The sequence below is a fragment of the Chiloscyllium plagiosum genome, unplaced genomic scaffold (genome assembly GCF_037043375.1).
Source record: "Chiloscyllium plagiosum isolate Xiang-an unplaced genomic scaffold, Cpla_swu_hap1 HiC_scaffold_10, whole genome shotgun sequence".
Classification (NCBI taxonomy): domain Eukaryota; kingdom Metazoa; phylum Chordata; class Chondrichthyes; order Orectolobiformes; family Hemiscylliidae; genus Chiloscyllium; species Chiloscyllium plagiosum.
Genome location: NW_028270148.1, coordinates 46,196,646 through 46,268,734, shown reverse-complemented (window position 1 = coordinate 46,268,734; position 72,089 = coordinate 46,196,646). Strand labels below are relative to the sequence as shown.

Below are 72,089 nucleotides of genomic sequence, written 5' to 3'. Positions count from 1 at the left end.
CAGGCAGAGTGCCTGAAAGGTGGAGAGATAAATGAGAGGAGGGTGGGGGTGGGGAGAAAGTAGCATAGAGTACAATAGGTGAATGGGGGTGGGGATGAAGGTGATAGGTCAGAGAGGAGGGTGGAGTGGATAGGTGGAAAAGAAGATAGGCAGGTAGGACTGGTCATGGGGACAGTGCTGAGCTGGAAGTTTGCAACTGGGGTGAGGTGGAGGAAGGGGAAATGAGGAAACTGGTGAAGTCCACATTGATGCCCTGGGGTGGAAGTGTACCGAGGCGGAGGATGAGGCGTTCTTCCTCCAGGCGTCAGGTGGTGAGAGAGCGGCGGTGAAGGAGGCCCAGGACCTGCATGTCCTCGGCAGAGTGGGAGGGGGAGTTGAAATGTTGGGCCACAGGGTGGTGTGGTTGATTGGTGTGGGTGTCCTAGAGATGTTCCCTAAAGCGCTCTGCTAGGAGGCGTCCAGTCTCCCCAATGTAGAGGAGACCGCATCGGGAGCAAAGGGTACAATAAATGATATTGGTGGATGTGCAGGTAAAACTTTGATGGATGTTGTGAGGGTGAGAGGTTGGAGTGGGGGAGGGGGGTGACAGGGCGAGGCGGTTAATGTCCCGGCGGCAGTTGGAAATAAAGAGATTGAGGCCAGCATGGGGTGTCCAGGTGGATGGAGTGTGTTGGAGGCGGGAGAAGGGGTCCTTGGAAGGTGGGCGGGAGTCCTGATTGTAAAAGTAAGCTCGGAGGCGGAGGCGGCGGAAGAAGTGTTCGACGTCATGTCGTGTATTAAATTCATTGATGCGTGGACGGAGGGGGGTGAAGGTGAGTCCTTTGCTGAGGACTGATCATTCGTCCTCAGTGAGGACTTCTTTAACATTAACCGCCTCAACCTGTCTAACCCCCTCCCCCACTCCAACCTCTCACCCTTACAACGCACAGCCCACCACTCCCTCTGCTCCAATCCCAACCTCACCATCAAGCCAGCGGATAAAGGGGGTGCAGTGGTAGTTTGGTGCACTGACCTCTATACCGCTGAAGCCAGACGCCAACTCGAGGACACCTCCTCCTACCGCCCCCTCGACCATGACTCCACCCCCCCCCCCATCACTAAACCATCATCTCCCAGACCATACAGAACCTCATCACCTCAGGAGATCTCCCACCCACAGCTTCCAACCTCATAGTCCGGGAACCCCGCACTACCCGGTTCTACATTCTTCCCAAGATCCCCAACCCTGACCACCCCGGCTAACCCATTGTCTCAGCATGCTCCTGCCCAACTGAACCCATCTCTACCGACCTCGACACTGTCCTATCCTCCCTATTCCAGGAACTCCCCACATACATTTGAGACACCACCCATGCCCTCCACCTCCTCCAAGACTTACGTTTCCCCGGCCCCCAATGCCTCATCTTCACCCTGGATATCCAATCCCTCTACACCTCCATCCGCCATGACCAGGGCCTCCAAGCCCTCCGTTTCTTCCTCTCCCGACGTCCCCAACAGTATCCTTCCACCGACACTCTCATTCGTTTGGACGAACTGGTCCTCACCCTTAACAATTTTTCCTTCGAATCCTCCCACTTCCTCCAGACCAAAGGGGGTAGCCATGGGCACCCGTATGGGCCCCAGCTATGCCTGTCTATTTGTTGACTACGTAGAACAGTCCATCTTCCGTAGTTACACCGGCACCACTCCCCACCTCTTCCTCCGCTACATTGATGACTGCATTGGCGCCACCTCGTGCTCCCACGAGGAGGTTGAGCAATTCATCAACTTCACCAACACATTCCACCCTGACCTTAAATTTAGCTGGTTCTGGATTAGTGGTGCTGGAAGAGCACAGCAGTTCAGGCAGCATCCGAGGAACATTAAAATCAACGTTTCGGGCAAAAGCCCTTCATCAGGAATAAAGCTTTTCCTGATGAAGGGCTTTTGCCCGAAACGTTGATTTTACTGCTCCTCAGATGCTGCCTGAACTGTTGTGCTCATCCAACACCACTAATCCAGAATCTGGTTACCAGCATCTGCAGTCATTGTTTTTACCTTAAATTTACCTGGACCATCTCTGACACCTCCCTCCCCTTCCTGGACCTCTCCATCTCCATTAATGATGACCGACTTGACACTGACATTTTTTACAAACCCACCGACTCCCACAGCTACCTGGATTACACCTCTTCCCACCCTACCTCCTGCAAAAATGCCATCCCATATTCTCAATTCCTCCGCCTCCGCTGTATCTGCTACCAGGAGGACCAGTTCCACCACAGAACACACCAGATGGCCTCCTTCTTTAGAGGCTGCAATTTCCCTTCCCACGTGGTTAAAGATGCCCTCCAACGCATCTCATCCACATCCCACACCTCCGCCCTCAGACCCCACCCCTCCAACCTTAACAAGGACAGAACCCCCCTGGTGCTCACCTTCCACCCTACCAACCTTCGAATAAACCAAATCATCCGCCGACCTTTCTGCCACCTCCAAACGGACCCCTCCACCAGGGATATGTTTCCCTCCCCACCCCTTTCCGCATTCCGCAAAGACCATTCCCTCCATGACTACCTGGTCAGATCCCTCAACAACCCACCCTCCCGTCCTGGCACCTTCCCCTGACATCGCAGGAATTGCAAAACTTGCGCCCGTACCTCCTCCCTCACCTCCATCCAAGGACCTCATGGAGCCTTCCACATCCATCAAAGTTTTACCTTCACCAGTTTCCTCATTTCCCCTCCCCCCACCTTACCCCAGTTCCAAACTTCCAGCTCAGCACTGTCCCCATGACTTGTCCTACCGATCTATCTTCTTTTCCACCTATCCACTCCACCCTCCTCTCTGACCTATCACCTTCATCCCCAGCTCTGAAGAAAAATCACACGGGGACTGAAAACATTATTTCTGTTTTTTTTCTCTCCACAGATGCTGCCAGACCTGCTGAGTTTCTCCAGCTTGTTTCAGATTTCCATCATCTGCAATATTTTGCTTTATTGTAGCTTAGCATGCAGCCCTTTCTTCAAGTGGTGGGATTACAGGAGCAATGTGATTCTGTCATCAAGCTTATCTTACAAACTAAATCAAAATGTCAATGAAGTAAACCAGAATCAATATTCGGTCCTATATTCAAGATTAGGTGCAGCCTGAGTAAACTAACTTTGTTTGGCTCACACAGTTTTTTTTGGCCCCTTTTATCCCTACAGCAAGTGTCCATGTAATCAGTTAGGTTGGGTTAGGGAAGAGATGATTCCAGGCATTGGGTTCTTTTGTGTCAGCGTTCCATTGTTGGTAACACTGTCAGCTTTGAATTTAGAATAATGGGGTTCAAGATCCCTTTCAGGCTTTGAGCATCCCGAGAACAGGACCGAGCAATGTTTCTTCTAAGTTGCACAGCCAGGCCCTGTACAAGTCAATTCCTTTCAATTACCACACATGTGCAGACTTGAAAAGAATTTACAGGAGTTATGTGCTTAACAAAATCGCTTGTTCAGGAACGTTGTTCAGGAGCACTGCACTGTTGGAAGCTGCTGCCTTTGCCTATGAAATTCCAAATGTATATTCACAAGGAAGTCGGCAGACAACCTGAGGATACAAAAAGATGCTCTTTAAATCTCTTACTTTATATGGAGAAACTCAGTGTTTACCTCAACTCTTGTTTTCAGTACAGAAAAACAGATTGCAAGTGGGCATGATCCAACTCTAAAAATGGTATGTTTAGTTGCAAACGAAAGTTATTTCACTTAGACTATGATCACAGAACCAGAGGGAAGCACTGTATTACCCTAAATTTGCCCTAAAATTGACTGTAATTCATTGGAGAATTCCTAACCATAGCTTCTTTGAGACTAGAAATTTAAAATTTGTGTTATATTTTTCAGCCAAATTTCATGGAGGAATATTTTCCTTCTCTTCTACTCTTAGCTCATCAAGCTCTAATCATCCTCTTTTCTTATTGTTTCGGTAGAACAAAACTAATTCTTCAATATTTTAACCTAACTCTGTTTCTCTTATCATCAATCAATCATCCTCAATCTCCTCATAACCAGCACAAATTGTAAGAAGATACGCGTTTCAAAAGGAAATGGCTCGGAAAAGGTACATATTGAAGATTTTGTTCTATTTCAATCTGTTGATGTCACACAGTCTTCAGTAGAGAATGGGACAGTCTAGTGAAACTCCCAATGGAAACAGACATGTCTTCTCTGACTCCTGATAGTCTTTGTAACCAACTGAGTCATTGTAATGTGTACCTATTGTTATCTAATACACTACAGGCAAGATCTTATAGAGGTCTGAGCAACATGGGCTCTGGTAGAATTGTGCAAGAAGTTGGGGAAGCTGCATCTTGATGTTACAATCATCTGACTCCCCCCCTCCCACTTCAACCTTCACGGTTTTCACAAGTGGCATGGTGAATTTCTCAATGGACAGCAGAGAGTTGCCAGCTGACACTGATTACATTTGTTAAGTCCTTATTGACAGCCCAATTTGTCTTATTAAAACTCTAGTTGCAATCATCAAACAAAACAGATGTCGGGAAAAGCTGCCACGGAAACCAAAGTGGGTACTTGGTGAGTTGAGCCCAATGCTTACTCCAAATGACTTCCATGTTGGACACTGTGCACTCAGTCTGGGGGCACTGTCCATGGGCCCTGACTGCGCATATCCAATGTACCAGCCTCGAGGAACACTAATGGCACATCTGTGATCCACTTATAATATGCTTTGATACTTCAATGCTGCAGTTTGAGTTGCACTGGCAACATTCGTTGTAATATTGCAGCAAGAACAGTGTGTGCTCAGGGACATATAGTCAGATCATGGACTGGACAGGATTATCACACACTGTATTAGCACTCACTTTCATCCACTGAGCTTACTTGGATGCTCACAACATCCCTGCCATCCCTTTTCTTTGTGCACTTCCTCTGTTCAGCAAGAAATACCAGTCTTACATCACTACTGTCTTGCCATGCTACTCAGCGCAGACACAAAGCTAGGAAGCTTTTCACAGTTGTCAGCATGCCTCAGTCATGTTGTTAAATTTGCAGATGACATAAAGAGAAGTGGAGGGACAGGTAGTGTTGAGGAAGCAGAAAGGCTGAGGAAGGACTTGGACAGACTAGGAGCATGGGCCAAGCAGTGGCAAATGGAATACAATGCAGCGAAATGCAAGATTATGAACTTTGGTAGAAAGGATTGAGGCGTAGACTATTTTCTAGATGGGAAAAGTCTTTGGAAATCTGAAGCACAAAGGGACTTAGGAGTCCTAGTTCCAGCTTCAGCAAGGTTAACATGCTGGTTTAGTTCACAGAAGGAAGACAAATGTAATATTACCATTCATTTCAAGTTGGCAAGAATATAAAAGCAGGGATGTACAGTGGAGGCTGCAATAGGCTCTGGTTAGATTGTATTTTAAATATTATGAGTGGTTTTGAGCTGTGAATCTAAGGAAGGATGTGCTGACCTTAGCGGGGATCCAGAGGAGGTTCACAAGAAATATCTCATAAATGAAGGGCTTGATTAGATTAGATTCCCGACAGTGTGGAGACAGGCCCTTCAGCTCAACCAGTCCACACTGACCCTCTGAAGAGTAACCCACCCAGACTCATTGCCCTCTGACTAATGCACGTAACCTTTGGGCAATTTTATCATGGTCAATTCACCTGACCTGCATATCTTGGACTATGGGAGGAAACCGGAGCACCCGGAGGAAGCCCACGCAGAACGGAGAGAAATTGCAAACTCCACACAGACAGTTGCTCAAGGCTGGAATCGAACCTGGGACCCTGGTGCTGTGAGGCTGCAGTGTTAACCACTTAGCCACCATGCCGCCCCCACGGCTTGTCATATAAGCAGCGATTGAGGACACTGGGTCTATACTCAATGGAATTTAGAAGGATGAGGAGGGTTCTGTTTGAAACTTACAGAATACTGACTGGAATAGATAAAATGGATGCAGAGAAGATATTTCCCCTAGTATGAGAGACTAGGACCCAGGAATACAGCCTGGGACAACCTCTTAGAACTGAGATGAGGAGGAATTTCTTTAGCCCAAGGATGGTGAATCTATGGAACTCATTGACACAGAAGGTTGCAGAGGCCAAGTCATTGAGTCTATTTAAGAAAGAGATAGGTAGGTTCTTGATGAGTAAGGGGATCAAGAATTATTGAGAGAAGGCAGGAGAATGGGGTTGAAACACACATCAGGCATGGTCAAATGGTGGAGTGGACTCAATGGGCCAAATGGCCTAATTATGCTCCTAATTCATATGGTCTTACGTAATGACAGCAGCGCAACATCCAATTGGACTCTTTCTGACCTATTAGGAGCTGTTTTCTTCCTGAAAATGAGAGGTAGGAATTACAGAGAGTGAAAGTGGGTGGCACATCTACTTCTGTTGATGGCAATGAGGATATATGAGTAAACATGCAGAGGGCATGCAGGATTAGATTAGATTAGATTACTTACAGTGTGGAAACAGGCCCTTCGGCCCAACAAGTTCACACCGACCCGCTGAAGCGCAACCCACCCATATCCCTACATTTACCCCTTACCTAACACTACGGACAATTTAGTGTGGCCAATTCACCTAACCTGCACATCTTTGGACTGTGGGAGGAAACCGGAGCACCCGGAGGAAACCCACGCAGACACGGGGAGAATGTGCAAACTCCACACAGTCAGTCGCCTGAGGCGGGAATTGAACCCGGGTCTCTGGCGCTGTGAGGCAGCAGTGCTAACCACTGTGCCACCGTGCAGTAGTGTCAAGTGTTGGGTGGGTGAGGGAAATGAGGGAAGATGTTGCAAGCAATAGTGAGAGTGGAAGAACATGATTCTTAGTGGAATGTGGATACAGTAGCGGAGATAGAATGAGTGTGAACTATTGGAGTGAAAGTAGTGGCTCTTGGGCTGATAGAGTGGGGAGTATCATTGACCTTCTTCATATTATGTTGGACATTCCTGCAGACAGCTGCAATGGTTTTCACCTGGGTGGCGACCTTGGACTAGATTAGTGTAGTCTGATATTGTGGTCTCCATAGCTGGTCTTGAGGGAAGGAGACGTCTAGATCCTGCCCACAACGTGAGGCATCAATTTACCCAGGCCTGCGTCATCCAGAGCAAATGTCAAGAACCTTGTAAGACAGCTCTGGACTAACAGCACCTGTCCTGGTTTACAATGTCCTTTTAAAGATGGAGCCTTAGCCAGCGATGCCAATTGATCCAAGAAGTCTGATGAGCGGCACGTTGCTCAGGGAACAGCCTATGCTAAGATAGGGTGGCAATTGGTCTGACACAAGCCACAAGAGTATGAGTGGCAATTACTGTGGTGATTTTGGTAAGAATCAGCAAAAGAAACTCTTACAGTCACACAGTGAGAATCACTTCAGCAAACTGGATGTGATTTGCGCTGAGCCTAAAAAAACCCATAAGATTTAGCCCTCCATCTTGTGTAAGACAAGTGCTACTTATTGTCGAATCTGATTAGCGGTTTCTCCTCTACCACTGTTAATTAGTTTCTTAGCCTGAGTATAGAAAGAAGGATTGTTGGCAGCAATCTATCCCAACCACAAGCTGCCAGTGGTTTTAACCGCAGTGTATGACAATGTGTTTCCCATGACTGCCACTGAAACCTCACAGCCCGGTTTCTGGTGAGTTCTATTTAAATCAGTTGAATTGAACCCACTGGAAATCTCATCCCATACATGTCAGGTTAGGAAATTCACAATAGTTGGCAAATTTCATCAAGCTTATGTAACCCAAAAAGCTAACAATTCAAAAACACGATTGAAAGTAAAAGATTGTCGCTGAAAAAATGCTTATGGCCAAGGCAACTGCTTTAAGGTACTGAAATAATCATAAAATGGTTATAGTAAAGGAGGAAGCCAGTTAGTCTCTAAAGTATGTGCAGGCTTTCAGAAGTGACAATTCACCCTAATGCCAATTCCTCACCCTCTCCTACAAGCTTTTATTTCATAAATAATAATTCTATTCCTTCTTCAATACTCAATTGTCCCTGGCTACATTACACGTTCAGGAAGTGTATTCCAGATCCCCACATTCACTGCAAATAAAAATCCTCATGTTCCCATTGCATCTTTTACCAATTAGCTGAAATTTATCTCCACTGGTTTATGATCCTTCCACGAAGGATGTCATGGAACAAGTAAACCTTAGCTGAAAATGTGTTGCTGGAAAAGCGCAGCAGGTCAGGCAGCATCCAAGGAACAGGAGAATCGACGTTTCGGGCATAAGCCCTTCTTCAGGAAGGCTTCGAGGAGAAAGTGAGGGCTGCAGATGCTGGAGATCAGAGCTGAAAATGTGTTGCTGGAAAAGTGCAGCAGGTCAGGCAGCATCCTGAAGAAGGGCTTATGCCCGAAATGTCGATTCTCCTGCTCCTTGGATGCTGCCTGACCTGCTGCGCTTTTCCAGCAACACATTTTTAGCTCTGATCTCCAGCATCTGCAGCCCTCACTTTCTCCTACAAGTAAACCTTAGACAATCGATCTGATCATTGATGAGGGAAGGAGAAGTCTAGATCCTGATCTAGTCTATCCATACCCCTCATGATTTTGAATATCTTTATCAAGTCTCCTCTTAATCTTCCCAACTCCAGGGAAAACAGTCCAAACTTCTCCAGTATTTATCAGAAACTGAAGTTCCTCATCCCCAGAACCATTCTCATGAATGCTTTCTGCCCCCTCTCTAATACATTCACATCCTTCCTAAAGTATGGTGCCCATAACTGGACATACTGTTCCATTTGGAGGCAATATAGTGTTTTAAACAAGTTTGACAAAATTTCCTTTCTGTTGTACTCTATGCCCTTAGTGATAAAGCCCTAGATACTGACACTTTTTTACCAGCTCTCTTAAACCATCTTGCCACCTTCAATAAATTATGCACATATATACTTGATCCATCTGGTTCTTTGCCCCTTTTCAAATTATACCCTTATTTTTTGTTGTCTCTCTGTATTCTTTCCAAAAAAATGAATTATCTCATGCTTCTCTATGTTAAATTTTATCTGCCACCTGTCTAATCATTCCACTGACCCTGCCTATTTTCTATTGAAGTCCTGCTCGCATATCACAGTATTTTGCATCATACATAAATTTTGAAATTTTGTGCTGAGGGCCCAAATTTTAAACCTTTTTGTTTGTAAGTCTGATTTTCAGTTCTGAATGAGTATGGATTCTTTTTAATTGTTATCTGAAAAGTTCTGCTCTTGTGTCACAGTATTTTTAAGTTTTGCATCATAACTATATATTGTGAAGACCAGATTTTCTAATGCAATCCATGGAGAACTCTATTATAAATCTTACTCTAAATCCAACAGACAACTGTTTACCAGTATGCTTTGTATTTTGTCACTCCAACTTTGTCACATTTTATATCTATATTGCTCCTGTCCTTGTAATTCCATATATTCCAATGCTCACAAAGCTGTTGTGTGGAACAATTGTCAAATGCCTTTTGGAAGTCCATGTACCACATCAACAACACTACTCTGATCAACCCTCTCTGCTGACATCACAAAGAATTAAAAGATCTTTAAATTGCTATTAGCAACACAATTGTCTCTCAAACATAAAGCACACTACATTAAATTGTGCTAACAAATGAGAAATGCTTCTTGATGAATTGACTCACAAATTAGTTTTTTCAGATAACAACCAAAAGAAATCCATACTCAATCAGAATTGAAAATCAGACTTACCAAAAAAAAGATTTAAAATTTGTGTCTACAGATACACTGATTTTTAATGCACCTATGGGGGAGAGTGTGATTGCATTATACACTGCATTCATGACCTACAACACTGAGGTATTTATAATTTAGTGTGTTCTTTAGCATTAACTAAATCCAAATTTTACTTTGTTGTGTTAATATCATTCATATGATCTAGAATATGGAATCCTATGTGACTTCCTCCTCTGGTGTTCCATGCAGGAACTAGGATCATGTCAGTATTGATACTGATACAGATGTAAACCTGGAAAAGAGAACAAATAAATATCCCATGTTTCAAGATAGACTGTTTTGTTTGAATTTCCTCTGTCAGTTCATCTGTTGTTTCGATTGTCTAAGGTTTACTTGTGCCATGACATCCTTATGAGGTGAGGCAAGGATATGTGTCCAAGAATTACCTCAGCCATTGTTGGCATTGAACCTAAGTTGCTGGTATATTCTGTATCACAATTCAGTTATCTAATAGGCTGAGTCTAACTCCAATAGACTTTTAATTGTACTGGAACATATTTACCTGTTTTCTGGGCTTGAAAGCTCAAATTATAATGATTATTTCTTCTGTACTATAACAGGACAAACCTGAACTGTTGAACAGTAAGAAGTTAAATTGGAGTATCCCCCATTATCAAGGTTCAACAAGACCCAAGCTCCCGTTCTAGTCATATAGTTACATTAATTTTGTCTACGTGCAAATACCACCAACTTTTTTATTTGCAAAATTGCAAATTTGTGAACAAGTTGGCAACAGCTCCAAATGAATGAAACTTAATGAATTTCTTTACCTTCAAAATAATACCTGGCACAACTAGGGCTCATAAACTTTTCGGGCCTAGTACTGACACATTGACATGCCTTCAGAAACATCGTCAGTTGATGCCATGAGGAACCTACAATGCCTTCAACTAACTCAGATGCTAATGGATTGGGCAAGATGTCAGATGTTTACCCTCTCTACTTCAGTTCATTTGCATGAAATTTTACCGAAAAGCAATGAAGCAGAGTTCCACAGTATTTTTATATTTGTTGTGCTTGAATATTAACATGATGGCAATGATTTGAAAAAGGTGAAATCCATGGAAATGCACATAAAGTATTCTGACAGCCACACTGAAATACAGCCCTAACCTTAACTCTCTTCACAGTTGTTTGTAGGAAGATTGTTTCAATCATTCAAATATTCTAATAGCACAATAAAATATGAGTGGTGACAGTCTGTTAAGCTTAAGGGCCAAAAGAATAACATTCTTTACTGGTGATTGATTCAGTTTAGATTTTTAAAAAATGATTATTCAGCTGTCCTTAAGTGCAGTATAAATAAATATTCAAATTATGAATAGACAGACAGAGTGCTGTCTTAGGAAAATACCTGCTTCAAAGAGGGGAGGTTTTTCCTAATTGATTTTGGGTTGAAACATGAGCTGCTCAGAAGCTAATGATATATTTCTGCAGGCTTTGTAGTGACCCTCCACAAGGCTAATCCAAAAAAAAATCTACAAAGAGGAACAGTAGTTTTTTTTGAGTTCTTATGCTTCAAAGGGTGAAACACATGGAGCATTATTGTTTAAAAACCAAAGGAACTGCAGATGCTGTAAATCAGAAACAAAAGCAGAAGTTGCTGGAAAAGCTCAGCAGGTCTGGCAGCTTCTATGAAGATAAATCAGAGTTAACATTTCAGGTCTGGTGACCCTTCCTCAGAATGGGTTAGCATTATTATTTGTTCTTTATCGTACCATGCACAAGAAAAGTAGCCTTCACAAGAAAAGTAGCCGTAATTCTTGTCAGAAGACACACAATATCAGATTATAATCCAATAGGTTTACCTGAAATCGCAAGTTTTCAGAGCGCTACTCCTTTGTCAGGTGAAGGCTGATTTCCGACTTTGTCCACCCTAGTCCAACACCGGCAGCTCCACATCACAGTAATTCTACACAGTGTACAAAAAATGCACAGACCAAACACAGCAGATCCTCAGGATGCTACATTTTATAATATAAAGCCTAAACTATCAACTCACTGGTCAAATCTATGCTTAAAAGTGCTACAGCACTACTCACCTTCATAAAATAACTTTGGATATTTTTTATTTGAAGAAAACTAAAGTGAAGAGCCAAGGATTAAATGAGCAGGAGTGAAGATATGGTAAATCAGGGAGGAATGATTAAGTGATTGGTAGCCCAGAAATTTTTTAAAAAAATACATGACAGTACTAAGAGGGAAAGACTGAGGGAGTTAATAAATTCCACAGTACTGAGGTTCTGGGAGAGAGCAAATCACAGCCAATATAAATTGTTTTATAAATCAGTGTATGAATCTTTAAAATTGAAAATCATGTTTTTATTGATTCCTTTATACAAGTCAGATGGGATGGAGGGGGTGAGCTGTTTATAATTCTTTTCCCATGGAAAACAATTGGAATCTTAATGCATGTTCTATTTTACAATGCCCTAGGCATTGTGTAATTTCTCAGCACTCTGGATTATCTTATCATTATAGAATGCATTTTGGATGTACAACTGAGTGAAAACCACTAAAGTCCTGTGCACTGGGGTCACAGGCAAAGATAATTATGTTTGTGTAGAAGACAGGTTTTTGGCTGAGTATTCTATGAAACGTACAATTTCCACTACAATGTTAAAATATTAAATTTTAAGGAAAATAAAATAAATAAGCAGAAAACTAAGCATTATAATGGCTTCTTTAAAAATAACCTGGTTTATTGTGTGGATGTCATTATGATTTAAGGACCACTAACTCACTCCAGAGAAATGCCATCTTGTAATCAGAATTTTAGTTTGGGATGTAGTAAAGTTTTTTAAAATCTTCATTTATTTAGCATCATGATCTGCAGACGTCACAAAGTGTTTTCACAGCACATGAAGTATTTTGAAGCATTGTAATCACTACAATATGATGTTGTGGCAGTACTGAAAGATATAGCAGAATTCTGGGCACAGCATAATCCCACATGTTCTGAAATCAGGTGCTATACATTCTATACATGCAAGACTCCCCACTGAACAGTTTCCCTCTAGAAATGCCTAAATCAATCAAAGCATGAGATACTTAAACTTGAAGACATGACTGCTGTTATAGATTTATTACACTTCATCTTGCTAAAACAAACAGTGGCCTTGCCTCTCCCTATCTTTGCAATGTAGGAACAAAGGTAGGTATTCTCAGCTGGCTCCATCACACACTTAGCTGATCTGTACCTCAGTTTAATTGATCCAGTTTAACTCCACATCCCTTGATATCCTTACCTAACTAAATTTATTGAGCTCAGTATTGAAAACTTCAATTGTCTTAGAATCCGTAGTTTTGGGGGAAAGGAAAAGGATTACATTTTGTCAGTTTCTCCAAATTTACAACTCGATTTCCCACCTCAAATCCTCTGCCTTTGTGCACCTCTCTCCTCTTTCTGCATTATTGATAGCTGTTCCTTCATCCACATATATCCCACTCCCTGGAATTCTGTTCTAAATCCCTCCTTACAATCTGTTTGGCCAAACTTTTAACCACTGTCCCTGATCTTTTGTCCTTTTGTTTGGGCAAATCTTTTCACTTATGTGAAGTGTCCTGCAAAATTCTGCTTTAAGGGTGCTACACAGATGCAGTTGTTCACAGCAAATCAATATTCATTGGCTAATCTCCATTTGGTAAATGTGATGTTAGTTTTAAAATTAATATTGAAAGCTCATGAAATAAGGCATTTATTTTATTTCAGACATTAATCTGTTTCTAGCATATCTTTTGAAGCATAGAAAATCATTGATAAATGTTCAGTATTTCAACACTATTACAAAGAAAAAAACTGACATTTAATATAGTGACTTCAGTATCATGAGAAATTATTTCTGTTCAACACCAGCAATTGCAGAAAGCAAACCAGTAATTTTTCCATTTGACTCTGATTTAATCACAGTAGGTGGTTATTTTGTAACTTTTTTTAATGTCAAATGAGAGTGATGTCAGTGATGAAGTCAGTGCTTAAAGTGCTTTATTCATTTTTCATCCTCTGTTAACAGTAGGTCCACACAGTGTCTCGGGAAACTCAATTCTCTAACTATTGAAATCGAAGATAATGTTATTTTTGCAAAGAATTATAGTTTTTCTATAGGACAGAGAACTATATGAAAATACAACTTTGAAAACAGTTAGCGATAATTTTGTTTTTCCTGGCTGCATGAATTACAACGTAATGATAAATAACTGAGGCACTTTCTTAATAGACTTGCAAGGCATCTAGCCCAAGTATCTTATCCAAATCATTGACCTTTCAATCTATATAACTGTACACAATACGTGCAAATTTCATTGTCACACTAATATTTAACCCATCCACCCCTGAGCAATGGGGGATACTTTCTGTAGCTATGGCTCCTGTTCATTTTATGAAATGCAAGACATAAAACAGACACAATAAAAATATGTAGACTTCAGGGTTGGAGTGGGGCACATTACTGACTTGTTAAAAAAATTGCTTCAAGTATCTACATAGTCTAAGAGGCAGCCTGCAGTTCAGCTAATAGATCAAGGAATGTGGTAAGCTTCTGCCTACTACAACTTTGTCTTGCAAAAAAATGTTATCATCATGAAGGCCGTGAACAAATAAACATTTAGCTGCACCAAGGACATCAACAAAAGCTGAAGAGCCCAAAGCAGCTGCCAGGGCTATTCAATGCCAAAATACAACTCAGAGACACAACTGTCCTAGTTGGTCAGTTGCTGTAGGCTCAGAGAATTAGTTAACTTTCACTCTGACTCTATGTTATCTCCAACAACTATCAGGGTGGCCAAATCTTGCACACTTGGTACATGACCTGGTTACAGAAGAATTTGTGGGTGGGCAGTCTTGAGACATTAGGAGATAGTGAGGACTATAGATGCTGGAGAAGTCAGAGTTGATAAAGTGTGGCACTGGAAAAAGCACAGCAGATGAGGCATCATCCAAGGAGCAAGAGAATCAACATTTCAGGTTTGATTCTTCATCAGGACTGGGAGAGGGGAAGGGGGCTGAGAAATAAATGGGAGGGATGGGGCTAGGGGAAAGGTTGGCGGGATAGTGATAGGTAGGCAAAGGTAGGAGGTGATTATGATAGGTCAGTGGGAAGGAAGATGGACAGGTAAGTTAGGTCAAGAGGACGGAGCCAATTTGGAGGATTGGATCTGGAATGGAGTGGGGATTGGGAGATTTGGAAACTAGTGAATTCAGTGTTGAGGCCATGTGGTTGTAGGCTCCTGAGATGGAAGCTGAGGTGTTCGTCCTCCAGCTTGTGGTTTATCCAGAGCTAGCGAACTCCAATAACACTATACAGACTCTGTCAGGGGTTGATTTCTTGTCCTGGTAACTTGAAAAGATTATGTATCATAGGGTTTAAAGTTGTTAGTACCTTAAGCAAGACAATGGAAGTTAAGTAATAAGTCACAGGAACCCAACTAAGGTGTGTTTTATTGCAGAAAATTCCAGATGGATGCAGACTCCTGAAGCAACAGTTACTCCGCTTTATCAGTTGCCATTAGTGGTCCATGGAGAAGGAGATCAAATTGCTTGCTCGAGTAAACTCATCTATGATTTTGCTGTTACTGAGCACTTTTGGATTTCTACTGTATTTTCTGCTTCCCTCCCTAACTGCTGTCAGAAAAACACAGAATGCATTCACCAGCCTGTGGAAAGAACAGCAGCAAGCATTGAAGACATTCTGAAGAAGTAGGAGCTGCAGCAAGGGCTGGACAAGAAGACAGCAAGGGGAAGTGGGGGGTGATAGCAGGTTTGCTCACATAGCCCTTAGTCATGCCCCCAGACATGATACATACTCTATCCTCCTTAAACTTTCATCCTTAGAAGGCTGAGAATGTTTTGAAAGATCACTACTGACCTCTTTGGCCTTCTGACTCCAGATAACCACGCCGTATCTGTAGCAGAGAAAAGGAACAATGACCTTTAGGACCTATTTTACTTACTGACAGAAAGTAAGGCCCAATCTCACTACTTCATTCATTTCAATACCCTCAATATTTATGACTCTTGATTATTTCAAACTGTCAGGACTTGGTTTTGGTTAGTAGGGACTTGGAAGGTCCTCTCAGGAGTATCTCAGTTCACAATCCACAAATGCACAGCCACAAAGTACAATTTATCAGAACAATCAATGCATCTCTTTCAAAATAGGTAAAACCAGTCAGAAAAAGCTTTGGACTTCAATGCTGTGATTGACTTTCCTCAAGTGCAGATTATGATTGATGTGTAGCCTGAATATGACTGACCTTATACATACCGGTATCAGGGAATTTCACAACTAGTCAGGAGAATTTCTCATTCAATAAATGTGTAGCTGTTAGTTGAACATGAGGAATTCTTACATGTCTGTGCCTCAGAGTCAGGAAGGTGCCATATTCCTTTCAGTTTAAGGAATTCCGATTTCCTTCCACTGCTCCAACCTAGGGTATCTTGAAAAATGCCTCTTTGTTAATAAGGGTTCCTTCTTTCTACCATGGGTGATGACACCCTTTCAAAATCCCGCAGCTATTGCACAGCAAATCTAATGTTAAAAAAAAGGTGCATCATTGGCCATTGGGACCTTCAAGGTAATATTTTAGTGCCTTGACAATTTTGGACACTCACCACAGTATCCTCCAGCTTGTGTAAAATATTGTGCTTGTTACAAGGTAGCATATCAGAAGGAACAAAAGCTGTGCAGAAAGAAGGCTAAGAGGTGTATAGATGCCTGACACCTCTGGGTAAAGTGAATAGGTCGAAAGACGTCAGACATTGTCAGTGGTTTGAGTGTGAATCGAGGTGGGGAGAACCTGCAGGCCAGCTACTTTCTCTTGTCAATCACCCTGAGACATTTGTAGCTTTTCTGCAACAACGTCCACTCGTATTTCTGTTGAGTTAACAGAAGTGCTCAGCCTTGGAACACTGGCATGGCATCCTCTGGAAATTGTGTCATGTCAGTGCGTGATCTGCATCCAATACAATAGGGCTAATGCAATAGAGCAACCACCCCACTGATATTATAGAAATCGGCCCAGTGGCACATTCGGCCAGGCTCCAATATGACTGTTGCTTTCCTTTCCCCCCTTCAGGGTCCATGCTCTACTTCCAAACACACCAGTCTCCTACCTCAGTTAAAAATCAGGGCAATAGTTTCTGCTCTTTTCCTTATGTGTTGATAATAAATTACTGTGCATTCCTGCTGCAGATCTATGGTTAGTTTAAGTTTTGCCAATATAACTTTGGCTTTAAATTACATTTAATTAGGCAATCTCACTGAAGACCTCCAACAAGCTTCTATTACAGTCTTCTAAAATATTCTGCTTGAAAATTGCAGTTTTATGTGGAAAACCAAGAGCATGATCAGGTTTTTGGCTTCTTTTCACCGGTTGCAATAATTTAGTGCGTTTAAGTTATTATTCCCTTGCTGCCACAAATAACAGTTACCATATTACTCAATTTATAATAACGCTCAATTTACAAGGGGAAAATGTTGATGCCTACCAGTTTTTGGACAATAGCTCCATTGGATATTTGTATAACATTACACTTGGCAGGTAGACAGCAACACACTCAGCCGATGCATTACAGAATTTCCAGTCCCATTAGGGAGTGGATCGCTTTTACTAAATAAGCACATTTTAAATGTTAATTTTAATTATTCTAGACTGGGAAAATACACCCATTTAAAGAAAAGACCAATATTTAACACACAAACACCACCAGTGTGTTGAATGTTAGAGATAGAACTGCAAAAGTCTGCGATGGTTCTGTAATTAGCTGGTAAAACAAAGTTCTTCTTGAGTTTCCATTTGTTTTGCATTTCCTTCTACATGTGCTTTTCTTCCCATAATAGAGTGTATTGAAAAAATGTTTTGAAAAATCCAGCTGACGGTAGGCAAGGTCACTATCGTCCAGTTGAAAATGTTGTTTCCACTCACTGAACCTCGGTTACTCCTTTTCAGATGTGCAGGCAAACTGAGCGTGAAAATAGCACTCTCTTCTCATGAGTGCAGCACAGCAAGAGACTGTATCAGGGAATTGCTACAGCTGTAAAACATAAATTCTCTCATCTCCTTTTACACACTCACTTTCTGTGCCTCCTCAAGCATACCATAAAGAGGTGCTGTCATACTCCCCTCTCAACTCCACATGGAGCATCAATCTCACAAGAAACGTTCAGGAAAGACAGTAACAGCTCCTGAACTGAACATTAAACTGCATGAGGATAGAAGTGAGAGAAAGCCATTGATTGTCAGTGTCAAGGGTGACAGAGATGTGCTCTCTTCTAATCTTTCTGGTGAATAAGGCTCAACTATTTCACACTTGTGACTCCCAATCGATCTATAAATAAAAGGATTAAATAAGATATGCCATTAAAGTTGTTAACAGCATTTTAAAGCTATAAACGGAATTAAATTTTAAATAAGTAACACAAGATGTAAACTCAGTTTTGAAAAAAAGAAATTAAAATGTATTCCTCAGGACCACAGCTGCCAGTACCAAATACTGTCATAGAATCCAGAATAGTCATAAATGTAAAGCTGATTATGATTTCACAAATGAAAAGTAAAACATACTAATGGAAATTATTATTCAGAAGTAACTTATAAGTGGAGGGCAAACTGGAAAAGATCAAGAAAGCGATATGCGATGTGGCTTATATCAGTGTAGGAACTGACAAATGTTTAGCCTAAGATATTCAATAAACTTAAAGCCAAACTACAACTGAATACTAATTTTCAATCTTCGTATAAAGTTTCTTTTATGTTAAATTTAATTGAAACAATTAATTTACTCTGATGGACAATAACCTTTTTTTTTGCAAGAAACTAAAAACTTGAAATTGTAAAGTTCAAGCTATTTCCTGGCACAGTTCTCAAACGTTACTCAATATTTGGGATCTGGTGGGAAAATTCAGCTCCATTGACTGCTATGCTTCCACAAAGTGTCTGCAGCATCTGGTGCATCATTGTGGTTCCGACATTATTGCAGATGCAGAGAGCTGGTGCCAGATGTATGCAGAGCAAGCAGATCATGATGTCACTTAGCAAGTAATGCTGATTTCACGGGAGCACTGCCATTTTGAGGCTAATGCCCTCTTTTAATCTCACACAGCTGAACATGCACTCAGCAGAAAGAAAGATTTCCCCATTCCGCACCAGCACTATTAAAAATAATCACTGATAACTTTCAGGATGGCTGTTGATTAATTTCCACTAGCTACTGCTGACTTTTTAGAAGTCCCAATTTTATTAAAAGAAATGGTGTAGCAGATACTAAAGGACTTCATCATGACTTTGAGGATTCTGTGCAAAACAATTTCTGAAGACATGCAATACTTTGCAATCCATATACACTACAGTAAAGCAGGGATAATAAACAGAGTCGACATACAGCAGGACAAGCAGCTGTAAGTATAGGAGGTGCAGGGGATGAAAAGCTTTCAGTGGGAAGTTATAATTGTCCAGGGTGTTCAGAGACCAACTCTCCTCCCTCAAGATTGGCAAGGAACAGTGTGTTTGACATCTCTGCTCCACTAAGTAGGTCCTTACTGAAATCTCAGCCACAGGAGGGGAAGCATGGCTTGCTAGTGGCGAGTAAGATAACTATGGTCATTAACAGTTAAACATCCTCTATGCATCTGAATACGTTTCATTTTCTATTGCCAGAGAAAAGTTAACTAAAAAAGTTAGCAAATGCCTTCACTAGGATTGAGGCTTCCCCAGAGTGCAAGGTGCGATTATTGCATTGTGAAAACCACAGGAACACTGGGATGTAGTTGAAAGAGATGAAACCTTCTTAATGTCCAGCGAGTGTGCAAACGGGTGTAGCATTTCATGCTGGCCTGTATGGGGGCCACAGTCATGATGCCTTCATCCTGCAGCAATGCAATGTACCATCTACATTTGAGCTAACATGTGGCTTTGAGTGTGGCCGAGGACTATTCATGGACAACATGGCTCATGCTTCAGGGCTACACTCAACACACATGTGTATGTCATGCATATAATGAAAGTCATGTGCTATTTAAAATGTTATCCAACGTTTGAATTGTAACCTTTCTCCAGCTGGTTGCTTTGGGGGTACTCTGCCGTATTGAGCCAGGGACTTGTCAAGATGCAGGAAGATATGCTGCAAGCTGCCCAGCTTCCCACAAGCTCTACAACAACTAATGAAGGAGCAGGAGGATGAGACACCCTGTGCAGTCTTACTCCAGCTGCACTGTCCATGGCTGACTCATCTGAGAGTGGCACTCAGTGAATACAATTCCAAATTCTCCATTCGCTAGCCATTCCACACCTCAACATTTCTCTTTGACTGACCATCACAATCACTACTCAGTCATAAGGCCAGCAAAAACAGTCATCACAAAACAAGCATTCCATATCATTTTTTTTAAAATTGATCTATCCAATATTGAGTTCAAAAGTGAACTAATGACTATCTTGTATTTGCTTAGTGCCTGTCTTCCATGTGCCAATCCTCCTCAAAAGCATTGTGTGCTATCCCAGTAACTCCAACATAGCTGATGAAAACCTGATGATTTTTCACGAGGGCAGACAGTAGATTACCTTTCAGGATGACCGTATACAGCAACTCTGGACTGAGTTCCAGACTGCCCAATCTCCTCAATGGTGGCAAAATCTGGATTCCTTAATTGATAGACAACAGCAAGGGTACTGACAATGTAACAGTGGTGGGATGACAAGTGCTGTTTCCCTGAGAGAGGTCAGCATGCATCTGCTCCATGGAGCCACTACCGTTCTCCCAAGACAACAGCTCAGAGATCTCAGTAATCAGTTAGAATGACAGTAGGTGGGCTACTGTGCATATTTTAAGCTCCTTTGCACATTGTCATCGCCTCCCATACTTGCAGTAATCTGAGTTTGCAGAGCAGCAAGCTGCCCTGGCACAATATCAAGCCGCTGTTTCTGCTGCAGTGGAAGCAGAGACATCAGTCATCGGGCTGTACACCGTAACTGGGTCCATAAGTGTATGAAAGGAATGGCTGGGCTCCAGCTTCTAAGCAAAGTTCTGTGCCAAGTTCATACTAACTTCCTCCTATTGCTTCTAAACAGTGATTGCATAAAGGTAATTAATTGCTCAGTAGAGAATCAGCATCAATTACATCTTGTGCTTTGTACTTTATTAATACTAAAGGCTAATTCTGACTGATACAAGAACCCCAGTAGGGATGGTGCCCATTTCTCTCTAATTCTAACTGATATTGGAAAATCAGGGAGTCCGAAGCATTACCTTTTCTCATCAGCAGTATCAGTAAAACCAAATTCATCAAACTGTTTGAGAAAGAAATGTGCTAATTGCTGGATGATTTGAACTTCTTTCAGTGGTGAACAATCGAAGTGTCTAAGAGTTACGAGAATGACTCCAGCCCATCAGTTCCATCAATAATTGGAGAAGCTAGGATTGTTCATCTTGGAGGAGACAGGAGAGAGGAGGTTTGATTCTAATATTCATACAAGGTCTTAGAGTCATGATCACAGAGATGTACAGCATGGAAACAGACACTTTGGTCCAACTCGTCCATGCTGACCAGATATTTGACAATAACCTAATCCCATTTGCCAGCATTTGCCCAACACTCCTCCAAACCCTTCCTATTCATATACCCATCCAGGTGTCTTTTAAACCACCTCCTCTAGCAGCTCATTCCATACACACCACCACCTTCTGCATGAAAAAGTTGACCCTTAGATCCCTTTTAAATCTTTCCCCTCCACCTTAAACTTATGTCCGCTAGTTTTGGACTTCCCTACTCTGAGGAAAAGACCCTGACTATTCACCCTATCCATACCCTTCATGATTTTATAAACTTCTACAAGGTCACCGCTTATCCTCCAATGCTCCAGGGAAAACAGCTCCAACCTATTCAACTTCTTCTGAACATCCTTGTAAACCTTTTCTGAACCCTTTCAAGTGTCACAACATCTTTCCTATAGCAGAGAGACCAGAATTGAATGCAATACTCCAAATATGGCCACGGTGGCACAGTGGTTAGCACTGCTGCCTCACAGCGCCAGAGACCCGGGTTCAATTCCCGCCTCAGGCGACTGACTGTGTGGAGTTTGCACGTTCTCCCCGTGTCTGCGTGGGTTTCCTCCGGGTGCTCCGGTTTCCTCCCACAGTCCAAAGATGTGCAGGGTCAGGTGAATTGGCCATACTAAATTGCCCATAGTGTTAGGTAAGGGGTAAATGTAGGGGTATGGGTGGGTTTCGCTTCGGCGGGTCGGTGTGGACTTGTTGGGCCGAAGGGCCTGTTTCCACACTGTAATCTAATCTAATCTAATGTCTGGTACAGCCGCAACATGACCTCCCAATCCTATATTCAATGCACTGACCAATAAATGCAAGGTTACCAAACGCCTTTTTCACTACCCTATCTATCTGCAATTCCACTTTCAAGGAACTATGAACCTGCACTCCAAGATGTCTTTGTTTAGCAACACTTCCCAGGACTTTATCATTAAGTGTATAAGCCCTGCCCTATCAAAATGTAGTATTTCACATTTATCTAACTCGAACTCCATCAGTCACTCTGACAAAATATATATGAAGAAATGGTTCACATTGGTGAAAGGACTGAGAATGGGAGAATTCTCCAGAACTGCCTGTTTTTGTTTTTGACCTCCAGCATCCACAGTTCTTTGTTTTATTTTGTTGTCATTGATTTTGAGGTAGTTGGCAAAAGAAGCAAAGGATGACTCATGTCAAAACCTTTTTTTCACAGTGAGTTCTGAGGATCTGGAATGCAACATCCTGATAGTGTGGTGGAGGCTATCAATCCTGGCTATTGGAAGGAATTGGATAACTATCTAAAGAGGAAAGATTGACAGGATTGCAGGGAAAAGGCATCAGGTGAAATGCTGTTTCGAAGAGCCATCACTAACATGACAAGCCAAATAGCCTTCTTCTGTTGTATGAGCATGATGTGATTCTATCCTTTCTGATAAAATTGCGCCTTTATTTGCAGTCCAAAGTAAATTCAGAAAATTACTGATAAAGAGAAATTATCATTTTAAAAAAGCAGTTTATTATCTTGAATTGTTGCTACCAAGCCATTTTACTCATCACTATATGGCTTGCTGTATTAAGGCTTAGAGGAGAAAGTGAGGTCTGCAGATGCTGGAGATCAAAGTTGAAACTTTATTGCTGGAACAGCACAGCAGGTCTGGCAGCATCCAGGGAACAGGAGATTCGACGTTTCGGGCACAGGCCCTTCTTCATTCCTGAAGAAGGGCCTGTGCCCGAAACGTCGAATCTCCTGTTCCCTGGATGCTGCCTGACCTGCTGTGCTGTTCCAGCAATAAAGTATTAAGGCTTAAACAATTATGTCAAAACATTACTGTTAACTCGTCCTTCTCCCTAACAAAGCAATTTCCTTTTAAGAGCTTGTCTTATTGGTTTGAAAGTTTCTCTCCAGGATTAGTCTATTTAGCAGAGATCGGCATCACCCATCCCCCACCCCTCAAAACCATCATTGATATTCCTCCGCTTTATGTAAGAAACTTTATAGTTTGTTCCTGAGTGATTAATTAATATCCACTAAAACCAATAAAATGAAAGGGCACTTTAATATATTTATTTTCTAATGTAATGCCAGATTTCAGCTCATATTTCAGATCATCAAATAAACAATGTTCATACTCTTAAGCAAGATAAGAACATTTTACTGCACAGTGTCATAAACAGCTACTGACGAACATATGTCTGAGAAAGAATTGTAAACAATCACAAAGGGTCTTGTTAATACATTTCTGCCTATATCCCATATCCCTTAAACAGTCTGAAGCAACCGTTGTACTCTGCACAGCCATCGTGTGCAGGTAATGTGCCTGTTTCTAATTTATGATTCAAACATAAAGTTCCTTAGTCACTCAATAAACACTGGTTTTCAATGTGAATGTGGGAATCCCTGCAAGTGAACCTTAGCAGATATAGGGACACAGATAGCTTGTGAAGAACTTACCTTATGTGGCACAGTAGACCACATGCTTTCAGCTTTCGTAATTGTGGAATAAAAGGTTCACTGCTATTTACTCGTAGTATTTACTGAGCACATGCGTAAGGAGATTAGTCATGATGCTGTCAGAATAAGATGGAACCTGGAACTCATATTAATGTAACATCTACACCCTGGTGAGTAAACAGCAATAGGATTTATTGAACACAACTATATACAGAGGATGATAAGAGAGGACAGATTACATTGAGATCTGTAGATCCATACTCCAGTTCCATATGATCTGACTTCACTATGACATAGGTCAGTACCAGTACTTAGAGAAAAGGTACAATTCTTTCTACTCTACAATTCTGCCAAGTCATTTGATGGTACCCCTTTTTATAATTAATCCACAAGTCATTTTTGCTTGAGGGACAAATTTCCAACACACTCGGTTTTCTTAGAGAGTATGTTTAAAGTATGTTGTTATGGATCAGGCCCAACCCCCCCAAATTATTTCAAGAAAGTGGCCCAGAACCTAACTTTTCGAGCTGCTTTAAGCAGCTGTAAGGCAGATATTCCACGAGTGATGCAGCTGGTCAAATCACTTAGTTTTAAACAAAACAGAATTTATTTGTGAAGTTATTACCTAATGAAACACAAATAAAAGAGAACAGAATATAGACTAGCTTAACTATTTAAAGATCCAGTCAACTCTATTGCAACTTAATGATGCTGTTCCAAATACTTGCAACATCCCCATAAACACTCTTTGGCAAAAAGGTAAAGTCAAACACAAGGTCTTACAGGAGAGATGTCAGAGAGAGGGAGGATCAGCATGGACCTGCTTTCTTGGCCCCAGAGAGAGAGAGGATCAGCATGGACCTGCTTCATTGGCCCCAGAGAGAGAGAGGATCAGCATGGACCTGCTCCTTTGGGGCCAGAGAGAGGGAGGATCATCATGGACCTGCTTCTTTGGGCCCAGAGAGAGGGAGGGTCAGTGTGGACCTGTTTCTTTGGGTCCAGAGAGAGGCGGGGGGGGGTCAGCATGGACCTGCTTCTTTGGGTCCAGAGAGAAGGAGGGTCAGTGTGGACATGCTGCTTTGGGTCCAGAGAGATGGAGAGTTAGTGTGGACCTGCGTCTTTGGGCACAGAGAGAGGGAGGATCAGCATGGCCCTGCTCCTTTGAGCCCAGAGAGAGGGAGGATCAGCATGGACCTGCTTCTCTGGGCCAAAGAGAAGGAGGGTCAGTGTGGACATGCTGCTTTGGGTCCAGAGAGATGGAGAGTTAGTGTGGACCTGCGTCTTTGGGCACAGAGAGAGGGAGGATCAGCATGGCCCTGCTCCTTTGGGCCCAGAGAGAGGGAGGGTCAGCATGGACCTGCTTCTTTCGGCCCAGAGAGAGGAAGGGTCAGCATGGCCCTGCTCCTTTGGGCCCAGAGAGAGGGAGGGTCAGCATGGACCTGCTCCTTTGGACCTAGAGAGAGGGAGGGTCAGCATGGACCTGCTTCGTTGGGTCCACAGAGAGAGGGAGGATCAGCATGGACCTGCTCCGTTGGGTCCAGAGAGAAGGAGGGGTCAGCATGGACCTGCTTCTTTGGGCCTAGAGAGAGAGAGGATCAGCATGGACCTGCTTCTTTGGGCCCAGAGAGAGGGAGGGTCAGCATGGACCTGCTTCTTTTGGCACAGAGAGAGGAAGGGTCAGCATGGCCCTGCTCCTTTGGGCCAAGAGAGAGGGAGGGTCAGCATGGACCTGCTCCTTTGGACCTAGAGAGAGGGAGGGTCAGCATGGACCTGCTTCATTGGGTCCACAGAGAGAGGGTGGATCAGCATGGACCTGCTCCGTTGGGTCCAGAGAGAAGGAGGGGTCAGCATGGACCTGCTTCTTTGGGCCTAGAGAGAGAGAGGATCAGCATGGACCTGCTTCTTTGGGCCCAGAGAGAGGGAGGGTCAGCATGGACCTGCTCCTTTGGGTCCAGAGAGAAGGAGGGTCAGTGTGGACCAGCTTCTTTGGGCTCAGAGAGAGAAAGGAGCAGCATGGACCTGTTTCTTTGGGCCCAGAGAAAGAGAGGATCAGCATGGACCTGCTCCTTTGGGCCCAGAGAGAGGGAGGATCAGTGTGGACCTGCTCCTTTGAGCCCAGAGAGAGGGAGGATCAGCATGGACCTGCTTCTCTGGGCCAAAGAGAAGGAGGGTCAGTGTGGACATGCTGCTTTGGGTCCAGAGAGATGGAGAGTTAGTGTGGACCTGCGTCTTTGGGCACAGAGAGAGGGAGGATCAGCATGGCCCTGCTCCTTTGGGCCCAGAGAGAGGGAGGGTCAGCATGGACCTGCTTCTTTCGGCCCAGAGAGAGGAAGGGTCAGCATGGCCCTGCTCCTTTGGGCCCAGAGAGAGGGAGGGTCAGCATGGACCTGCTCCTTTGGACCTAGAGAGAGGGAGGGTCAGCATGGACCTGCTTCGTTGGGTCCACAGAGAGAGGGAGGATCAGCATGGACCTGCTCCGTTGGGTCCAGAGAGAAGGAGGGGTCAGCATGGACCTGCTTCTTTGGGCCTAGAGAGAGAGAGGATCAGCATGGACCTGCTTCTTTGGGCCCAGAGAGAGGGAGGGTCAGCATGGACCTGCTTCTTTTGGCACAGAGAGAGGAAGGGTCAGCATGGCCCTGCTCCTTTGGGCCAAGAGAGAGGGAGGGTCAGCATGGACCTGCTTCATTGGGTCCACAGAGAGAGGGTGGATCAGCATGGACCTGCTCCGTTGGGTCCAGAGAGAAGGAGGGGTCAGCATGGACCTGCTTCTTTGGGCCTAGAGAGAGAGAGGATCAGCATGGACCTGCTTCTTTGGGCCCAGAGAGAGGGAGGGTCAGCATGGACCTGCTCCTTTGGGTCCAGAGAGAAGGAGGGTCAGTGTGGACCAGCTTCTTTGGGCTCAGAGAGAGAAAGGAGCAGCATGGACCTGTTTCTTTGGGCCCAGAGAAAGAGAGGATCAGCATGGACCTGCTCCTTTGGGCCCAGAGAGAGGGAGGATCAGTGTGGACCTGCTCCTTTGGGCACAGAGAGAGGGAGGGTCAGCATGGACCTGCTTCTTTGGGCCCAGAGAGAGGAAGGGTCAGCATGGCCCTGCTCCTTTGGGCCCAGAGAGAGGGAGGGTCAGCATGGACCTGCTTCTTTGGGCCCAGAGAGAGGGAGGGTCAGCATGGACCTGCTCCTTTGGGTCCAGAGAGAAGGAGGGTCAGTGTGGACCAGCTTCTTTGGGCCCAGAGAGAGGGAGGAGCAGCATGGACCTGTTTCTTTGGGCCCAGAGAGAGAGAGGATCAGCATGGACCTGCTCCTTTGGGCCCAGAGAGAGGGAGGATCAGCATGGACCTGCTTCTTTGGGCCTAGAGAGAGAGAGGATCAGCATGGACCTGCTTCTTTGGGCCCAGAGAGAGGGAGGGTCAGCATGGACCTGCTCCTTTGGGTCCAGAGAGAAGGAGGGTCAGTGTGGACCAGCTTCTTTGGGCCCAGAGAGAGGGATGAGCAGCATGGACCTGTTTCTTTGGGCCCAGAGAGAGAGAGGATCAGCATGGACCTGCTCCTTTGGGCCCAGAGAGAGGGAGGATCAGCATGGACCTGCTTCTTTGGGCCTAGAGAGAGAGAGGATCAGCATGGACCTGCTTCTTTGGGCCCAGAGAGAGGGAGGGTCAGCATGGCCCTGCTCCTTTGGGCCCAGAGAGAGGGAGGGTCAGCATGGACCTGCTCCTTTGGACCTAGAGAGAGGGAGGGTCAGCATGGACCTGCTTCATTGGGTCCACAGAGAGAGGGAGGATCAGCATGGACCTGCTCCGTTGGGTCCAGAGAGAAGGAGGGGTCAGCATGGACCTGCTTCTTTGGGCCTAGAGAGAGAGAGGATCAGCATGGACCTGCTTCTTTGGGCCCAGAGAGAGGGAGGGTCAGCATGGACCTGCTTCTTTGGGCCCAGAGAGAGGAAGGGTCAGCATGGCCCTGCTCCTTTGGGCCCAGAGAGAGGGAGGGTCAGCATGGACCTGCTCCTTTGGACCAAGAGAGAGGGAGGGTCAGCATGGACCTGCTTCATTGGGTCCACAGAGAGAGGGAAGATCAGCATGGACCTGCTCCGTTGGGTCCAGAGAGAAGGAGGGGTCAGCATGGACCTGCTTCTTTGGGCCTAGAGAGAGAGAGGATCAGCATGGACCTGCTTCTTTGTGCCCAGAGAGAGGGAGGGTCAGCATGGACCTGCTCCTTTGGGTCCAGAGAGAAGGAGGGTCAGTGTGGACCAGCTTCTTTGGGCCCAGAGAGAGGGATGAGCAGCATGGACCTGCTTCTTTGGGCCCAGAGAATGGGAGGATCAGCATGGACCTGCTTCTTTGGGCCCAGAGAGAGGGAGGATCAGCATGGACCTGCTTCTTTGTGCCCAGAGAGAGGGAGGGTCAGCATGGACCTGCTCCTTTGGGTCCAGAGAGAAGGAGGGTCAGTGTGGACCAGCTTCTTTGGGCCCAGAGAGAGGGATGAGCAGCATGGACCTGCTTCTTTGGGCCCAGAGAGAGAGAGGATCAGCATGGACCTGCTCCTTTGGGCCCAGAGAGAGGGAGGATCAGCATGGACCTGCTTCTTTGGGCCTAGAGAGAGAGAGGATCAGCATGGACCTGCTTCTTTGGGCCCAGAGAGAGGGAGGGTCAGCATGGACCTGCTCCTTTGGGTCCAGAGAGAAGGAGGGTCAGTGTGGACCAGCTTCTTTGGGCCCAGAGAGAGGGAGGAGCAGCATGGACCTGTTTCTTTAGGCCCAGAGAGAGAGAGGATCAGCATGGACCTGCTCCTTTGGGCCCAGAGAGAGGGAGGATCAGCATGGACCTGCTTCTTTGGGCCTAGAGAGAGAGAGGATCAGCATGGACCTGCTTCTTTGGGCCCAGAGAGAGGGAGGGTCAGCATGGACCTGCTCCTTTGGGTCCAGAGAGAAGGAGGGTCAGTGTGGACCAGCTTCTTTGGGCCCAGAGAGAGGGATGAGCAGCATGGACCTGTTTCTTTGGGCCCAGAGAGAGAAAGGATCAGCATGGACCTGCTCCTTTGGGCCCAGAGAGAGGGAGGATCAGCATGGACCTGCTTCTTTGGGCCTAGAGAGAGAGAGGATCAGCATGGACCTGCTTCTTTGGGCCCAGAGAGAGGGAGTGTCAGCATGGACCTGCTCCTTTGGGTCCAGAGAGAAGGAGGGTCAGTGTGGACCAGCTACTTTGGGCTCATAGAGAGAAAGGAGCAGCATGGACCTGTTTCTTTGGGCCCAGAGAGAGAGAGGATCAGCATGGACCTGCTCCTTTGAGCCCAGAGAATGGGAGGATCAGCATGGACCTGATTCTTTGGGCCCAGAGAGAGGGAGGGTCAGCATGGACCTGCTCCTTTGGGTCCAGAGAGAAGGAGGGTCAGTGTGGACCAGCTACTTTGGGCTCATAGAGAGAAAGGAGCAGCATGGACCTGCTTCTTTGGGCCCAGAGAGAGAGAGGATCAGCATGGACCTGCTCCTTTGGGCCCAGAGAGAGGGAGGATCAGCATGGACCTGCTTCTTTGGGCCTAGAGAGAGAGAGGATCAGCATGGACCTGATTCTTTGGGCCCAGAGAGAGGGAGGGTCAGCATGGACCTGCTCCTTTTGGTCCAGAGAGAAGGAGGGTCAGTGTGGACCAGCTACTTTGGGCTCATAGAGAGAAAGGAGCAGCATGGACCTGTTTCTTTGGGCCCAGAGAGAGACAGGATCAGCATGGACCTGCTCCTTTGGGCCCAGAGAATGGGAGGATCAGCATGGACCTGCTTCTTTGGGCCCAGAGAGAGGGAGGATCAGCATGGACCTGCTTCTTTGGGCCCAGAGAGAGGGAGGATCAGCATGGACCTGCTTCTTTGGGCCCAGAGAATGGGAGGATCAGCATGGACCTGCTTCTTTGGGCCCAGAGAGAGGGAGGATCAGCATGGACCTGCTTCTTTGGGCCCAGAGAATGGGAGGATCAGCATGGACCTGCTTCTTTGGGCCCAGAGAGAGGGAGGATCAGCATGGACCTGCTTCTTTGTGCCCAGAGAGAGGGAGGGTCAGCATGGACCTGCTCCTTTGGGTCCAGAGAGAAGGAGGGTCAGTGTGGACCAGCTTCTTTGGGCCCAGAGAGAGGGATGAGCAGCATGGACCTGTTTCTTTGGGCCCAGAGAGAGAGAGGATCAGCATGGACCTGCTCCTTTGGGCCCAGAGAGAGGGAGGATCAGCATGGACCTGCTTCTTTGGGCCTAGAGAGAGAGAGGATCAGCATGGACCTGCTTCTTTGGGTCCAGAGAGAGGGAGGGTCAGCATGGACCTGCTCCTTTGGGTCCAGAGAGAAGGAGGGTCAGTGTGGACCAGCTACTTTGGGCTCATAGAGAGAAAGGAGCAGCATGGACCTGTTTCTTTGGGCCCAGAGAGAGAGAGGATCAGCATGGACCTGCTCCTTTGGCCCAGAGAATGGGAGGATCAGCATGGACCTGATTCTTTGCGCCCAGAGAGAGGGAGGGTCAGCATGGACCTGCTCCTTTGGGTCCAGAGAGAAGGAGGGTCAGTGTGGACCAGCTACTTTGGGCTCATAGAGAGAAAGGAGCAGCATGGACCTGTTTCTTTGGGCCCAGAGAGAGAGGATCAGCATGGACCTGCTCCTTTGGGCCCAGAGAGAGGGAGGATCAGCATGGACCTGCTTCTTTGGGCCTAGAGAGAGGGAGGATCAGCATGGACCTGATTCTTTGGGCCCAGAGAGAGGGAGGGTCAGCATGGACCTGCTCCTTTGGGTCCAGAGAGAAGGAGGGTCAGTGTGGACCAGCTACTTTGGGCTCATAGAGAGAAAGGAGCAGCATGGACCTGTTTCTTTGGGCCCAGAGAGAGACAGGATCAGCATGGACCTGCTCCTTTGGGCCCAGAGAATGGGAGGATCAGCATAGACCTGCTTCTTTGGGCCCAGAGAGAGGGAGGATCAGCATGGACCTGCTTCTTTGGGCCCAGAGAGAGGGAGGATCAGCATGGACCTGCTTCTTTGGGCCCAGAGAATGGGAGGATCAGCATGGACCTGCTTCTTTGGGCCCAGAGAGAGGGAGGATCAGCATGGACCTGCTTCTTTGGGTCCAGAGAGAGGGAGGGTCAGCATGGACCTGCTCCTTTGGGTCCAGAGAGAAGGAGGGTCAGTGTGGACCAGCTTCTTTGGGCTCAGAGAGAGAAAGGATCAGCATGGACCTGTTTCTTTGGGCCCAGAGAAAGAGAGGATCAGCATGGACCTGCTCCTTTGGGCCCAGAGAGAGGGAGGATCAGCATGGACCTGCTTCTTTGGGCCCAGAGAATGGGAAGATCAGCATGGACCTGCTTCTTCGGACCCAGAGAGAGAGGATCAGCATGGACGTGCTCCTTTGGGCCCAGAGAGAGGGAGGGTCAGTGTGGACCTGGTTCTTTGGTCCCAGAGAGAGGGAGGATCAGTGTGGACCTGCTCCTTTGGGCCCAGAGAGAGGGAAGGTCAGTGTGGACCTGCTTCCTTGGGCCCTGAGAGAGAGAGGGTCAGCATGGACCTGCTTCTTTGGGCCCAGAGAGAGGGAGGATCAGCATGGACCTGCTCCTTTGGGCCCAGAGAGAGGGAGGGTCAGTGCGGACCTGCTTCTTTGGGCCCAGAGAGAGGGAGGGTCAGTGTGGACTGCTTCTTTGGGCCCAGAGAGAGGGAGGGTCAGTGTGGACCTGCGTCTTTGGGCCCAGAGAGAGGGTGGATCAGTGTGGACCTGCTTCTTTGGCCTCAGAGAGAGGGTGGATCAGTGTGGACCTGCGTCTTTGGGCCCAGAGAGAGGGTGGATCAGTGTGGACCTGCTTCTTTGGCCCCAGAGAGAGGGTGGATCAGTGTGGACCTGTGTCTTTGGGCCCAGAGAGAGGGTGGATCAGTGTGGACCTGCTTCTTTGGCCCCAGAGAGAGGGAGGATCACATGGACCTGCTCCTTTGGGCCCAGAGTGAGGGAGGATCAGTGTGGACCTGCTTCTTTGGGCCCAGAGAGAGCGAGGGTCAGCATGGACCTGCTCCTTTGGGCCCAGAGAGAGCGAGGATCAGCATGGACCTGCTTCTTCGGACCCAGAGAGAGAGGATCAGCATGGACCTGCTTCTTCGGACCCAGAGAGAGAGGATCAGCATGGACCTGCTCCTTTGGGCCCAGAGAGAGGGAGGGTCAGTGTGGACCTGCTTCTTTGGGCCCAGAGAGAGGGAGGATCAGTGTGGACCTGCTCCTTTGGGCCCAGAGAGAGGGAAGGTCAGTGTGGACCTGCTTCCTTGGGCCCTGAGAGAGAGAGGGTCAGCATGGACCTGCTTCTTTGGGCCCAGAGAGAGGGAGGATCAGCATGGACCTGCTCCTTTGGGCCCAGAGAGAGGGAGGGTCAGTGCGGACCTGCTTCTTTGGGCCCAGAGAGAGGGAGGGTCAGTGTGGACTGCTTCTTTGGGCCCAGAGAGAGGGAGGGTCAGTGTGGACCTGCGTCTTTGGGCCCAGAGAGAGGGTGGATCAGTGTGGACCTGCTTCTTTGGCCTCAGAGAGAGGGTGGATCAGTGTGGACCTGCGTCTTTGGGCCCAGAGAGAGGGTGGATCAGTGTGGACCTGCTTCTTTGGCCCCAGAGAGAGGGTGGATCAGTGTGGACCTGTGTCTTTGGGCCCAGAGAGAGGGTGGATCAGTGTGGACCTGCTTCTTTGGCCCCAGAGAGAGGGAGGATCACATGGACCTGCTCCTTTGGGCCCAGAGTGAGGGAGGATCAGTGTGGACCTGCTTCTTTGGGCCCAGAGAGAGCGAGGGTCAGCATGGACCTGCTCCTTTGGGCCCAGAGAGAGCGAGGATCAGCATGGACCTGCTTCTTCGGACCCAGAGAGAGAGGATCAGCATGGACCTGCTCCTTTGGGCCCAGAGAGAGGGAGGGTCAGTGTGGACCTGCTTCTTTGGGCCCAGAGAGAGGGAGGATCAGTGTGGACCTGCTCCTTTGGGCCCAGAGAGAGGGAAGGTCAGTGTGGACCTGCTTCCTTGGGCCCTGAGAGAGAGAGGGTCAGCATGGACCTGCTTCTTTGGGCCCAGAGAGAGGGAGGATCAGCATGGACCTGCTCCTTTGGGCCCAGAGAGAGGGAGGGTCAGTGCGGACCTGCTTCTTTGGGCCCAGAGAGAGGGAGGGTCAGTGTGGACTGCTTCTTTGGGCCCAGAGAGAGGGAGGGTCAGTGTGGACCTGCGTCTTTGGGCCCAGAGAGAGGGTGGATCAGTGTGGACCTGCTTCTTTGGCCTCAGAGAGAGGGTGGATCAGTGTGGACCTGCGTCTTTGGGCCCAGAGAGAGGGTGGATCAATGTGGACCTGCTTCTTTGGCCCCAGAGAGAGGGTGGATCAGTGTGGACCTGCGTCTTTGGGCCCAGAGAGAGGGTGGATCAGTGTGGACCTGCTTCTTTGGCCCCAGAGAGTGGGAGGATCAGCATGGACCTACTTCTTTGGCCCCAGAGAGAGGGAGGATCACATGGACCTGCTCCTTTGGGCCCAGAGAGAGGGAGGGTCAGTGTGGACCTGCTTCTTTGGGCCCAGAGAGAGCGAGGGTCAGTGTGGACCTGTTCCTTTGGGCCCAGAGTGAGCGAGGATCAGCATGGACCTGCTTCTTCGGACCCAGAGAGAGAGGATCAGCATGGACCTGCTCCTTTGGGCCCAGAGAGAGGGAGGGTCAGTGTGGACCTGCTTCTTTGGGCCCAGAGAGAGGGAGGATCAGTGTGGACCTGCTCCTTTGGGCCCAGAGAGAGGGAAGGTCAGTGTGGACCTGCTTCCTTGGGCCCTGAGAGAGAGAGGGTCAGCATGGACCTGCTTCTTTGGGCCCAGAGAGAGGGAGGATCAGCATGGACCTGCTCCTTTGGGCCCAGAGAGAGGGAGGGTCAGTGCGGACCTGCTTCTTTGGGCCCAGAGAGAGGGTGGATCAGTGTGGACTGCTTCTTTGGGCCCAGAGAGAGGGAGGGTCAGTGTGGAACTGCGTCTTTGGGCCCAGAGAGAGGGTGGATCAGTGTGCACCTGCTTCTTTGGCCCCAGAGAGAGGGTGGATCAGTGTGGACCTGCGTCTTTGGGCCCAGAGAGAGGGTGGATCAGTGTGGACCTGCTTCTTTGGCCCCAGAGAGTGGGAGGATCAGCATGGACCTACTTCTTTGGGCCCAGAGAGAGGGAGGATCACATGGACCTGCTCCTTTGGGCCCAGAGAGAGGGAGGATCAGTGTGGACCTGCTTCTTTGGGCCCAGAGAGAGCGAGGGTCAGCATGGACCTGCTCCTTTGGGCCCAGAGAGAGCGAGGATCAGCATGGACCTGCTCCTTTGGGTCCAGAGAGAGGGAGGGTCAGTGTGGACCTGCTCCTTTGGGTCCAGAGAGAGGGAGGGTCAGTGTGGACCTGCTTCCTTGGGTCCAGCAGCTTCAAAAACTGACTGCCTGCTAAAAGCGAATCAAACCAAAACAGAGTCAAGCTGAGCTGGGAGAACTGGCCACTCCCTTTTCATTGTACAAGTTTTTTTTCAGACATAAAAGCTTCTTCAAGTAGAGAACGGTAGTCATTTTGGAACCTGTGTCTTTATGACCCCTCTGAAAAAGAAACCAAGGACAACCTAACCTTGGTCAAGGAGCAGCATTATCACACCTCTCCCTTAAAAAAGTGAACCATCAATTTCCAAAGATGGCTTCATTTTAAACCCCCTTAATCTTGAATTGTTATGACACTACACAATATATATACATTATATTGACAATAATCATGCAAACATGCACTCTAAATTCTATTACAGTCTGTTTCACCCCCTCATTGAACACCACTGTTTCTCATCCAAGTCACGACAACACATCGGCAATCATGTTTCCTCATCCTGCCACGTGTACAATTTTCAAATTGAATGGCTGTAACAACAAGTTCCACCTAAATAGTCTGGAATTTTTGTCCTCAAATTTCTCTACAAACTTCAATGGGTTATGATCAGTGTATATGATTGTCTCAGATACATTACTAGAACCATATACATTGAAATGTTGTAATGCCAACACAAAGCTCAAAGTTTCCTTCTCAACTGTCGAATATTTCTGCCAATGAATGTTCAATTTCCTGGAGGAATATCTGATACGTCTTTCTATCTCCTCATTGTCTTCCTGTAAGAGCACAGCACTGACACCCACATCACTCACATCGATAGCCACCTCGAATGGCTTTGTGTAATTAGGTGTGGTTGTTACTAGGGCAGTGGCTAACACACCTTTCAGGCTGTCAAATGCCTTCTGACAGTCCACTGTCCACTGAAACTTTTTGCCTTTCTTTAGTGATTCAGTGAGTGGAGCAGCCACACTTCTAAAATTTGGTACGAATCTTCGATAAAATCCACTCAATTCCAGGAATCGTAGTACCACTCTTTTTGTCGATGGTGTGGGAAACTCCCCAATTATCTTTGTTTTTGCATTCTGTGGGGCCTTTTGTTCATGTCCAATAACACAGCCCAGAAAGGTGACTTGGACTTTGGCAAATTCATTGTTCGCCAGGCTTATCATCAAGCCAGCCTCGCGAAGCCAATCGAAAGATTCTGATAAATTTTGCAAATATTCCTTCCATGTGTAACTAAAAATCACCAGATCATCTATATATACAATACAATTGGGTAATCCGGCAATTATTGGTTAGTCTCTGAAATGTGGCTGGCGCATTTTTCATACTAAACAGCATGACTTTAAACTGATACAGTCCATTCGGTGTTACATAGGCTTCGCTGCTTTGGACAAAGGTACCTGCCAGTATCCTCTGAGCAAGTCCAACTTAGATATATAAGCTACTTGTCCCATATTTTCAACACAGTCTTCAAAATGCAGTATTGGATATGCATCTGTCTTTGTAATTGCATTGACTTTACAATAGTCCATACATAACCATTGGGCTTCATCTAGTTTTGGCACCATAGCATATTGAAGAAGGCATTTGGTACACTTTCCCTTATTGGTCAGAACATTGAGTATAGACGTTGGGAGGTCATGTTGCAGCTGTACGGGACATTAGTTAGGCCACTTTTGGAATATTGTGTGTAATTCTGTCTCCTTCCTATCAGAAGGATGTTGTGAAACTTGAAAGGGTTCAAAAAATATTTACAAGGACGTTGCCAGGGTTGGAGCATTTGAGCTATAGGGAGATACTGAATAGGCTGGGGCTGTTTTCCCTGGAGCATCAGAGGCGAGGGGTGACCCTTATAGCAGTTTATAAAATCATGAGGACATGGATAGGATAAATAGACAAAGTCTTTTCCCTGGGGTGAGGGAGTCCAGAACTAGAGGGCATAGGTTTAAGGTGAGAGGGGAAAGATATAAAAGGGACTTTATGGACACCATTTTCACGCAGAGGGTAGTGCGTGGATGGAATGAGCTACCAGAGAAAGTGGTAGAAGCTGGTACAACATTTAAAAGACATCTGGATGGGTATACAAATAAGAAGTGTTTAGAGGGATATGGGCTAAGTGCTGGCAAATGGGACTCGATTAGGTTATGATATCTGGTCAGCATGGATGAATTGGACAGAAGGGTCAGTTTCCTTGCAGTATATCTGTATGTATGACTCATTACTATGTGAGAGCTCCAGTCACTGTAACTCACTTTAGTTACATCGTCTTGGACCATGCATTCAATCTCCTTTTGAACCTGTGCCAAATTTATAGGGTTATGCCTTTAAGGATGTTGCTTAATTAAAACAGCACTTCCCGTATCTCCATCAAGCAAAATTAGGTTAGTACTTCCCACTTATTTCCACATATCTCCCCATGTGATAGTGTCAGAGAGTTGAGCCCAATAGATCAGAGACAAGAAACAAGGATCATAGTGAAATTGACAAGCGGTTTAGTAAACAAAGCAATATTGTGGAAGAGGAATTAATCAGGCTGACACAGAACTGATTCTCTGCATGGATTGCCAAATGATCTTCCCAGAACAGAACGTGCAGGCGTATTTTATAGGGGTACAACACAAAGGTGAGAATTGTAAAGAGATTAAAATTTATTAAAGAGAATACACTGAATGGAAGTTAACCAAGTATCTGGCAGTAGCAATTCATTTGTAATTGACACAGGAGATTCCAGCCATCTCTGTGAGTAGATGAGAATGCCTTCTAGAGGATTCTTCATTGTACTTCCCGTCTGCACGAATATGTGTAAATGTTCCATCTCCTCATATCCAGATCTATCCACTGTGTTCCTCCTGTGAGCAAAGTCTTTTGGGGTCTCTCGGTCTGTCTCTTTTTTTTAATGCGGTATCGGTTTCAGTGGGAAAGGAGCCTGCCCTTCGGGTGTTGGGACTGTAGTGCTAATCTGGGCTGGGAGCTGATTGTGAAAGCTGTTTTAGGAAGTGTATTCTCTGATCTGGGAGTGGTTTCACTATGTCTGGTTTTTATGGTAGCCTGTTGACCAAGACTGGGGCACTCTGGGTAGTTTCTGTATGTGTTGGCAGGCTTGATGTCTGTGTTTTGCAGGCCAGCTTCTAAGTTTTTTATGTGGCAGGGTGGCATGTCTTTTTCCCATAGATAGCAATAACTCTTCCAGGTCATTTTGATTTTCCTCTGGAAGGTAACTTAATAATTTATCCTAATTTTTGACAACTTCCTGTTGTCTATGTTAATCATAATTTGAGGAACATCCAATTCAGAATCCTCCGAAATTGGTTCTTCACTCTGTGTTGTAACTAATAACAGCTTCTCCTTTTGCTTTCCTTCCCTGTCAAAATACCTTTTAAGCATATTCACATGACACACTCTGAGAGATTTCCTTCTGTCTGGTGTCATTATCAAATAGTCGTCCTTTCGACTTGATAAGGTCCACTAAACCTTGCTTTTAAGGGTTCACCCACCACTGGAAGTAACACTAACACCTTATCTCCGATAGCAAAATTGTGAGTTTTTGATTTCTTGTTTGCTTCCTGTTTCATTGTATGCTGTGATACTTTTAAATGCTGTCTAGCCAAATCCCCTGTTCTATTTAATCATTCCCTAAAATATGACACATAGTCCAAATATGTGGTCTCTGAATTCTTTCATAACAATTTCTCCTTCATCAAGTTTAACGGTTCTATCAGTTCATGCCCAAAAACGAATTCAAATGGACTGAATTTGGTTGATTCATTTGGTTCATCTCTGATGGAAAAAAATGTACAAATGGAATTCTTTTATCAGAATCACCTGGATAATCTTGACTATAAGCCCCCAACGTGGTCTTTAACATCTGATGCCAACTTTCTAGTGCTCTCTGCAATTCTGGATGGTATGCAGTAGATTTGAATTGTTTTATTCCTAAACTGTCCATAATTTCCTTGAATTATTTTGATGTAAAGTTTGACTTTTGATCTGATTGTATCTCTGTGGGTGCTCTGTATCTAATGAAAAATTTGAGTACTTCCTCCACAATCCTTTTAGCTATGATATTGCGAAATGGAATGGCCTTTGAAAATCTAGTGGGCACATCCATTATTGTTAACAAATACTGATTCCCACTTTTTGTTTTAGATAAGGGTCCTACACAATCAATTAAGACTCTGGTGAAAGGTTCCTCAAATGCAGGAATGGGTAGTAAAGGTGCGGATTTTATTGCTTCCTGTGGTTTTCCAATTACCTGACATGTCTGACAAAATTCAACTACAGTCCAGGCCAGTAAAAATGTTTTTGTATTTTAGCGTGAGTTTCTTTCATGTGAACCCCTACTGGTAGTTCATGTGTCACTCACAAAACCTCCTTTCTGTACCCCATTGGCAATATGACATGATGAACGACTGTCCATTTCTCATCTGCCTGAATATGTGATGGCTTCCATTTCCTCATTAAGACATCATTCTTAAGATAGTAGCATTGAGAGACACATCTAGACTCTTCTTCCATGTATGTCTTATGATAAAATTGCTTTAAATTTTCATTTTTATGCTGTAACTCAGTTAATTTATCTGAGCTAAAGATTTCTCCTTTGTCAATCATTTGTACTTGGTTCGTCTTAGCCATTTGATCAAGCAGGGTCTCTGCTAATTCCATTTCAACTTTCTTATCTATACTCTTTGATCGGTCCTGTTTCAGGAGACTTTGTGATCTCGCTACCACACCATCTGAAAAATCCCCAGATATGTCCTGCATTAGTTCTGTTGGCTGAGTATCCATCGGCTTTTCAACCACAGTAGGCTGCACTCTCACCTGTGAAACAGTAATATTGTTAGTAAGGACAAACTGTATTCCTAGAGCTGAGATTTTGTCCAGTATTCCTGCCACAAGTTCTCCTCTCTTCATTGGACACTCTAACTTCACTCTACATAATTGAGCACTTCTTGCCTCACTGTGAATTTTGGTTATTAGCACCTTTTCTGGCAATAGTCCTTCAGAGGTACATAATCTCCTCATCTTTCAACATCACAGATTGAGAGGATCCTGTATCTCTTAATATTGTAACATCTTTCCCTGTTGTTCCTGACCTATGTGAGTAAACTTTACCTTGGCAGGTAGATCTGGCACTTCCTCCTTAACCAACTTCCAACCAAGTTGTACATTCTGATGCAATTTCTTAGCCCCACTATGCTTTCCGTTACCATTCCAACAAAATTCACTGGCTTATCCTGGCTTCTCAGTGCTTTAAAAATGTGTTGCTGGAAAAGCGCAGCAGGTCAGGCAGCATCAAAGGAGAAGGAGAATCGACGTTTTGGGCATAAGCCCTTCTTCAGGAATCTGAAGAAGGGTTTATGCCCAAAACTTCGATTCTCCTTCTCCTTTGATGCTGCCTGACCTGCTGCATTTTTCCAGCAACACATTTTTAAGCTCTGATTCCCAGCATCTGCAGTCCTCACTTTCTCAGTGCTTTCCCTAACCCACCTAACACAGTGCTTTCCCTAACCCACCTAACAGGTGGCCTACCTTATTGCAGTGAAAAAACCGAAGGTTTTTAACTTCTCTTTTCCCTTCAATGGTTCTCTTTTTACCCTGTAGTAAGTTATCCTTATGTTCTTCACTGAGATCTACCTTTCCCTTTCTCTTTTCCCCAATTTCTATCCCTCATGGATTGAAATTGATTTTGGAAGCCAAATTTTGGACCAACTCATAATCACCAGCCATTTCAGCTGCTAATCCTGCCATTTTAACTCGCTGCTCTTCCTCACTAAGTTTACCTTCAGCCTTCATCCCTATCCTTTTAAGGTGACTTTCCTAAGTGCCAATTTCTGAAGTTCAAACTCCCTCTCTTTCATTCTTTCCTCTCTCTCCTTTTCTCTCTCTTCTCTCTCTTTTTCTTTTTGTTCTGCTAAAGCAGTTTGTTCTTTGTTCTCTTTCCTTTTCTTTTAATCATAATTCAAACAGCGTCATCTAACTCAAGCTGCTTCATTTTCCATTGAATTTTAGCCTTCTCTAAAGATTCTGATGGTGTTTCCAGCAAATTTAAATGGTGAACTATTGCTATAATTATTTCTCCTTTCCTCATGGAAGGAGGCAGCTCCAACTTCAGATTGTCTGCTAATTCCAGCAGCTTGGCCTCAATCACCTTTTGCAAAATCACCAAGGTTACTTATTCCACCACCACAAAACTCTTAGTGACTGAAAGGGCTTTTGTTATCCCAAGCACTGTTCAGTACAATAAAAGACACTAACATGTGCCACTCACTACCTTCAAGTTCAACAACCCTAATCCCAATTTGGAACTATAGAACAGGTCTAGGACGAGCCCCCAATTGGTTATGGATTAGGCCAAACCCCCTCAAAACATTTCAGGAAAGTAGCGCAGACCCTCACCTTTCTAGTTGTTTGAAGCAGCAATAGAGCAGATATTCCAGGAGTGATGCAGCTGTTTAAGCCACTTCGTTTTAAATAAAACAGAATGCATTTGCGAATTTATTACCAAGTGAAACACAAACAAAAAAAAGAATGTAGAATAACTTTATTTAAAACCCAATCAACTCTATCATAACTTAATGATGCTGTTCTAAATACTTGCAACATCCCCACAAACACCCAAGGGAGGATCAGCATGGACCTGTTTCTTTGGGCCTAGAGAGAGGGAGATTCAGCATGGACCTGCTTCCAGAAAGAGGGTGGATCAGCGTGGACCTGCTTCCAGAGAGAGGGAGGATCAGCATGGACCTGCTTCCAGAGAGAGGGAGGATCAGCATGGACCTGCTTCCAGAGAGAGGGAGGATCAGCGTGGACTTAATTCTTTGGGCCTGGAGAGAGGGAGGATCAGCATGGACCTGCTTCTTTGGGTCCAGAGAGAAGGAGAATCAACGTGGTCTGCTTCTTTGGGCCCATGAGAGGCAGGATCAGCATGGACCTGCTTCCAGAGAGAGGGAGGATCAGCATGGACTTAATTCTTTGGGCCTGGAGAGAGGGAGGATCAGCATGGAACTGCTGCTTTGAGTCCAGCTTCACAACTGACTGCCTGCTAAAACTAAACCAAACCAGAGAAAAGCTGAGCTGGGAGAACTGGCCACTTCCCTTTCATTGTACAAGATTTTGTTTTAAACTTAAAAGCTTCTTCAAGTAGATAAATACAGACATTTTGGAACCTGTGCCTTTACGATCTCTCTGCAAAAAAAAAGGACAACCTAACCTTGTTTAAGGAGCAGCATCATCACAATGTGCTCTCTTGATGTTACCATGGGGGGAGGTTAACACATTGGTGTACTAGAAAAGCAGTTTCTGACAATAACTGGATTTACAAATGAAAATTTTAATATAGTTGCAATGAAGACCAATCAAGAAACTGATTCAAAGGAGAAGACTCCAGTAAGGAAGACTTTACAGATACCGAACAGTATCCTACAATTGCCCACCAGAATGTTCTGTTTCTGTAAAATCTTCCGTATTGTCCTGTTTTGACACCATCACCTTGATAACTTGTTATGATCTCTCTATCTTAATTAGTTTGTACAGTTTTGGATTAGTTGTTACTTTTGTTAGACCATTGGCATGCGATCCTTATACCTGTGATGTTATTCCAGCGATTTGGTTTGTTTCTAGCACCACCTTATTTTTAATCTTTTGTAATTATCTCTCTGCCTCAATTAACCAGATTATAGGTCATCCCTTCACTTGCTATTCTGCTGTGACATTTTTCTAACACTGTCTGACACTTTTATTCACCTGCAGAGACTTAGTAATCAGCCTGTCTACACTCCACTCACACCAGTTATATGTTCTTTCGATTTCTTTGCCCATAAATTCAGCGCCAATGTGTTCTCTTCACTCCACCTGATGAAGGAGCAGCACTCTGAAACCTTGTGATTTCAAATAAACCTGTTGGACAATAACCCGGTGTCGTGTGTCTTCTGACCTTATCCACCCCAGTTCAGCATCAGCATCTCCACATGATTTTGACTTAAAGAGCTTTTATTCTTTGGATAGCTTCTTCTTAGCTATTTGAAGTTATTGTTCTTTTTCTTGGTGGCCTTTGCTGAGAGTTAACATTTTTCTCTGAAGATTTCCAGCTCACATTAATGTTCACTTTGCAGGGTTTCAAACCTTTCTTGTACTGGGCTTTTCTGTTTGTGGCACCATCCACTCTGCTTGAAGCTTCGATAATTTTGAATTTGTTTTGAAACTCTGAGATCTCTTCCTCACATGACAGAAGGTCTCTTTCTTACTCCGTAATTCTTGTTATCTCTGATTCAGTGATCACCTGACTGGCTGTAAGTGTTTTTGAAGGTTCACTTGCTTTCATTAGTGATTGTATGTGTACACAGATACCTTCTTGCTTCCCAGCTGTCTTATATTCAGCAAGCAACCTCGTGACTGAACTGTGACAACAGTTGCTGTTGCTATGTGCAATTACTAGTCAACTTTACATCTTCTTTATCATCTTTAAGATTAACCTCAAAGGATACAACTAGACTTTAAGGAGAGCTACCTGAATCCAAAACTAGTGAAAGGTACAAAGAGTCAGATTCCATTAAATGAATAAATTATGTGCCAGTTTCCTTCTCTTTGACTTGATTCTGAAAGAGCAAACCACTGTGCAGAATATCATCTGGTGGCTGGCCACAGCTTTCTTTGACATCTTCTTGTCCTATCCTTTCCTGCTTCCAATTTATAAAAGATGGATGGTCTTCCCCACTCCCTTGCAATGCTAGGAATAGAGTGGCTTTGGCATCTGCCAATCAAAGAATGTCTAAAGCTATACATGCAACTGTGCTTACTAAAGAATCATAATGATTAAGAATTCTGTTCAAGGTCTCTGTAATCTCATTTACATTAGAGCAAAATGGAACACAATCTTACCTTTTACTCTGACTCTTGCACTTCCAGAGTCCTGGAGCTTAATGGAAGATAATCTAGGAATCCCTTTTTCAATCCCTTTTTATAGCAGCTGATAAAATCCATACATATTTTCTTGTATCAAATCTAAAACTAATTTTCCTGTTGTTTACTTTAATCTCTTCATATGAATTTTTTTACTGCAGGCTTATACCATTAGGAAAGTTTAATTCATCCACCAGAAAGGGATCATCCTGCTGCTTTGCATTCCCTATTGAGTATAGGAGTTGAGAGGTTATGTTGTGGCTGTTTTGGACATTGGGTTCGGCTGCTTTTGGAATACTGCATTCAATGCTGGTCTCCCTGCTATAGGAAGGATGTTGTTAAATTTGAAAAGATGCAGAAAAGATTTACAAGAATGTTGCTGGAGTTGCAAAGTTTAAAATATAGGGAGAGGCTGTAGACTGGGGCTTTTTCCCCTGAGTGTCCGAGGCTCAGGGGTGACTTTATAGAGGTTTGTAAAATCATGAGAGGCATGGATAGGGTGAATTACCAAGGTCTTTTTCCCAGGTAGGGGAGTCCAGAACTAAAAGGCATGGTTTAAGGTTAGAGGGGAAAGATTTAAAAGGGACCTAATGGATAACTTTTCATGCAGAGGGTGGGCATTTATGGAATGGGCTACCAAAGGAAGTGGTGGAGGCTAATACAATTTAAAAAGCATCTGGATGGGTACACAAATAGGAAGACCTTAGAGAGATATGGGCCAAATGCTGGAAAATGGGACTAAAATAAATTAGGATATCTGGACAGCATGGATGAGTTGGACTGAAGGGTCTGTTTCCGTGATGTACAACTATATGATTCTGTGATTGCTCTGGTCTGTGTTTAATATTCTGTATTGTCACTGCAGCCCTATTTGAGTCTCTCTTTCTTTCTTAACACATCCAACTCTCCACAAAACTGGCCAGATTGGGGTGCTGCTCCATGGCTTGGACAGCATATGCTGATGTATTTTCTGAACGTTTGTTTCTTTGCTAACCCTGTAAAAGCTTCCAATTTCCATAATACAATACGTACTGTGACCAATTAATTTATTCCTGTTGCTTACACCCAACACATCCATGGTCCTTCTCTGTGCTTTCTTCATATTCTATTGCAGGCTTTCCCATTCTATGGTTCTATGCCTAGGTATGAATTGAAGTGTGCCATTAGCCAGCTCCTATCACTGTGACCCTTACTTGGGTATGGGCCATTTCTGAAGAAGGGTTACTGGACTTGAAATATTAACTCTCTTTTCTCTCCAAAGGTGCTGCCAGACCTCTGAACTTCTCCAGCAATTTCCATTTTTACTTTGTTTCAGTTCTCCCACATCCACAGTTCTTTGCTGTATATTATATTAGCTTGATATGGTTGTCAATGGTCATCAGTCAAAGATGGTGAACATCTTGCCTGCGAAACATTGTTGCTTCAATCTCACACCTAAGACCATCAGACTAAAAAACATAGGAGCAATAGTAGGTCATTCAGCCGACTCCACAATTCAATGTAATTATGACTTCTCTGATAGCCCTCAATTCAACTTGCCTATCTTTTCCTCCTAACCCCTGATTCCCTTACTGATGAGATTCAACCTTGATTATACTCAATGACTTAACCTCAACAGTCTCTGTGGTAATGAATTTGTTTTGCTATATTCAAAAACAAAGTCAATGTCAAATAGATCAGGTGGCAGTGTCAAGATCCTGGGCCTGTGATAAGGCCAGCTGGCAATCACTATAATAACCAGCCAACTTAGAATCTGGATCACCGAAAGAAAAATGCCAAGCCCTGTTTCTGCTGCATTTCCCTAAGCAATTTGCTCAGTGATGTTACGATGCACTGCTGAAACTTGAACCCAGGCCTCCGAGGTCAGAGGCCAGGAAGCAAACATATGCCACAAGCGTTCCCAATGTGGAACCTGTACATGACCAGAGACAACGGCAATCACCTGAATCTTCGCCGCACTTCCTTGTAGGCAAGCTGAATGCACCTATAAGCTGGTGTTGTAGTGTGGTATCAAACATAATCCCCCTCAGCACCATCGATTCAGCAGCAGCAGCAACAGAAGCAATGTCATATGTTAGCAATGGATGCATCTATGGGCCCTTTATGCTAGCATCTTGGTTTGTCAGTTCTTGGTTTGTCAGTTCTTAATTTCCTTTCGTCTTGGCAGTGCTGCTGAGGTGTTGACATGCCATTGAATTCTGTGCAAAAGTTTTATAAATGCTTGTTCCCCTTTATTCTGCTACTCCTGTTAAATTGTACATGTTTCGCTTGTAAGCATTTTTTTATCTTCCACACAGAATTAGTAGAATTTGCATCTAGAACTAGGGATCATTATGCAAATAAAATTAGTCATGAAAAACGTGACCTGGTAACACTCTAAGATTTAATTCAGTCTTAAAATGGTTCCAACAACATTACAACTAAAAACAAAGAAACCCTCCAATTACTTGAGGAAGATCAGGATTGATAAATGAACATTAATAGGCTTTAATAACAATGTTTATATCAGAGAGGGTAAGAAAGTGCTTCTCTGAGATAGTACACATGTGTCCATGTTTGAGATTGTTCTGACATTATTATGAAATAGCTTCCTAAGGACATACTCAGCAACTACTATTACCGTACGTTTGCTCCACATTTCACCCAACGAATTCCTTCAGCCAGAGGGTGGAATATCTATGAAACTCACTGCTGCAGAAGGTTGTGGATGCCAAGTGACTGAGTATATTTAAAACAGAGATAGATAGTTCTTGGTTGGCAAAGGGAATCACAGGAAAATGGGGTTGAGAAACATGATCAAATGGCGGAGACACTCTATGGATCAAGTGGCCTAATTCTGCTCCTATATCTTATAGTTTATGGTCTAATGCACTAGACATTGCAAATACTTTGATCCTGGATGACATCTTTCTGCAGTATTGAGGATCTAAGATCCAGGACAGGTACTGGAATTAGTCAAACTGTTCTGTTTTTCAAAACATTCATTCACAGGATGGTGGCATCGCTGGCTAATCTATCCCTAATTGCCCAGAGGGCAGGTAAGAGTCAACCACATTGCTGTGAATCTGGACCCACATGTAGGCCAGACCAGTTAAGGATGGCAATTTTCTTCCTTAAAGGACATTAGCGAAACAGATGGTTTTTCTGATAATTGACAACAGATTCATGGTTATCATTAGAGTCTTAATTCCAGAATTTTTTACTAAGTTCAAATTCCACCAACTGCCAAGATGGGATTTGAACTGGGGTTCCATTTTCTGTGTCTCTGGATTAACAGTCCAGTGTTAAGACATAAGACCATCCCTTAACTACAGCTACAACCTTGCAATCTAGCCAACAAAGTTGGAATTTTACCTTTGTTCCAGTCCACAAAAACCAGGACAAGTGTAATTCAGACATCATTACTCTATTGGTTTACTCAATCAGCAAAGTAAGTGGTGTGGTATTAAGTGGCACTCACTTGACAATATCTGCTCACTGACACTCAGTTTGGATTCTTCTGGGGTTACTTGGCTCCTGACTTCATTGCATCTTTGGTTCCACAGAGCTGAATTCAAGAGTTGAGATGAAAGTGATTGTCCTTGACATCAAACAGCCCAGGGTTGAAAAATGTGGTGCTGGAAAAACACAGCAGGCCGGGCGCATCCGAGGAGCCGGAGAATCGATGTTTCGGGCATAAACCCTTCTTCAGGAATGAGGCTGGTGTGCCAAGCGGACTGAGGTAAAAGATGGGGGGGGGAGAGAATTTGGGGGAGGGGCACTGGGAATGCGATAGGTGGAAGGAGGGGAGGGTGAGGGTGATAGGCCGGAGAGGGGGTGAGGGCAGAGAGGTCGGGAAGAAGATTGCAGGTCAAGAGGGCGATGCTGAATCTGAGAGTTGGGACTGAGATAAGGTGGGGGGAGAGGAAATGAGGAAGCTGGAGAAATCTACATTCATCCCGTGTGGTTGGAGGGTTCCTAGGCGGAAGATGAGGCGCTCTTTCTCGAGGCGTCGTGTGGACCACATCGAGTGTAGCGGATACAGTAAATGATGTGTGTGGAGGTGCAGGTGAATTCCGCTGCACCCGAAGTTGTCTCCTCTACACTGGGGAGACAGGCCGCCTACTTGCGGAACATTTCAGGGAACACCTCTGGGACACCCGACCAACCAACCCAACCATCCCGTGGCTGAACACTTTAACTCCCCCTCCCACTCCACCAAGGACATGCAGGTCCTTGGCCTCCTCCATCGCCAGACCCTGGCCACATGACGCCTGGAGGAAGAGCGCCTCATCTTCCGCCTAGGAACCCTCCAACCACACGGGATGAATGTAGATCCCAAGACATCTTGCAGATGTTTTTTAAGGTAGTGTCCTAGCTCCAGTTATCTTAAGTTGCTGCAAAAGTAATCATCCTTACATCAAGATCAGAAGCAGGGATGTATGCAGATGATCTCATTAGATCCACAAGCACTGTATTCCCAAAAGTAAGGTCACCTGGACAACATTCAAGCTTGAGTTGATCTGTGGCAAGTAACTTTTGCGTCAAACTTGTGCCTGGCAATGGCCATGTGCAATAAAAGAGAATCTAACCATTAGTCCTTGACATTTAATAACATTACTATAGTTGAATCCCTCAGTCATAATATCCTTGGGTTTACTATTGACCAGAAACTGTACTGGATCAAGCACATAAATACTGTGGCTACAAGATTAGGTCAGAGGCTGAGAATTCAGGGGTGAGTCAATCACCTTCAGACTCCCCATGTTTGTCTAGCATGTATAAGACACAAGGCAGGAGTATGATTGAATACTCTTTACTTGTCTGGATGAGCACAGCTCCACCAAAACACAAGAAATCTGACAACATAAGACTCAGCTCATGATTGGCACCCTATCCACCACCTTAAACATTTCCTTGCTGTACTGCCCATGCACAGTTGTGGCAGTATGTACCACCTACAAGATTCACTACAGTAATTTGTCAAGCCTCCTTTGACAGCACCTCTTAACTCTATGACCTGTCTGGAAGAACAAAGGCAGCAGATACATGGGTGTATTAACCACTACAAGTTTCCTCCAAGCTACACAACCTGCTGACTTGGAACTATGCCTCCATCCCTTCACTGGCATTGTGTCTAAACTCAGGAATTCCTTCCTGGAAAGCATTGTGGGTATACCTGCACCGTGGACTGCATCAGTTGCAAAGTGTAGTCAGTTCATCATGATCTTTTTGAGGGCTTTAGGGATAGGCAGTGAATGCTGGCTTTGTAAGTGCTGATATCCCATGAACTTTTTTCTTTTAAAAAAAGGAAGAAAATCATATTGTTATGAAAGGAATTGCTACAATTTGGTGGGGAACATCTCCGTAATGGCATTGTAGGTCTACCTACAATGGACTGCACATGGACTGCAGCAGTACAAGAAGGCAGCTCTCCACCACCTCCTCAAAAGCAATGATTGACAGGCAATAAGTGCTGGTCCAGCAAGTGATTCCCAAGTCCCATGAGAAACTAAAAATTCTTAATATGACCTCTGTATCATTCCTAATGCTGTTCAAATGTGTTTTCTGGTGAAAGGGTTTATTTCTGAAATATTTACGGGACTTTATTTTTCATAGCTAGAGCTATGAGATTATGATGTTTAAGTCAGTGATAACTCTTGCAGAAAGAACAAGTTATTAATTTCAATAATTAAAAATTTGACCCTGGTTTTACATTATTGTTTGTAGCTGACTCAGTGTTACCAAGGAGACTGCTTGCCTACCCATATGTTTTCTCACTGATGCAGAAATTATTAAACAAATGAGTCAATTGATGGGATGTATATCAAGCCAAAGTATCCTTTTAGATTTTAGCATAGCAGTCCCCAGAGAACAGAGTCCTTTATTGACAGAAAATAAATCTTTTGCTGGCCAGAGTTTTCAAAACCTCCTTTGGTTAATTGCTGACTCTCAGTTTTGAGCACTGTTTTTATCATATTGGAAAGTATGACTATTCAAATAGAAAACGAAAACAGCACCAATGTTTCATTTTGCCAGTTTTGACAGTATGAGCTCACTGGCAGGAATCCCCTGAGATACATATTACACAGCATGAACTGTTCAGGCTGTTGCTGAGATAAAAGTTTTTTTTTTGCATGCATTCTATTGCTGGAAAAGTCAAAGTAATGTTGTTCAGACTGCCTGCTATACTGGTATTTCACCACTTACACACCATCACAAATGGTTGGTACCATTTCATTGGTAATATACTTTCATTTCTTACAAGCTCAATCCAGTACATTTCCATAGGTCACCAGCTCAGAAATAAAAGGGTTATTCATTTGTTTCATGTGTCTTATCACTGAAAAAACCTACAGTAAAGCTAGAAGTAGTAATGGTACATCTTGCAATCATATAATCATGTTTCTTCATCATAATTAGGTAGACAATAAAGCTCTACAATTTATCTAATGTATTATTACACAACAATATCCAACTACCTTCAAACAGAAATGAGGCTTGACCCAATGAACTAGTGGAAAATAATGATATTTACAGGATTACATCAATGGTCATTTAAGAAAGCAGAATTTACTTAACAAAACCAGAATTGACTTTGAAGTCGCTCCCAAAGTTAATCTGCAAGAATATTTTCAGTCTGGTACTGCTCTGTCATGAAATGGCAGTTGAGCTTCTTCACAACCATAGTGTTTGCTCAGGCAACAATTATGACTTGATTGGTTGTAATTTTATTTCACAGTATAAATTGCATGCACAGGTGCAACAGGCAGCAAAGAAGGCAAATGATATATTGGCCTTCAGGGGGAGAGGATTCAAGTACAGGAGCAAGGATGTCTTGCTGCAATCATGCAGGGCCTTAGTGAACCATAACCAGAGTACCGTGTGCAGTTTTGTTCTCCTTATTGGAGAAAGGATATTCTGGCTATGGAGTGCTGCAACAAAGCTTTACCAGCCTGATTCCTGGGAGGGGAGGACTGATATATAAAGAAAGATTGGATCAATTAGGAATATATGCACTGGAGTTCAGACGAATGAGAGGGTATCTCATAAAAACCTATACAATTCTAACAGGACAAACAGAGTAAATGCTAGAAGGATGTTCCCAGTGACAGAGGAGTCTAGAACCAGGGGTCACTATTTAAGGATATAGGGTTGGACCGACAGAAGGACATGCTTCTTTACCCAGAGAGTGGTAGCTCATGGAATTCTCTGCCACAGAAAGTGACTGAGACTAAAATATTGAGTGTTTTTGAGAACATCTTAGATATTGTTCTCAGGGCTAGAGGGATTAAGGGAACGGGGAGAAAGCAAGAACAGTTGGATAATCAGGCACGATCAGATGGAATGACAAAGGAGGTTTGAAGGGCCGAATGAACTAACCCTGATTCTATTTCCTATACTGTCAGGAAGTTGAGACGTGAAGCATTATGCTGTTTTTGATATGTAACTCGTAACTAGGTGCACCCTCAGGAGGCAGCATGCACTGCATTAAGATTAATTTTTAAATAATCTTTGCAACGCAAAAAGCAGGGTACATTTAATGTGTATCTATGACTCAAAAACTAGTAATAAGACCTAACAATCCAAAACATTGATGCATTTTAAAGTAATGATTTATATACCTGACACATTGGATGTTTGCTGCCCTCCTGCAGTGCTGAGAATTCACTGGCAGACCAGAATCTGTGATTTCTACACCTGGATCAGACCATAGTCTAATTTATATCACAATCTGGTGCCGACAATGCAATGGGGGCAAGTCAGAGGAGGGGAAAGTGGGAAAATCAGATCAGCTTTGCATGTGCCATTAGCTAAGGACTTTTTCTCTCTCATGCAGTTTAATTGGACTCATTTTTTGGGGATATATGATCAATATAACACCAAGGTGGCATTCAGGGAGTTTATGCTTGAAATCCAACCAGTATCCAAGCATTAAGAGTCATAGAGTCATAGAGATGTACAGCATGGAAATAGACCCTTCGGTCCAACCCGTCCATGCAGACCAGATATCCCAACCCAATCTAGTCCCACCTGCCAGAACCCGGCCCATATCCCTCCAAACCCTTCCTATTCATATACCCATCCAAATGCCTCTTAAATGTTGTAATTGTACCAGACTTCACCACATCCTCTGGCAGCTCATTCCATACATGTACCACCCTCTGCGTGAAAAAGTTGCCACTTAGGTCTCTTTTATATCTTTCCCCTCTCACCCTAAACCTATGCCCTCTAGTTCTGGACTCCCCGACCCCAGGGAAAAGACTTTGTCTATTTATCCTATCCATGCCTCTCATAATTTTGTAAACTTCTATAAGGTCACCCCTCAGCCTCCGACGCTCCAGGGAAAACAGCCCCAGCCTGTTCAGCCTCTCCCTGTAGCTCAGATCCTCCAACCCTGGCAACATCCTTGTAAATTTTTTCTGAACCCTTTCAAGTTTCACAACATCTTTCCAATAGGAAGGAGACCAGAATTGCATGCAATATTCCAACAGTGACCTAACCAATGTCCTGTACAGCCACAATATGACCTCCCAACTCCTGTACTCGATACTCTGACCAACAAAGGAAAGCATACCAAACGCCTTCTCCACTATCCTATCTACCTGCGACTCCACTTTCAAGGAGCTATGAACCTGCACTCCAAGGTCTCTTTGTTCAGCAACACTCCCTAGGACCTTACCATTAAGTGTATAAGTCCTGCTAAGATTTGCTTTCCCAAAATGCAGCACCTTGCATTTATCTGAATTAAACTCCATCTGCCACTTCTCAGCCCATTGGCCCATCTGGTCAAGATCCTGTTGTAATCTGAGGTAACCTTTTCGCTGTCCACTACACCTCCAATTTTGGTGTCATCTGCAAACTTACTAACTGTACCTCTTATGCTCACATCCAAATCATTTATGTCAATGACAAAAAAGTAGAGGGCCCAGCACCAATCCATGTGGCACTCCAATGGTCACAGGCCTCCAGTCTGAAAAACAACCCTCCACCACCTTCCTCTGTCTTCTACCTTTGAGCCAATTCTGTATCCAAATGGCTAGTTCTCCCTGTATTCCATGAGATCTAACCTTGCTAATCAGTCTCCCATGGGGAACCTTATTGAACGCCTTACTGAAGTCCATATAGATCATATCTACTGCTCTGCCCTCATCAATCTTCTTTGTTACTTCATCAAAAATCTCAATCAAGATTGTGAGACATGATTTCCCATACACAAAGCTATGTTCACTATCCCTAATCAGTCCTTGCCTTTCCAAATACATGTACATCCTGTCCCTCAGGATTCCCTCCAACAACTTGCCCACCACCGAGGTCAGGCTCACCGATCTATAGTTCCCTGGCTTGTCCTTACCAGCCTTCTTAAACAGTGGCGCCACATTTGCCAACCTCCAGTCTTCCGGCACCTCACATGTGACTATCGATGATACAAATATCTCAGCAAGAGGCCCAGCAATCACTTCTCTAGCTTCCCGCAGAGTTCTTGGGTACACCTGATCAGTCCTGGGGATTTATCCACCTTTAACCGTTTCAAGACATCCAGCACTTCCTCCTCTGTAATCTGGGCATTTTGCAAGATGTCACCATCTATTTCCCTCCAGTCTATATCTTCCATATCCTTTTCCACAGTAAATACTGATGCAAAATATTCATTTAGTATCTCCCCCATTTTCTGTGGCTCCACACAAAGTCCGCCTTGCTGATATTTGAGGGGCCCTATTCTCTCCCTAGTTACCCTTTTGTCCTTAATATATTTGTAAAACCCCTTTGGATTCTCCTTAATTCTATTTGCCAAAGCTATCTCATATCCCCGTTTTGCCCTCCCTATTTCCCTCTTAAGTATACTCCTACTTTCTTTATACTCTTCTAAGGATTCACTCGATCTATCCTGCCTGTACCTTACATATGCTTCCTTCTTTTTCTTAACCAAACCCTCAATTTCTTTAGTCATCCAGCATTCTCTAAAGCTACCAGCCTTCCCTTTCACCCTGACAGGAATATACTGTCTCTGGATTCTTGTTACCTCATTTCTGAAGGCTTCCCATTTTCCAGCCGTCCCTTTACCTGCAAACATCTGCCTCCAATCAGCTTTTGAAAATTCTTGCCTAATACCGTCAAAATTGGCCTTTCACCAATTTAGAACTTTAACTTTTAGATCTGGTCTATCCTTTTCCATCGCTATTTTAAAACGAATAGAATTATGGTCGCTGGCCCCAAAGTGCTCCCCCACTGACACCTCAGTCACCTGCCCTGCCTTATTTCCCAAGAGTAGGTCAGGTTTTGCACCTTCTCTAGTAGGTACATCCACATACTGAATCTGAAAATTGTCTTGTACACACTTAAGAAATTGCTCTCCATCTAAACCTTTAACACTATGGCAGTCCCAGTCGATGTTTGGAAAGTTAAAATCCCCTACCATAACCACCCTATTATTCTTACAGATAGCTGAGATCTCCTTACAAGTTTGTTTCTCAATTTCCCTCTGACTATTTGGGGGTCTATAATACAATCCCAATAAGGTGATCATCCCTTTCTTATTTCTCAGTTCCACCCAAATAACGTCCCTGGATGTATTTCCGGGAATATCCTCCCTTAGCACAGTTGTAATGCTATCCCTTATCAAAAATGCCACCCCCCCTTCTTCTTTTGCCTCCCTTTCTATCCTTCCTGTAGCATTTGTATCCTGGAACATTCAGCTGCCAGTCCTGCCCATCCCTGAGCCATGTTTCTGTAATTGCTATGATATCGCAGTCCCATGTTTCTAACCATGCCCTGAGTTCATCTGCCTTCCCTGTTAGGCCCCTTGCATTGAAAGAAATGCAGCGTAATTTATTAGTCCTACCTTGTCCCTGCCTGCCCTGACTGTTTGACTCACTTCTGTTCTCAGCTGTACCCATCTCAGATTGATCTCTTTCCTCACAATCTCCCTGGGTCTCACCCTCCCACCTTACTAGTTTAAATCCTCCCAAGCAGTTCTAGCAAATTTCCCTGACAGTATATTAGTCCCCTTCCAATTTAGGTGCGATCCGTCCTTCTTGTACAGGTCACTTCTGCCCCAAAAGAGATTCCAATGATCCAAAAATGTGAATCCTTCTCCCATACACCAGCTCCTCAGCCATGTATTCATCTGCTCTATCCTCTTATTCTTGATTTAAGTGACAGGAAGACTTTTAAAGTTGAGGAAATAGACCCCCATTATTGGTAATGGAGCAAAAATACACCTAAAACATATGATTAAAAAACGCTTTCAATGAAGGACTATGGATTAGTAAAGGTCAGAAAAGGAACTAACTATTGCTTATTAAATATGCAGTCAGTAGTCAAATATCAAAGAGAATCTTGCTTGGAAATGCATCACTATGCCTGCAGATTATACTTTACTTCCAAGGTAGATCCAAGAATGCAGAAAGGAGACATAATGAGGAACCTGATGATAGTTTACCTTGAGCTAAAGAAGTTCAGGATAATTCATTAGTGGGTGCTGTGAAGAGCACAGACAAGGAAAGCTTCACCAGAAACTAACACTAATGTGGCAATGAGCCGGAAAGAGATGAAAACAGAAAATGGTAATAGGCATGCTGAAGCATATTGGATTAATTTTAATAGAAGACAATTAATTCCCAAATAAAGAAGAACAAGATTAAAAATATTCAAAAATGAAGTATTGCAGCTGACAATTCGACAAGTGCATGGTTAGCAAGGTTAGATCACATGGGAGAGCTAGCCAATTTATTACAAAATTGGTTTAAAGCTAAGAAACAAAGGGTGGTGGTGGAAGGAAGTCTTCTCGGATATTAGGCCTTGTGATACAAGGATTCGGTGCTGGGCCCGCTGCTTTTTGTCATTCATATAAATGATTTGAATGTGAAGATAGGAGGTATGGCCACAAGGATTGGTGCTGGGCCCTCTACTTCTTTGTCATTGACATAAATGATTTGGATGTGAGCATAAGAGGTACAGTTAGTAAGTTTGCAGATGATACCAAAATTGGTGGTGTAGTTGTCAATGAAGAAGATTATTTCAGAGCACAACAGTACCTTGATCAGATGGGTGATGGACTGAGGAGAGGAAAATAGAGTTTAATTTAGATAGATGTGAGGTGATGAATTTTAAGGCAAATCAGGTCAGGACTTATACATTTAATGTTAGGGTCCTGGTGAGTGTTGCTGAACAAAAAGACCTTGGAGTGCAGGTTCCTAGTTCCTTGAAAGTAGAGTCACAGGTAGACAGTGTAGTGAAGAAGGCATTTGGTATACTTGCATTTATTTATCAGTGCATTGAGGTATAGGAGTTGGAAGGTCATGTTGCAGCTGTACAGGATATTGGTTAGGCCACTTTTGGATTACTACATTCAATTCTGGTCTCCCTGCTATAGGAAAAATGTTGTTAAGCTTGAAAGGGTGCAGAAAATATTTACAAGATGTTGTCAAGGTTGTAGGGTTTGAGCTATAGGGAGAAGCGAAAAGGCTAGGGCTATTTTACCTGGAGCACCAGAGGCTGAGGGGTGATCTTATAAAATCATGAGGGGCATGAATAGGGTGAATAACCAAGATATGTTTCCCAGGGTAGGGGAGTTCATAACTGGAGGGCATAGGTTTAAGGTGAGAGGGGAAAGATTTAAAAGGGAACTAAGGGGAAATATTTTCACGCAGAAGGTGGTGTGTGCATGGAATAGACCGCCAGAAGTGATAGAGGCTGATACAATTACAACATTTAAAAGGCATCTGGATGAGTACATGAACAGGGAGGGTATAGAGGGATTTGGGCCAAACACTGGCAAATGGGATTAGATTAATTTAGGATATCTGTCCAGCATGGATGAGTTGGACCGAAGGGTCTGTTTCCATGCTGTAGAACTCTATGATTCTACAATCTGAGCTGTGATTGCAATACAATTGAAAAAGTGAATTCTCAATTTCAGTAAAAGATATTGATTGTTAATGTTAGTTCTGGCTCATTCCCAATTGTCAGGGATTTGCAGTAATTGATTGTAGTTTACTGGCTTAGAGAGGTTGGATACTGACTAGTCAAAATTAATAATTTCTTAATGAGACAAGTCATTCAAAAGCCAAAGAAGTTCAAAATACATTAAAGCCTGAAAATGGATGTAAGGATCATATGTATGATGAACATGGTGGACATTACTTCTGATCCAAACAGAAGGCAAACCTCCTGCTGCTTCATGTTTATTGAGTGTGGCCCAGCTCTAAAAACATTGTTGTGAGTCCCACAATAAGGAGCCCAAATCAGTATGGGGTTAGTATGAGTAAAATTAGCCTATGCCACTTAATAGTACCCTGAACCAACCACAGGGGAGATGCAATATATCTGGATACAGTATTGAAACTGGTTGGGGAAGAAAGTTGGCATCCTGAAGAAGGGCTTATGCCCGAAACGTCGATTCTCCTGTTCCCTGGATGCTGCCTGACCTGCTGCGCTTTTCCAGCAACACATTTTCAGCTCTGATCTCCAGCATCTGCAGACCTCACTTTCTCCTGGGGAAGAAAGTTGACCTACAAAGAAAAATGACTCACAAACAAAAACAGAAATTGCTTGTAAAGCTCAGCAGGTCTGGCAGCATCTGTTGAAAGAAATCAGAGTTTACACTTCGAGTCGACTGACCCTTCCTCCGGTCTGAGGATGAATCACACAACTCAAAACGTTAACTCTGATTTCTCTCCACAGATGCTACCGAACCTGCTGAGCTTTTCCAGTAATTTCTGTTTTAGTTTTTGATTTACAGATTTCTAGATTTACAGATTTGCAGATTTCTGTTTACCAGACTTTGAAAAGTATCAAATACTTCTAATAAAATTTTAAATTGTATTTACTGGCTGTTCTGGAGTGATTTACTGCATCCAGTTCTGAAATATATTTTCTTGTAAAGCAGTTCCATTCTTAAAACCGTTGATTCTTAAAATTCTGTACTGCAATAATAAGCTTTTAAAATTCTTTAAACATTACAAAAGTTGTAAATTCTCCTAGTTGCTTCAGAAAAAAATATTTCATTATACTCTTGCCACTTACAGGAACAAAAATGGATAAGCCCTGCATTATTTGTATCTTTTGCATTGTGCCATTTTTCCTTCTTCTTGGAATGATTTGCTCTGTTTTCCTTAACAATTTGGAATATTCACATTATTTCCACCATACACTATGTTCTTAAATTTAAAATAACTTTTTGTCTTGCATCTGAAATGCTTTATTGATCTTAACTTCCTTCTGTGGAGGACTTAGGATATTTAAGTTAATTTCCAATATGTCCAACTTCAATATAAATTAAAGCTATTAACCCCTTTTTTAAAATTTGCAACTGATACTTCTGGCATTATTTGCAACTGCAGTAATATTTGTTTTGCTGTTATGTCTTCCAATTTTATTATAGCAACCTCCAAACTGGATTTTATGTCACTTAAATAAATTTTCAAACCTTTTCATTGGAGCTTTAGAACATAGAACAATACAGCACAGGGATGGCCCCTTTGGCCCACAGTGTTGTGCTGAACATGGCGCTAAATGAAACTAATCCTTTCTGCCTGCCCTTGATCCTTATCCTTCCATTCCTTGCATATTCATGTGAAATTTACTACTTGAGTCTTTGAGGCCCAAACATTCAGTAGCCAAATCCCAACTTAGATCACTCCCTTCCACCAAGTGTAGCCCACACGGCCTTCTCACTGACTCCTCTTCTGTGATTCATCATGTATAGAACACATCATCAGACTGGACAGAGCTTAACATAGCTCTAACATTAACAATTGCAGAACCAATATCTCATGCAACAGAAATCCTGCTCTTTCCTCCATTCCTGCCACTTCCCATTTTCCTGTTTCATTTACTTCTAGTTCCAACTGCCACTGCTCCAATTTTAATTTCTCCATTTCACTGTCCTCAATTTCCATCCCTAGGTGTTTCAGCACTGAATTTGCGATTTTTGTTTTATGAATTTCAGGAGGAATTCACAGTATTAAGTGCTTAGCTACCTTTTTTAATTTTTCATATGTTAATGCTTCCTATTTAACTGCAGCAGAAACATCAAATATCATCACCTTTAATATTAAAAAGCGAAGCAAATCTTTTTACAGTTTTTCGTCTCTGCTCCAATTCTTTCATTAGTCAGTGGGAAGTTGACAAAGATCCCAATTTTCTTATGCTTAGGTGAGAAGGTTCAAAATGGCTTCCCTCTTTTCAAACTGTTTGGTTTGCCAGCAAAAAAAATGTAACAATTAAAATTCCCATCTCCATAGGACCACAAGGTGTAGGAGTAGAAGTAGGCCATTTTGCCAAGTGAACCTGTTCAAAGAGGTCACGGCTGATTCCTGGCTTTTCTGATAACCATCTCTTTACCAGCAAACATTCAATGAGTCCAGTTTGTTCACTCCGACAATTATCTTATGTAGAATCTGGATTATTTAACCATTTCAGGCAAAATTAACTGTTTCTTATCATGTTGACACTGGTCCTTTTGCTGCTTTCTTGTGTACTTTAAGCCCGGTGAAAAGAGCATCACACTTTAAAGAGGCAGGTGGATGACCAAACATGTTCCTATCAGGTAACAAACAGTGGATCTTTGTTGATAATTTCATGTGGATTTGTGAGGGTTTATCTGAACTGTGTAAAACATAGTTACTTTGTTGCATGTGTAAAGATCCCCTCCCTCTCACATCTATGAGAACCATGTAGAGCATTGTTATGTCTAGAGATGTCCCCCAAGTAGAGTGCTAATAATAGTGGGATATGTCTGGTGCAGTGCAAGGCCACCTTATTTTATACTTGATGCAGTTTCTAAGCTTGGATGTGATAGCTACCGCGTTGATGTTGCTTTGTGCAAGATGCCAGCTCGCCCCTGTCTGAGACATGAATGGTTGATTGAGCACGTAGTCAGTGCGAAATGAGAAAACTAATGTATCGGGTCAGAGTCAAGGAAAAAAAAAGTTACCAAGCATTAACCATAGGCCTCTAGCATGTAATCAACTAGGCAAAAGTCAGGATTGCAGATGCTGGAGATTAGAGTCAAGATTAGAGTGGTGCTGGAAATGCACAGCAGGTCAGGCAGCATCCAAGGAGCAGGAAAATCGATATTTCGGGCAGGAGCCCTTCATCAGGAGTGAGGCTGAAAGCCTCAGAGGTGGAGAGAAGATAGCTGGGAGTGCAATAGGTGGATGGAGGAAGGTGTAAAGGTGATAGGTCAGAGAGGAGGGTGGAGCAGATAGGTGGGCGGAAGGAAGATTGACAGTTGGGACAGGTCATGAGGATGATGCTGAGCTGCAAGTTTGGACCAGGGATAAGGTGAGGGGAAGGGAAATGAGGAAACTGGTTAAGTCCACAATGATGCTCTGGGGTTGAAGTATTCCGAGGCGGAAGATGAGGCGTTCTTCCTCCAGGCATCGGGTGGTGATCGAGTGGCAGTGGAGGAGGCCCAGGACCTGCATGTCCTCAACAGAGTGGGAGGGGGAATTGAAATGTTGGGCCATGGGACGGTGGGGTTGATTGATGCGGGTGTCACAGAGATGTTCCCTGAAGAGCTCTGCGAGAAGGCATCCAGTCTCCCCAATGTAAAGAAGACTGCATCAGGAGCAACGGATACAATAAATGATATTTGTTGGAAGAGCAGGTGAAACTTTGATGGATGTGGAAGGCTCTTTTGGGGCCTTGGACGGAGGTGAGGGAGGAGGTGTGGGCACAGGTTTTGCAATTCCTGCGATGGCAGGGGAAGGTGCCAGGAAAGGAGGGTGGGTTGTTTGAGGGCGTGGACCTTACCAGGTAGTCACGGAGGGAACAGTCTTTGCATAAAGTGGATAGGGGTGGGGAGGGAAATATATCTCTGGTGGTGGGGTCCGTTTGTAGGTGGTGGAAATGTCAACAAATTATGCAGTTTATGCGAAGGTTGGTGGGGTGGAAGGTGAGGACCAGGGGGGTTCTGTCCTTGTTGCGATTGGAGGGCTGTGGTTTGACGGCAGAGGTGCAGGATGTGGGTGAGATGTGTTGGAGGGCATCTTCAACCATGTCAGAGGGGAAATTTAAAGAAGGAGGCCATCTGGTGTGTTCTGCAGTGGAACTGGTCCTCCTGGGAGCAGATACGGTGGAGGCGGAGGATTTGGGAATACGGGATAGCATTTTTGCAGGAGGTGGGGTGGGTGGAGATGTAATCCAGATAGCTGTGGGAGTCAGTCGGTGTTGAGTCGGTCATCGTTGATGGAGATGGAGGGGTCTAGGGAGGGGAGGGAGGTGTCAGAGATGGTCCATGTGAATTTAAGTTTGGGGTGGAATGTGTTGGTGAAATTGATGAACTGCTTAACCTCCTCGTGGGAGCACGATGTGGCGCCGATGCTCCCACTTCCTCCAGACCAAAGAGGTAGCCATGGGCATCTGTATGGGCCCCAGCTATGCCTGTTTCTTTGTTGGCTACGTAGAACAGTCCATCTTCCATAGTTACACCAGCACCACTCCCCACCTTGTCCTCCGTTACATTTATGACTGCATCGGCACCACCTCATGCTCCCACAAGGAGGTTGAGCAGTTCATCAATTTCACCAACACATTCCACCCTGACCTTAAATTGACCTGGACCATCTCTGTCAACTCCCTTCCCTTCCTAGACCTCTCCATCTCCATCAACGATGACCGACTCAACACCAACATCTTTTACAAACTCACCGACTCCCACAGCTACCTAGATTACACCTCTTCCCACCCTATCTCCCGCAAAAATGCTATCCCGTATTCCCAATTCCTCCGCCTCCGCTGTATCTGTTCCCAGGAGGACCAGTTCCACCACAGAACACGCCAGATGGCCTCCTTCTTTAAAGAGCATAATTTCCCTTCCCATGTGGTTGAAGATGCCCTCCAACGCATCTTGTCCACATCCCGCACCTCCGCCCTCAAACCCCACCCCTCCAACTGCAACCAGGACAGAAGTCCCCAACCCCCCAGTCCTCACCCTCCACCCCACCAACCTTTGCATAATCTGGATTATCTGCCGATGTTTCTGCCACCTGCAAACGGACCCCACCACCAGGGATATATTCTCTTCCCCACCCCTATCCACTTGACGCAAAGACCGTTCCCTCTGTGACTACCTAGTTAGGCCCACACCCACCAACAACCCACCCTCCCCTCCTGGCACCAACATCTTCCCCCTCACCTCCATCCAAGGCCCTAAAGGAGCCTTCCACATCCATCAAAGTTTCACCTGCACTTCCACAAATGTCATTTATTGCATCCGTTGCTCCTGATGCAGTCTCCTTTACATTGGGGAGACTGGACACCTTCTAGCAAAGTGCTTCAGGGAATATCCCCATACCAAACAACCCCATCGCCCCATGGCTGAATATTTCAACTCCCCCTCCCACTCTATCGAAGACATGCAGGTCCTGGGCCTCCTCCACTGCACGCCCTCACCACCCGACGCCTGGAGGAAGAACACCTCATCTTCCGCCTCGGAACACTTCAACCCCAGGGCATCAATGTGGACTTCACCAGTTTCCTAATTTTCCCTGGCCCCACTTTACACCAGTTCCAACCTTCCAGCTCAGCACATTCCTCATGACCTGTCCCACCTGTCAATCTTCCTTACTCCCACCTATCTGCTCCACCCTACTCTCCGACCTATCACCTTTACGCCTTCCTCCTATTGCACTCTCCGCTACCTTCTCCCCAGCCTTACCCCCTCCCATTTATCTCTCCACCCCCGAGGCTTCCAGCCTCATTCCTGATGAAGAGCTCCTGCATCGATTTTCCTGCTCCTCGGATGCTACCTGACCTGCTATGCATTTCCAGCACCACTCTAATCTTGACTCCCACATGTACACGTTGAAATCAGTGAGTCACTAAGTCAAGCTGGAAAATTTCATCCCTGCTGATAGGATTGCAGATATTTAACTGAACTTGCATGTAGAAGTGTTGTCACTTTTATGCCCACTTCTTCTGAAGTTGCTAACTGCTTGGGTGAGGGAAACTTGTATGGTGAATATTGAGAACATTTAACTGTGGAGGGAGTATGAAGTCAAAAACTCTTCCTGACGAAGAGCTTATGCTAGAAATGTTGACTCACTTGCTCCTTGGATGCTGCCTGATCTGCTGTGCTTTTCCAGCATCACGCTTTTTGACTTTGATCCCCTGCATCTGCAATCCTCACTTTCTCCTTCTGTAGGGGGCATCACAGCCTTACCCAGTTCTATCTTTGAATATCCAGATCAAACCCACTTATTATGAGACACTGGACTGTGATCATGAACTAGAACCTTGACTAACCCTCACTCTAGTAGCTGCGGTCTTGCCTCCAGCCATGCTTTGTCCTGTTTAAATTGTCTGGTTGGAACCCATATTCTGGATGGCGTGTGGTGATGTCCATACCACAGAGCATTATTTAGATTCTGGTTAGACAGGATGAATAGAGTTGTCTACTGATAGGGTTAAAAAGAGTCTTAGCGATTCAAAGCACCACTCTGCATTTTTACATTTGACCAGATGTTGGATTGAAGTTGTATTTCATGAATGTTCAACTGTAATTTGGCACCACTTTCCTTTCTCTGCCCAATGAGCTGCATTTTTATGTGTCCTGAGAAAATGATACCTTGTACTACCTATTCCCTCTCCACTTCCCTCCTCCTTTAACCCCTGCCTCTGACCAAGTGTGTCGGTAATCCGGGTTCTGCTTTGAACGGAATTGATTCAGAGTATTGAGTACAGGGGTTGGGAGGTTGGGTTAGGCTGTACAGGATGTTGGTTAGGCCACTTTTGGAATATTGCATGCAATACTGGTCTCCTTCCTATTGGAAGGATGTTGTGAAACTTGAAATGGTTCAGAAAAGATTTACAAAGATGTTGCCAGGGTTGGAGGATTTGAGCTACAGGGAGAGGGTGAATAGGCTGGGGCTGTTTTCCCTGGAGCATCAAGATCTTGAGTGATGGCCTCATAGAGGTTTATAAAATCATGAGAGGCATGGATAGGATAAATAGACAAGGTCTTTTGCCTGGGTGGGGGAGTCCAGAACAAGAGGTGTAGGTTTAGGGTGAAACGGGAAAGATTTAAAAGGGACTTAAGGGGCAACTTTTTCTCAAAGAGGGTGGTTTGTGTATAAAATGAGCTGCCTTAGGAAGTGGTGGAGGCTAGTACAATTGAAACATTTAAAAGGCATCTGGATGGGTATATGAATAGGAAAGGTTTGAAGGGATATGGGCCAAGTGCTGGCAAATGGGACTAGATTAGTTTGGAATATCTGGTCGGCATGGACGAGTTGGACCAACGGTTCTGTTTCTGTGCTGTACATCTCTCTGAGTCTATGACATGATTCCTTCAGTGATTAACAATCTGTCTATCTCAGCCTTGAATGTATTTAATGATCCAGTCTCTACTGCCCTCTGCAGTAAAGAATTCTACATATTGACCAGCTTCTAGCAGACAAAAGCTGTGCTCATCTCTGCCTTAATTGGGTATGCCCTGACTCTAAGATTATGCCGTCTTGTTGTCGACTCTCCCACAAGGGAAAACAATGTCTCAAACAAACCCACATACATTATTGTACTCAAAGAGAAAAAACAAGATAGAAATATTGAAGGTGAGGTCAAGAGAAAATGGCAGACACGCACAGTTCTGGCTCAGTTCTGATGCACAAACAGGTTGTTTTCTTACAGCTTTGTCTGACACCAATTCTTTGCTAATGTCACAAGGTTGTGGATACACTGATTCTCAATTTTTTCATTCATTGGTTGTGAATTCACTCTTAGAATGTCCTGAAGGCATTTTTCCTTTCCTTTCATCAAGGGATTTGCAAAAAAAAAGCAGCTACTAAGGATTTTCTTTTGCTTCTCCACATGGTGAGGAAAGAGAAAGACTAATGATCTCCGTTTTCACCAGTTGGATCTTTCTGTAACGTTGTCCACCTGCAAAGTTGCAACCCAGGGACCAATCGAGTGATTGTTACTAGGCGGAGTCCTCTTAAACCCATGTCACCTGATCCCAAATGAAAAGCCAAGCAAAAGGCTGTCCTCTGGGCAAAATTGCTCTCATCAGCCTGGTAATGCCATTCTGCCTGGAATGCTCCCTCCCTGCTTGAATAAGCCAGCATTCTCGATGAAGCATTAATTTGTTCCTGTAAATTGTTTTTGAAATTGCAAACATCTTCTTAGGCAGTTTGCTTGGCTTAAAGGAGTATCTTTTTTCTCGCATTTTCAGTCCACGGGTGGAAAAAAAATAAATGTAGTCTTTACAAAAGCTCTTAGATTGTCCTTTGAAGTACAAGAATTTAACATGAGATGACAGTTGTTTAAACATAAAGGTGTAAACAGAATAGGAGATGAGGATTTATTTACCTCTGACTAACTTCAGTATCTTTTGATAAAAATGTTAAGTTCAGTTCAGAGTATTTTGTACATTCCACATTGGTTGGAGGAAGCCTGGCTAACCGGGATGGTCAGTTGCTTGCTATGGCCATTTTAAATTCTTCCATATTAAGATTAACATCAGAAAAGATTAAGATATCCACTGGAGGTTATCATTGACCAGAAAGTGAATTGGACAGATGATATAACACTGTGACTACAAGAGTGTGTCACAGGCTTTGAATTCTGCAACAAGTAACTCATATCCTGTCAAACTAATGCTTGTTAGCATCCATAAGGCAAGAGTCAGGAGTGTAATGGAATATTCCCCGCTTGCCTGGATGGGTCCAGCTCCAACAAAACTCAAGTATTTCACCACCATGAAGGACCAAGCAGTCCACTTGGTTGTCATATAGTGTATCATATTCAACCTCTTCACCACTGATATACAGAGGCAGTACTATGTACCATCTAAAAGGCAGTTACACATCAAGGCTTTTTCAATAGCATCTTCAAAACCCACAACCGATACCATCTAAAAGTACAAGGGCAACAGATGTAACATTACATGCAACCTCCTGTAAAACTCATACACCATCCTGATTTTGAACATTATCACTGTTCCCTCTCTGTTGCTGGGTGAAAATCCTAGAACTTCCTTTCTGACAGTACTTTAGGAATACCTACACCCCAAGGTCTGCAGTGCTTCACAAATCAGTCCATCTTCACATTCACCAAAGCAATTAGGGATGAGAAATAAATGCTGACAGATACTACAGTGCCAGCATCCCTTAAGGAATAAATAAAAAATCTATGAAGGTTCCTGCCTTAAAAAGCAGATGATGGAATTTAAAATTCAGTAATCCATATTTTATCATTTTTGTGAAACAGGATATCATTGGCATTAAATGGGCATCACAGGGAAATGATTTACCAGCTCTGTATTTTTTGGCCAAATGGTAGCTGTACTCAATACCCTTCACCTATCTGGGATCCATTACAATTATACCAGTGCTATAACACCACTTTGGAGCATCAATGAGATTCTTAACACCCAATAAATGGATGCAAACCATCCCCAATTAATTGTCTGACATTTATGCAGCTGATAATCACAATCCATTGTCTTGATATTTTAAAGTAACGTTGCACTTAGTCCTTAGCATGAGTTCTTGCCAATGCCTGTCTGGCATGTATTGTCAGTTTGGAATGTGCTGTACTTAACTGATTGATCATGGTGATAGTCATTGCTGATGGGTAGATGATAAGGAAATCATAATGCTTAGGCAGAGTTAAAGTAAAAACAGGATGATATGCCAATCATACTTTGTGGTGTTATTTAAGGATGTTTTTTTTCCAGGTGCTTCCTTTGTAATGCTGAGATACACAACACAAAAGGGTTCACATCCATGTCAGACATTGGTATTTACAATCAAGAATCAGTGCTGCAACCTCTTTTTTAGCTTATCAATGCTCCACAAGCAAAATTAGTACTTTTACACGATTAGAGGTTGTCAGGATCGATCACACAGATAATATGGAAGGTGGCCCCAGTCTTGACCACACAGATAAAGTGGAAAGTGGCCCCGGTCAGAGTTTATTCAAGTTGATGAAAAGTGGGATTGAAAACTGATAGAAGCAATCAAGTCAATGGGTGGACTTCAAGCTCCTATTTTCTAATGTTAGCCATGTACAAACCTAAGGTGGAACACCTTTAAAATTGGTCCATTCTGAAATTTAGTTGTGCAGTTGTGTTTAACGTTTATGCCAAAGTTTTTCTTTCAATAGAACATAGAACATAGAAGAATACAGGGCAGTACAGGCCCTTTGGCCCTCGATGTTGCGCCGATCCAAGCCCACCTAACCTACACTAGCCCACTATCCTCCATATGCCTATCCAATGCCCGCTTAAATGCCCATAATGAGGGAGAGTCCACCACTGCTACTGGCAGGGCATTCCACGAACTCACGACTCGCTCAGTAAAGAACCTACCCCTAACATCTGTCCTATACCTACCCTCCCTTAATTTAAAGCTATGCCCCCTTGTAATAGCTGACTCCATACGTGGAAAAAGATTCTCACTGTCGACCCTATCTAAACCCCTAATCATCTTGTACACCTCTATCAAGTCACCCCTAAACCTTCTTTTCTCCAATGAAAACAACCCCAAGTGCCTCAGCCTTTCCTCATACGATCTTTCTACCATACCAGGCAACATCCTGGTAAACCTCCTCTGCACCCGTTCCAGTGCCTCCACATCCTTCCTATAGTATGGCGACCAAAACTGCACACAATACTCCAGATTCGGCCACACCAGAGTCTTATACAACTGCAACATGACCTCAGTACTCCAGAACTCAATTCCTCTACCAATAAAAGCCAGTACGCCATATGCCTTCTTCACCGCACTATTTACCTGGGTGGCAACTTTCAAAGATCTGTGTACATGGACACCAAGATCCCTCTGCTCATCCACACTACCAAGTATCCGACCATTAGCCCAGTACCCCATCTTTTTGTTACTCTTACCAAAGTGAATCACCTCACACTTAGCTACATTGAACTCCATTTGCCACCTTTCTGCCCAGTTCTGCAGCTTATCTTTATCCCGCTGTAACCTGCCACGTCCTTCTTCACTGTCTACAACTCCTCCGACTTTCGTATCATCTGCAAACTTGCTCATCCAACCTTCTAACCCCTCCTCCAGGTCATTTATAAAAATGACAAACAGCAATGGTCCCAAAACAGATCCTTGCGGAACACCGCTAGTGACGGCACTCCAAGATGAACCTTTGCCATCAACTACTACCCTCTGTCTTCTTCCGGCCAGCCAACTCCTAATCCAAACCTCCAACTCCCCCTCAATGCCATACCTCCATATTTTTTGAAGTAGCCTACCATGGGGAACCTTATCAAACGCCTTACTAAAATCCATATACACCACATCTACCGCTTTCCCCTCATCCACCTCCTTAGTCACCTACTCAAAGAATTCAATAAGATTTGTGAGGCACGACCTGCCCTTCACAAAACCATGCTGACTATCCTTGATCACATTATTCCTATCCAGATGTTCATAAATCCTATCCCTTACAATTCTCTCTAAGACTTTGCCCACAAGAGAAGTGAGACTCACCGGCCTATAGTTACTAGGGTTATCCCTACTCCCCTTCTTGAACAAGGGAACCACATTTGCTAGCCTCCAATCTTCTGGCACTACTCCTGTAGACAACGAGGACATAAAAATCAAGGCCAATGGCTCTGCAATCTCCTCCCTTGCTTCCTAGAGAATCGTAGGATAAATGCCATCAGGCCCAGGGGACTTATCTATTTTCACCCTTTCCAGAATTTCCAACACCTCTTCTCTACATACCTCAAAGCCATCCATTCTACTTAATTGTGACTCAGTATTCACATTGACAACAATGTCCTGTTCCTGAGTGAATACTGACGAAAAGTATTCATTCAGTGTCTCCCCAATCTCTTCAGCCTCCACACGCAACTTCCCACTACTATCCTTGACTGGACCGATTCCTACCCTAGTCATTCTTTTATTCCTGACATACCTATAGAAATCCTTAGGGTTTTCCCTAATCCTATCAACTAAGGACCTTTCATGTCCCCTCCTTGCTGATCTTAGCTCTCTCTTCAGGTCCTTCCTGGCTTCCTTATAACTCTCAATAGCCCCAATTGAACCTTCACGCCTCATCTTTACATAGGCCGCCCTCTTCCATTTAACAAGGGATTCCAATTCCTTATTAAACCATGGCTCCCTAACACGACCCTTTCCTCCCTGCCTGACGGGTACATACTTATCAAGGACACTCAATAGTTGCTCCTTGAACAAGCTCCACATATCAATTACGCCCTTGCCTTGAAGCTTACTTTTCCAAGCTTACTTTTACAGATAAGCAGCTAAAAATCAGCTTTCAGAATCATCAAAATCATACAGTGCAGAAGAGATCCTTCAGCCCATTGAGTCTGCCCTAACACGTGAGAAACACCTGACCTTCAACCTAATCCCATTTACCAGTACTTGGCCCATAGCCCTGAATGTTATGACATGCCAAGTGCTCATCCACGTTCTTTTAAAAGATGTGAGGCGCATGCCTCTGCAACCCTCCCATGCAACACATTCAGCCCATCACCACCTTCTGGGTAAAAAAGATTTTCCTCACACCCCCCGCACACCTCCTGCCCCTCACCTTGAACCCATGTCCCCTCGTGACTGACTCATCAACTGGGGAACAGCTGCTCCTTATCTACTCTGTCCATGCCTCTCATAAGCTTCTACACCTCAGTCTTCTCTGCTCTAACAAAAACAACCCAAGCCTATCCAACCTTTATTCATAACTTAAATTTTCCATCTCAGGCACCATCTTGGTGAATCTCCTCTGCACCCACTCCCGTGCAATCACATTTCCAGCAGAACTGCACACAGTACTCCAGCTACGGTCTCACCAAGATTCCATACAATTTCATCATAACTTTCCTGCAGGTGCCCCATATGTCTTTTTCACTACCTCACTAACATGCCCTTCCACCTTCACAGATTTATGAATAAATACTCCAAGATCCCTTTGTTCCACAAAACTTCCCCATGTCATGCCATCCATTGAATATGTCCTTGTCAAATTATTCCTTCTGAAGTGTATCACTTCAAACTTTTCAGGGTTGAATTCCATGTGCCACTTATCAGCCCATTTGACTATTCAATTTGTATATTCTTGTAGCCAAAGACACTCGACCTTACAGTTAACCACCTGACCAATCTTTGTGACATCCGCACACTTAGTAATCCAAACCCCCAACACAGTCATCTATATCATTTATATAAATGACAAATAATAGGGGACCGAGCAAAGGCCCCTGTGGTTCACCTCCGCACACTGGCTTCCAGTCACTAAAGCCAACTAAGTGTTTTCTGAAAACATTTCTCTGTCCTCACAGATATTGGTTTGTGAATATCAAGCTGTTATTTTACATGCAGTTTTTTTTTACATTAGAGAATAAATCTATTTTAAATTTGACAATGTATACATTAACTGGTGTTATTTTTGTCGTGGCTGTGTCTGTGAGTGTTTTCAAGGCTCTGACGGACGGATTTTTAATCAGTTAGGGAATAGAAAGTTCATAAGGAAAAGGCAGGAATGTGGAATTGAGGGTTATCAGATCATGCATGAGCTCAGTGAATGTCAGAACAGACTCAATGGGCTAAATAGCTGACTTCTGGTCCTATGACTTATGTTCTTATTTTCACATCCCTGCTACTGAAGTGTAAGAGAGTAGAAAGGGAAAAAGCAGCACAAAGCTTTACTGTCATTAAGATTTTATTGTAGTTAAATACTAGCACAGAAACAAGCTCTATAATTCACCCTGAGCATTTATGCTCTACTTAAGACTTCTGTCATCTTTCCTTAATTAATTCTATCAGTGTGACCTTCTTCCCCCTTCTCCTTCATACACTAATCTGGCATTCTGTTAAATGCACCTATAAAATTCATCCCAACAACTTCCTCTGGATGTATGTTTCATATTCTGATCACACTTCAAGAAATTTCTTCTGGTTTTCTGATTGAATTTTTTGGTAGCTTCTTATATTTGTGTCAACTAACACTTCATTGGTAGCATCCTTATGTTTCAGATGCTCCTCAGTTTAAGTCCAGCTCCAGGACTTCAGCACACATATACAGGAGGACACTCCAGAGCAGTATGGAGGGAGCACTGCACTATGAGAAGTGCTATCTTTCAGAGAAGAGTGAAACAAAGTCCTTTATGCCTGTTTGGGTATGCAAAAATAAAAGGAATAGAACTATTTTGAAGAGAAGGGGAGTTATCCTTATGGCCTGGTCTATATCTAAATAATATTATAGCAAATAACATCACAAAAAAAATTATCCATTTATTGCTGCTCGTGGGAGTTCACTGTGTGCATTACAACAGGGACTACACTTGAGAAAGTAATTTACTGACTCTAAAGTGCTTCGAGACTTCTGGTGGCCATGAAGAGTGTTGCATTTTTGCACAGATCTCAGAAAGGCATTATACCTATATGATAGCTATATGAAGTCACAACCTGTGAAGTTGTGTCTAAGAGGTCTCCAGCATGCTGTTTGTATGGTCAATCAATAGCCTGGCAGCCTACAATGTACAGAATATAATTGTAATCTAAGTAAGCATATGAGCCAGACTGTCAGTAAAGTGATGCAACAGATGCGTGCTGAGTCTATAAGCCGGAAGTCAATGGATCAAAGCTATCCCCTGCTTTTAATGTTCTTCAGTGATTAACTGGATCAGAACATTTCATATGCTGATTCGACAGTTACTTTCCCAAGGGTCTCTTGTGACATAATAATAGTGTCCCTATCCCTGAGCCAGGAGGTCTGCATTCATATCCTACATGCCTCAGAGGCATGCAACATAGTTAGAAATTAATTCACTTCCAGAGATTCGACTGAATATGAACTTAAATCTCCATGTTAGTGCTACGTAGGCTAACATTTAGGATGCTTGCTGTTGTAGTGGCAGCAAGTGGATATTACAACATGGTGACAGAAAGCTGATACTGAACACAGAAGGAGTTGTGACAACCTATTTTCCCAACTGTCACCAGACATATGTTGGAGTTCAGCACTGAAGTTAATAATCTAATCTAAAGCACTACAATCAAGATTGAAGGCTACAACTGCACAGAAGTGAGAAATATTTGTGAGTACATTCTCACTATTTAAAAGGGAGGCTGTAGCTGATCTGATCTAACAAAAAAAAACAAGCAGCAGTTTTAAGAGATGCCATCTTACTAAAGCAAACCTTAGGTAAAATACGTTTAGAGAAAAACACACTGAGAAAGCAGTTTCATACAATAAAAATGACTTACCAGTGTCCAGATATTGCTTCCTGAAAATGAAGACAAGTTTTTAAAAAGGCAGATGTGATATCACAATTCTTTTTTGACCCACAAGCACAAGCTTTCTTCTTTTAAAAGTGCAACCTCTAAAACTAAAATAAGAGAAACAAAAAACAGAAGAGAAGAGAAAATAACACAAGCAAAACCTACCAAGCTCTATGCTGCAACAAAAGTTCATGTGGCTGCACGACAACATAAGCACATATGGCTAGTCCATTCAGTTCCGGTCAATCCCATGGTAATGTTATATCAAGGATTTATGGATAGATTCTCTCTTGCTGGAATAGTCATTGCCTGGTGCTTGTGTGGCATGAATATTACTTGTCACTTGTCAATCCAACCTTGGCTCTTCTCCAGATTTTGCTGCATTTAGACATGGTTTGCTTCAGTATTTGAAGAGTCATGAATGCTTCTGAATGTTACACAATCATCAGTGAACATCCCATATCTGACTTTATGATGGATAGAAGGTTTCAGAGATAGGAAGGCTGAGGTCATGGAGAAATTTGAAAACAAAGATCAGAATTTTGAAATCCAGGCATTTTCATTGATGAGGATCCAGCATGCCAGTGTGTTTCAGCAGTAGCTGAGCTAAGATAAGGAGGCTAGGTCAGGTTATATTAAGGACAAAAATTGTGTATCTTAGAGATGGGCTTGAATAACTGATCAGAAACTCAACTCAGGGTCAAATATGGGACCAACAGTTTGAACATATAGATTTTATCTCAGACCATTTCCAGGGAAAGAGATGGAGCCGATAGCTAGGGACTGGAGTTTAGAGTGGGATTGAAAACAATTATCTCAATTTTCACACCGTTTAATTCGATAAAATTCCTGCTCATCTGCTAGAGTCATAGAGTCATAGAGATGTACAGCATGGAAACAGACTCTTCTATCCAACCCCTCCATGCA

The 72,089-nt window shown here is 44.0% G+C and overlaps 1 long non-coding RNA gene across 1 annotated transcript; it reads left to right on the top strand.

Annotated features, from left to right (window-relative positions):
• The first annotated feature begins 36,554 nt into the window (after positions 1–36,554).
• LOC148148950 (uncharacterized) lies at positions 36,555–48,540 on the top strand. Its single transcript, XR_015758290.1, has 3 exons — positions 36,555–36,691; positions 46,512–46,687; positions 48,257–48,540. It is a non-coding gene; the product is annotated as an uncharacterized LOC148148950 (long non-coding RNA).
• The last annotated feature ends 23,549 nt before the right edge of the window (positions 48,541–72,089 follow it).